General features: G+C 41.6%; 3 protein-coding genes across 3 annotated transcripts; 1 reads left to right on the plus strand and 2 right to left on the minus strand.

Moving 5' to 3' along the window:
* Positions 1 to 5208: 5208 nt before the first annotated feature.
* LOC110506742 (CKLF-like MARVEL transmembrane domain-containing protein 8) lies at positions 5209 to 10314 on the minus strand. Its single transcript, XM_036966137.1, has 4 exons — positions 9799 to 10314; positions 7130 to 7303; positions 6096 to 6215; positions 5209 to 5827 (listed from the first exon to the last, which is right to left on the minus strand). Exons 1-4 carry the CDS (start codon positions 9928 to 9930, stop codon positions 5741 to 5743), a joined length of 513 nt encoding a protein of 170 aa, XP_036822032.1. The 5' UTR covers positions 9931 to 10314; the 3' UTR covers positions 5209 to 5740.
* Positions 10315 to 35169: 24855 nt separating this feature from the next.
* LOC110506729 (zymogen granule membrane protein 16-like) lies at positions 35170 to 37256 on the plus strand. The gene is made up of 5 exons (XM_036964020.1): positions 35170 to 35271; positions 35589 to 35606; positions 35753 to 35805; positions 36082 to 36235; positions 36597 to 37256. Exons 3-5 carry the CDS (start codon positions 35754 to 35756, stop codon positions 36961 to 36963), a joined length of 573 nt encoding a protein of 190 aa, XP_036819915.1. The 5' UTR covers positions 35170 to 35271; positions 35589 to 35606; position 35753; the 3' UTR covers positions 36964 to 37256.
* Positions 37257 to 41286: 4030 nt separating this feature from the next.
* LOC110506736 (CKLF-like MARVEL transmembrane domain-containing protein 8) lies at positions 41287 to 51355 on the minus strand. The gene is made up of 4 exons (XM_036966141.1): positions 50135 to 51355; positions 43847 to 44020; positions 42217 to 42336; positions 41287 to 41955 (listed from the first exon to the last, which is right to left on the minus strand). Exons 1-4 carry the CDS (start codon positions 50264 to 50266, stop codon positions 41869 to 41871), a joined length of 513 nt encoding a protein of 170 aa, XP_036822036.1. The 5' UTR covers positions 50267 to 51355; the 3' UTR covers positions 41287 to 41868.
* Positions 51356 to 72089: the final 20734 nt, after the last annotated feature.

Raw genomic sequence — 72089 nt, forward strand, 5'->3', positions numbered from 1 at the left:
TTGCATGCCAAGCCTGTTCACAAACTGCGTGTCTGGTTCTGTGGATCTCAATGTACAACGTGCCTGTAATCTGCAGCGCAATAAGCAAGTTTTGGAAATTGTAGGGAAATGACAGGCATATCGTAATTCTGAGGTTCACGTGTGCGTATTGAACTGTAGGGGGCATTCCGAATGGTTCGACAACATACTGTGTACCGGTGCATCCCTAATCATTACACAGGTGCACCTTGCACTGGGGACAATAAAATGCCACTCTAAAATGTGCAGTTTTGTCACACAATACAATGCCACAGATGTCTCAAGTTTTGAGGGAGCATGCAATTGGCACGCTGACTGCAGGAATGTCCACCAGCGCTGTTGCCAGAGGTTGTTCATTTCTCTACCATAAGCCGCCTCCGAATTTGGCAGTACGTCCAACAACCCCATAAGCGCAGACCACATGTAACGATGCCAGCCCAGGACCTCCACCACCTGCGGGATTGTCTGAGCCTGGTAAGAGGGTCAGCTAATGTAACTGTGGGTTTGCACAACCAAAAACTTTCTGCACAAGCTGTCAGAAATCGTCTCAGTGAAGCTCATCTGTGTGCTCGTCGTTCTCACCCAGTGGTTGAAAAAGTACCCAATTGTCATACTTGAGTAATAATTAAAGTTAACTTAATAGAAAATGACTCAAGTAAAAGTGAAAGTCACCCAGTAAAATACTACTTGAGTAAAACTCTAAAATTATTTTTTATAACCTTTTTGATAGGGTATCAAAACGAAATGCTAATTGCTAAAATATACTATAAGTATATATAAGTATCAAAAGTACAGGAATGTAGTGAAGTAAAAGTTGTCAAAAATATAAATAGTAAAGTACAGATACTCAAAAAAATGACATAAGTAGTACTTTAAAGTATTTTTACTAAAGTACTTTACACCACTGTCTTGACCAGACTGCAGATTGACATTGTAACTGACTTCGGTGGGCAAATGCTGACCTTCAATGGCCACTGGCACACTGGAGAAACAGATGAATCCCAGTTTCAATTATACCGGGCAAATGCTGACCTTCAATGGCCACTGGCACACTGGAGAAACAGATGAATCCCGATTTCAACTATACCGGGCAGATGGAGACCACGTGTATGGAGTCATGTGGGTGAGCGGTTTGCTGATGTCAATGTTGTGAACATAGTGCCCCATGGTGGCGGTGGGGTTACGGTACGGGCAGGCATAAGCGGACAACGAATACAATTCAATTTTTATTGATGGCGATTTGAATGCACAGAGATACCGTGACGAGATCCTGAGGCCCATTGTCGTGCCCTTCATCCGCTGCCTTCACCTCATGTTACAGCATGATAATGCACTGCCACATGTGGAAAGGATCTATACACAATTCCAAGAAGCTGAGAATATCCCAGTTCTTCCATGGCCTGCATACTCACCAGACATGTCAGCCATTGAGCAGATTTGGAATGCTCTGCACCGACATGTACGACAGTGTGTTCCAGTTCCTGCCAATAACCAGCAACTCCACAAAGTCAATTTTATTATTAGATTTTATTTTTATTTCACCTTTATTTAACTAGGTAGGCCAGATGAGAACAAGTTCTCATTTACAACTGCGACCTGGCCAAGATAAAGCATAGCAATGCAACACAGAGTTACACATGGAATAAACAAACATACAGTCAATAACACAATAGAAAAGTCTACAGTGTGTGCAAACGAGGTAAGATTAGGGACGTAAGGCAATAAATAGGCCGTAGTGGTGAAGTAATTACAATTTAGCAATTAAACACTGGAGTGATAGATGTGCAGAAGATGAATGTGCAAGTAGAGATACTAGGGTGCAAAGGAGCACAAATAAATAAATAAAAATATGGGGGTGAGATAGTTGGATGGGCTTTTTACAGATGGGCTTTTTACAGATGGGCTTTTTACAGATGGGCTATGTACAGGTGCAATGATCGGCAAGCTGCTCTGACAGCTGATGGTTAAAGTTAGAGAGGGAGATATGAGTCTCCAGCTTCAGTGACTTTTGCAATTCGTTCCAGTCATTGGCAGCAGAGAACTGGAAGGAAAGGCAGCCAAAGGAGGAATTGGCTTAGGGGGTGACCAGTGAAATACACCTGCTGGAGTGTGTGCTATGGGTGAGTGCTGCTATGGTGACCAGTGAGCTGAGATAAGGGGGGGCTTTACTTAGCAAAGACTTATAGATGACCTGGAGCCAGTGGGTTTGGAGACGAATATGAAGCGAGGGCAAGCCAACGAGATCATACAGGTCGCAGTGGTGGGTAGTACATGGGCTTTGGTGACAAAACGGATGGCACTGTGATAGATTGCATCCAATTTGCTGAGTAGTGGGTTGGAAGCTATTTTGTAAATGACATCGCCAAAGTCAAGGATCGGTAGGATAGTCAGTTTTACGAGGGTATTTTTGCCAGAATGAGTGAAGGATGCTTTGTTTACGAAATAGGAAGCCGATTCTAGACTTAATTTTGGATTGGAGGTGCTTAATGTGTCTTAATGAGTCTGGAAGGAGAGTTTACAGTCTAACCAGACACCTAGGTATTTGTAGTTGTCCACATATTCTCAGTCAGAACCGTCCAGAGTAGTGATGCTAGACAGGCGGGCAGGTGCGGGCAGTGATCGGTTGAAGAGCATGCATTTAGTTTACTTGCATTTAAGAGTAATTGGAGAAAACGGAAGGAGAGTTGTATGACATTGAAGCTTGTCTGGAAGATAGTTAACACAGTGTCCAAAAAAGGGACAGACGTATACAGAATGGTGTCGTCTGCATAGAGATGGATCAGAGAGTCACCAGCAGCAAGAGTGACATCATTGATGTATAGAGACTGCCAGAGGTCCGGACAACAGGCCCTCCGATTTGACACACTGAACTCTGAGAAGTAGTTGGTGAACCACGCAAAGCAGTCATTTGAGAAACTAAGGCTTTTGAGTCTGCCGATAAGAATGTGGTGATTGACAGAGTCGAAAACCTTGGCCAGGTCAATGAATACGGCTGAACAGTATTGTCTTTTATCGATGGCAGTCATGATATTGTTTAGGACCTTGAGCGTGGCTGAGGTGTACCCATGACCAGCTCGGAAACCAGATTGCAAAGCGGAGAAGGTACGGTGGGATTCGAAATGGTCGGTGATCTGTTTGTTAACCTTAAAAGGCAGGGTAGGATAGATTTAAGTCTATAACAGTTTGGGTCAAGAGTGTCTCCCCGTTTTGAAGATGGGGATGACCGCGGCAGCTGTCCAATCTTTGGGGATCTCAGACGATATGAAATAGAGGTTGAACAGGCTAGTGATAGAGGTTGCAACAATTGCGGCATATCATTTTAGAAAGAGAGGGTACAGATTGTCTAGCCCAACTGATATGTATTGGTCCAGATTTTGCAGCACTTTCAGAACATCAGCTATCTGGATTTGGTTGATGGAGAAATGGGGAGGCTTAGGGAAGTTGCTGTGGGGGGTGCAGAACTGTTGACCGTGGTAGCCAGGTGGAAAGCATAGCCGTAGAAAAATGCTTATTTAAATTCTCAATTATCGTGGATTTATTGGTGGTGGCAGTGTTTCCTAGCCTAGGTGCAGTGGGCAGCTGGGAGGAGGTTCTCTTATTCTCCATGAACTTTACAGTGTCGCAGAACTTTTTGGAGTTTGCTACAGGATGCAAATTTCTGTTTGAAAAAGCTAGCCATAGCTTTCCTAACTGCCTGTGTATATTGGTTCCTAACTTCCCGAAAAGTTGCATATCCCGGGGGCTATTCGATGCTAATGCAGTACGTCACAGGATGTTTTTGTGCTGGTCAAGGGCAGTCAGGTCTGGAGTGAACCATGGGCTATATCTGTTCCTGGTTTAAATTTTTTTGAATGAGGCATGCTTATTTAAGATGGTGAGGAAAGCCCTTTTAAAGAATAACCAGGCATCCTCTACTGACGGAATGAAGTCAATATCCTTCCAGGATACCCGGGCCAGGTCGATTAGAAAGGCCTGCTTGCTGAAGTGTTTTAGGGAGCGTTTGACAGTGATGAGGGGTGGTTGTTTGACCGCAGACCTATTACGAACACAGGCAATGAGGCAGTGAAGAACGGCAACGGTTGAGGTGTATTTAGAGGGCAGGTTGGTCAGGATGACATCTGTGAGGGGGCCCGTGTTTATGGATTTGGGGTTGTACCTGATAAGTTCATTGATCATTTGTGTGAGATTGAGGGCATCTAGCTTAGATTGTAAAACGGCTGGGGTGTTAAGCATGTCCCAGTTTAGGTCACCTAACAGTACGAGTTCTGAAGATAGATGGGAGGCAATCAGTTCACATATGGTGTCCAGGGCACAGCTGGGGGCTGAAGGTGGTCTATAACAAGCGGCAACGGTGAGAGACTTGTTTCTGGAAAGGGGGATTTAAAGAAAATAGAAGCTCGAATTGTTTGGGCACAGACCTGGATAGTATGACAGAACTCTGTAGGCTATCTCTGCAGTAGATTGCAACTCCGCCCCCTTTGGTAGTTCTATCTTGTCGGAAAATGTTATAGTTTGAGATGGAAATTTCAGGATTTTTGGTGGCCTTCCTAAGCCAGGATTCAGACACGGCTAGGACATCCGGGTTGGCAGAGTGTGCTAAAACAGTGAATAAAACAAACTTAGGGAGGAGGCTTCGAATTGGGTGAGGCGGGTTGCAGGAGTATGCTGAAATTGAGGTTAAAAATATTACAAATATATACGAAATATATACAAAGAAAAACATATATATACACGGGACACGACAAGACAAAGACGGCTGACTGCTACGCCATCTTGGATTTTTGTCCCACTCCATTGAAGTTCCACAGGCCACAATCAACAGCCTGATCAACTTTATGCAAAGGAGATGTGATGCGCTGCATGAGGCAAATGGTGGTCACACCAGATACTGACTGGTTTTCTAAGCCACGTCCCTACTTTTTTTTAAGGTATCTGTGACCAACATATCTGTATTTCCAGTTATGTGAAATCCATAGATTAGGGCCTAATGAATTTATTTCAATTGACTGATTTCCTTATATGAACCATAACTCAGTAAAATCTTTTAAATAGTTGCATGTTGCGTTTATATTTTTGTTCAGTGTAGCTGACTCCTATTATTTTGTTCAGTGTAGCTGACTCCTATTATTTTGTTCAGTGTAGCTGACTCCTATTATTTTGTTCAGTGTAGCTGACTCCTATTATTTTGTTCAGTGTAGCTGACTCCTATTATTTTGTTCAGTGTAGCTGACTCCTATTATTTTGTTCAGTGTAGCTGACTCCTATTAGTGAAATGTATTATTCGTATATGATCATTTTTTTGAATGATCAAAAAGAGAATTGACTGTAATGTTCTTCATCAGCCCTGTTTCTTAGCCTTGTATTGTAGCACCATCTAGTGTGGGACAACATTACTGTCCAATCCATTTTAATACTGGAGTCAAAGCTTTGATCTCCAGCTTCAGAAAAATAGAATAGCCACTTTGTTAGCTTCAGTCATTTTCATCCAAATGTATTTTTTTTAAACTCATGAGTGCATAAGAAGTAAAAGCATCACTGAGGTTCAGGGTCTGTCATTCCAACAGATGAAACACATCATAACTCTAAAATAACAGAAAAATAACAGAGAAAAGAGAAATGTCTTCCAAAGGGAAGTAGTGGTTATTACACTTAACCATGGGTACTTTTCAAGGTCCTTCAAGCGTTCCATAACGGATATACTTTAGCTGTCCTTTGTGATTGGTTATTGTTCCTCATCCCTCGAGCGCCAGAATTTAAAACTTAAATATGTACTTCCTGCATAGCAGAGCGTGACCAGGAAGGCAAAGAACTGAAAAACAGACGGATGAAAACATTACAATTCAGTACAATACTGAGTATGAGTTGAGTAGGCTTAAATGGACCAAATAGATAGCATTCTGGATGGTACACAGTGGAATCATACCTCTCTTATCTGACTTGTAAGCATATATTTGGCATTTTAATATTGTATAATTTAATATCGCTGTAATCATAAATACTCAGTCATATTTGTGGTATATTTTCACAGTTGGCGTGATTTAAATGTCTGTCTGGGAGTTCTAAGGTGGTTTTCTTACTGTGGATGCTACCCAGCAGTTGTAGTTATGGCGTCCCTTAACAGCATGGCTGATTGAGGCTGCGTCCACTGCTGCTGCCACCACATACATCACTGTAGCACTACTGTTGAAGAACAGACCCTGTAGAACACCACATACATCACTGTAGCACTACTGTTGAAGAACAGACCCTGTAGAACACCACATACATCACTGTAGCACTACTGTTGAAGAACAGACCCTGTAGAACACCACATACATCACTGTAGAACTACTGTTGAAGAACAGACCCTGTAGAACACCACATACATCACTGTAGCACTACTGTTGAAGAACAGACCCTGTAGAACACCACATACATCACTGTAGAACTACTGTTGAAGAACAGACCCTGTAGAACACCACATACATCACTGTAGAACTACTGTTGAAGAACAGACCCTGTAGAACACCACATACATCACTGTAGCACTACTGTTGAAGAACAGACCCTGTAGAACACCACATACATCACTGTAGCACTACTGTTGAAGAACAGACCCTGTAGAACACCACATACATCACTGTAACACTACTGTTGAAGAACAGACCCTGTAGAACACCACATACATCACTGTAGCACTACTGTTGAAGAACAGACCCTGTAGAACACCACATACATCACTGTAACACTACTGTTGAAGAACAGACCCTGTAGAACACCACATACATCACTGTAGCACTACTGTTGAAGAACAGACCCTGTAGAACACCACATACATCACTGTAGCACTACTGTTGAAGAACAGACCCTGTAGAATGACAACAACAGGATTCCTGGCTGTCTCAGATACTGTAGGGTAGTACACATTATAGAATGGTTTCATTTGATCACATTCATAAAGACTTGGTTCATCTATTTCTCCCCCAAAACCATCAAGGCAGTTAACTCCATTGGTTTTCTGTTACATAAATAGTCCACAATTATTAAATTACTAGATTTATAATAAACAACCTCAATCACTCAAGTTTCAAATAATGTGCTGTTGTATTATGTGTCGTAGTATGTGTCGTACCACAGTTGTCCAGGGGACCTGAGGGATCCTGTTGTAAGCCATGGTCAGGTAGATGATGAGGAAGATGACCGTCAGGACCCAGTACAAGATGGCCACAAACATGACCCACCCAAAGGCAGGCACACGGAAGTACTCCGTCCCTGCTATCAGCATCCATACCAGCAGACCAAACACCTGAGGGGACAGGGAAGCATATAGCCAGCTTTCCAAATGGTATCCTATTCCATTTATAGTGCACTACTTTTTAACAGGGCCCATTGGGCTCCAGTAGAAAGTAATGCACTATACAGGGAATAGGGTGCCACTTGGGATGCACACATAGTCGGATATGGCTGTACTCTGGTGGTGTCTAATTTATTGTGTATTTAAATGCATTTGCTCAAATCAAATCAAATTTGTATTTGCCACATGCGCCGAATATAACAACCTTACACGGAAATGCTTACTTACAAGCCCTTAACCAACAATGCTTTAAGAAGTTAAGAAAAAAAGAAGTGTTAAGTAAAAATGAGAAAATAAAAGTTACAAATAATTAACCGGCACCAGTAAAATAACAAGCGAGGCTACACACAGGGGGTACCGGTACAGTCAATGTGTGGGGGCACCGGTTAGTCGAGGTATTTGAGGCAGTATGTACATGTAGGTAGAGTTAAAGTGACTATGCATATATTATAAACAGAGAGAAGCAGCAGTGTAAAAGAGGGGCCCGTGTAGCCCTTTGATTAGCTGTTCAGGAGTCTTATGGCTTGGGGGGTAGAAGCTGTTAAGAAGCATTTTGGACCTCGACTTGGCACCGCTTGCCGTGCAGTAACAGAGAGAACAGTCTATGACTAGGGTAGCTGGAGTCTGACAATTTTTAGGGCCTTCCTCTGTCACCGCCTGATATAGAGGTCTTGGGTGGCAGGAAGCTTGGCCCCAGTGATGTACTGGGCCATACGCACTAACTTCTGTAGTGCCTTGCGGTCGGAGGCCGAGCAGGTTCCATACCAGGCAGTGATGCAACCAGTAAGGATGCTCTCGATGGTGCAGCTATAGAACCTTTTGACAATCTCAGGACCCATGCCAAATATTTTTTGTTTCCTGAGGCTTTGTCGTGTCCTCTTCACGACTGTCTTGGTGTGCTTGGACCATGTTATTTTGTTGGTGATGTGGACACCAAGGAACTTGAAGCTCTCAACCTGTTCCACTACAGCCCCATCGATGAGAATGGGGACGTGCTCGGTCCTCCTTTTCCTGTAGTCCACAATCATCTGCTTTGTCTTTATCACGTTGAGGGAGAGGTTGTTGTCCTGGCACCACATGACCAGGTCTCTGATCTTCTCCCTATAGGCTGTCTCATCGATGTCGGTGATCAGGCCTACCACTGTTGTGTCATCAGCAAACTTAATGATGGTGTTGGAGTCATGCCTGGCCATGCAGGAAGTGGCCTATATTACAGGAAGAAGCATATATTACAGGAAGTAGCCTATATTACAGGAAGTAGGTTGACATTATGTTCATTTTCTCCAGTTACATTTCCTTGAACAATGTTAAATAATTAAACCTTCACTTCAGTGCAGTGTTCAGGACAGTGTCATGCCACCATCTGTGATAAACCATCATGCAGGTCATACAGTATTGATTCCCTCCATGAATTCTGATGGCAGTTATTGTGAGAAAGATGGTAAAAGCCATAGTGATTTCAATAAATTATTATATTGAACTTGGACACAAATATGTTTGTGTTGTAGTTAGGACATCACTCTCCGCAACTGGATCCTGAACTCCCTGAGGGGTAGACCACAGGCTGTGAGGATTGGCAACAACACCTCCTCTACACTGACTCTTAACTCAGGGGCCCCCCAGGGGTGACCTCAGTCCTCTGCTGTACTCCCTGTTCATCCACAACTGTGTGGCTTTGCACAACACCAACTCCCTCATGAACTTTGCTGACGACAGCACGGTTATAGGCCTGATAACCAACGACAACGAGTCAGCCTATAGGGAGGAGGTATGTGAACTGGCATTGTGGTGTCATGACAACAACCTCTCCCTCAAAGTCAGCAAAGCAAAGGAGTTGATTGTTAAGTTCAGGAAGCAGAGGTGGGAACATGCCCTGATCCACATCAACCGGACTGCAGTAGAGAAAGTTATTAGTTTTAAGTTCTTCAGCGTCCACATCACTGAGGACATGTCATGGACCAACACCACCACAACTCTTGTCAAGAAGCCACAACATCATGATGCCCCTGCACCATCAAGAATGTCCGGACAGGTTGCCTGCTTCTACGACCACAAGGCCCTCCAGCGGGTGGTGAAGACAGCCCAATACATCATGGGACCGTGCTCCCACCCAAACTGTGCCTGAGGAAGTCACGCAGCATCATCCAGGACCCCACACACCCCAGCCACAGTTTATACACTGCCCCCCCATTCCCACCTTCTCAAATACACGTGTAAATATTGGACTATACTGTAAATAGTGCTTTCTTGAATTATATTTATGCTACTATAAAATGTTTATTTTATTCTACTGAGCCATTTAATTTATGTTCGTATTCTTATATTTTATTATGTCATATTGTTGTTGCATCGTCGAGAAGGAACACGCAAATAAGCATTTATTTGGACGATGTATACTATGCGTATCCCGTAGCCTACATTTTGAACGTTGAAACTTGACTACTTACTATTTCTGCGAAAACGAGGAGCCCCGAAGCAGTGCGAAGAAACTGCCTGTCGTAAACCAGAGTGGAGGTGGAAAAGTTGTCGGTGCTGCTGCTTGTAGACGTTATCACAGTGTGCGTCGCTGCTCCTTCCATTTTCAATATCCATCTACCGCGTTTGGATCCTGACCACCTGAATTAAGAAAACAATCAAAGGAAGGTGGGAAAGATGGCAATGACGCGTCTTTCCTGAGTAGGCAACAAGACATCTGCGGAACTCTGTGAAACAACTCGTTTTTGTTTATTTGATAATAATATCTAGGACCTGTCTGAATGTTATTCATAACATCGTCATAACAAAGCCTACTGTATGAATTTTGTCAGTTAGACCTATACCATTCCCAAAATGTCACTGAGTTGCGAGTGGTTGCATAAAGAGGAACTTATTTTTGATGATAGGTAAATGGGCCTGCCAGAAAGTATTGCCTTTTCATGCTCGTATGGTTGGTAATGTTTTGCATAGGGTGCTTTTTTTCAGAGGACCCGAGCAGGAACAATCTACAGCCAAAGACTGAAGAGAGACCAAGCCAGTAGAATGCTGATTGTAGTTTTGAAACTGAGGTAAAAGTTCAGTAACTGCAGTCGGCTGTGTGATTTCGGATGCAATAATTGCTGCATACTGCTCTTATACTGCACTCTGACTGCAAACTTTTTTCGTAAGGGCAATGAGAGCTGGTGGAGTCTCACTTCTAAAGGAGTGCATAATGCAGGTTAGCTGTGGATTATTAATTTACTAAACTGTAGTCGCACCTTTGCTCAAACAGATACTGTACAGTGTGCCTTTTGGTCAAACAGAACAGTGGGTGTTCAGTTAAGGACTGTCTAGACCTGCTGGGGCATGTCCAATAAGGACCAGAGTCCTGGCCTAATGTACCTTCGCTAAATCAGACAGTTGTTGATGTAGTTTTCAATCATTGATTAGTTACTACTCTCTCCAGTTAGAAACTCGATATTCATCACCATGTCCTCAGTGTGACAGTAATAAATGTGTTCTATGGTAGTGTCTAATCTGAACCAGCAGATGGCAGCATATAGACAGACAAAGATCATGGGGAAAGGCAAAGGAAAATGTGAAAACAGCTCGAGGCTTAACTACAACTTGTGCATTAACAACCAACATAACAATACTCGAAATAGGCGATGTAATTACATCACAACAAAATATTATACACGTGTTAATACTGCTACAAATATTAGTATGGACACTTAAATTCAACCTGTAACAAACTGAAGGGGATTGCATGGCCAGGTTGAGAGAGGCATTGTGTGATAATATATATGATCATATTTAGGCAAGTCAGTTAAACACAGTTCTATTTACAATGACAGCCTAAACAGGACAAACCCATAAGACACTGGGCCAAGTGTGCACCATCCTTTGGGACTCCCAAACACAATTACTCTGATACAGCCCAGATTTGAACAAAGGTGTCTCTAGCGTCTTAGACCGCTGCGCCACTCGGGAACCCCAAATACTAGGGTCCTATCAAAAAACCTCATCACGAATAAATAAATGCAAAACAGGACTTAATCAATTAATTCACAAGTGACCTTTGGTTGACTGCGGTACATCTCGTGACATTGTCATTTAGAATATTCAAAATTATGTTTATTTTTTTTGTCCGCTGTACACCCGCAAGGTTACGGAAAAGGTCACTCGGACACTCCATAGTAACCTTCATCAAACTCACATCCACTTTGTTTGCATTCTTTATTTCTGATTTAATATGAAAATTCGAATAATGCATTTTATTGTTGGCAAGCATTCCATCTATCTCTCCTCAGACAACAGCAACATGAGATTCCCCGGTTCATTTGAGGAGTATACATTTCCCTTTTAACATTTTAATGGTGTTTTCTAGACAATATGCAGAGTTCATTGCAGATAGATGTGCTGGTGCCACTCAGGCAGTTTAAGTTATTGATTGAGGACCTCTATGTGATTGCTTTTATTAAATATGTTTATTTTTGTTTATTGTGTGATGAATTATATTGTTTTATACACATATATGTGTATGATGTTTTCATATCCTTTTTTTATTGTCTCTTGTAAAATAGATTTTTAATCTCAATGTGACTCCCTGTTTAAATAAATGTTAAATACAACTGAAAAATAATTAGCAGGATGTCACGTTCTGACCTTAGTTCCTTTGTTTTGTCTTTGTTTTAGTATGGTCAGGGCGTGAGTTGGGTGGGCAGTCTTTTTGTTTTTCTATGTTGGTTTTTGAGTTTGGCCTGGTATGGTTCTCAATCAGAGGCAGGTGTCGTTAGTTGTCTCTGATTGAGAATCATACTTAGGTAGCCTTTTTCCACCTGGGTTTCGTGGGTGTTTTGTTTTCAGTCTTTGTGTGTCTACACCAGACAGAACTGTTCCGGTTGTTTCTTTGTTGTTTTGTTATTCAGTGTTCAGTTTTCATTAAATAAGATGAACACTTACCACGCTCCACTTTGGTCCTCCGGTCCTTCTTACTACTCCTCTTCAGAAGAGGAGGACGAGATTCGTTACACAGGAAGAGTAAAGTTATCAGTCAGTGTTGTCGTGAATAAAAAATAATGGACCATCAATTATTTGTCTGCAATCCAATGCTTCATCAAGGCATTTTACCCCCTTTCCCTTAAATTACAGATATTACCCCATTCCCTTAAATTACTTATACGTAAGTTAAAACAAGGAGTTACAATATCGCAAGTAATTCACCTTTTAAGAGGTATTATGATTTATAGATGTAGAGTAAAGAGATGCTTCAGGAAAACAGCCTTATAAATAAACTCATAGTATGGAGATTCATTCTGTGAATTCAACAGAGACACATTGATCTCAATGAGATTATAATAGAATGATCATAGTAATTACCTGCAGTAAACAGGCTTTGTATTTGTCAATACTTAATCCTGCCTGAGAATACATTTTAGATTTAACACAAATAGGTATAAACGCCATTGTCTGGCTGTAGTTATAAGTCTCTATATTTCAGATTAATACCTTAAAGCCTTGTTAGAATCACACAGGTCCAGAGGACTTAAGCATTATCCTGATTTCCTATGTGTCCAGCAAGAGACATCTTGTTGATGCCTGGATTACGTGCTAAACGTGCATTATCATGGTGCATTGTAGAATAGGTTATAGTTAGAAGATGTAATGTACAAGGCCCAGGATAAATAACAGTGTTTTATGTAATCATACTAAAACTATAGCAATAGCAATGCTATACCGCAGACAATATCCCTGTTTCCCTAGATCTTCAGTTTTGATCATTATTGGTTATTAATTATTGACAATATATTTGTTTAGCTATTCAGTACATCCATCACTCACTATATAACTGTATATCAAATATGTTTTATCCTTCTCCACAATTAAACAATGATATGTTTCATGATGTGTGCATTGTTGACATTAGATCTTACTTTACATGTGTTGGTATAAGGCTATACTTGTATGTAAGGCAATGAACATGAATTTTAGTGACGTGTGATTTGCGTCAACGGAAGGGCGTCGTAGAGTACATGTACGTGCTCCTCTTGCACTATTCAACCATGGAAATTATAATGGTAGAATAAAAACGTCTTTTGAAGTGGTACAATAAAGTTTTTGGAGCCTAATTGAAAAAGAAAATGAAGAATTGTGTTTTTTATCACGAGCAGAAGGTATTTTATGGTCTCTGGAGCAGCTGATTTAGAAGAGAGGAGGATGGAGAGAAAGGATGGGTCTGGAATCACTTTCATTTCCTCTTCCTTCCTCCACGTCCGGTTCTCAAACAGAACAAGTAAGCCATCGGAAGAAGCATTGAAGGGCTGAAAAAGCAGCCAACACCAAGGGAAGTAATTAACTCAATGTCTTCAGACCAAACTGGATGTTCAAAACCGTTCTCAGAGACCTGGCAAATCCTCTCACCCCTGTATAAAACAAAACTATATGCACACATTTACAGTCAGTTCAGTCACTTGCAAGTGTATGGAACAGACGATTATAGGATGAAAGACTATAGAAGTCTATAGACGAATATAGCTTACCTTGACCTAAACAAATGGGAATTTTGAAATCATCTGGATTTTGGTATATTTATGTAACTGGTATTTTGTTTAGTGTATATATTTTTTACAATCCTATCAGTGGCGTTTATTCAGGGATGTCAGGCCAAGAAACTGACCAATAAAAAAATAAGGAAAGATACATTATTTTATCTTTTGTCTCTCTTTGTTTCATCATTTCGATAGTGTGTCACCATCAAGGCTAAAAACAATTTTCTTTGAAGGGAAGACGTGGTGCTTTTGCAATAGCTTAGCACTGCAGGAGTGACTAGGAAACAAGGGTAGGTTCAACTTTTTAAAGCTGTTTTACAACATTTCACGTCCAAGAATGGTTTGTAAAGTCACATTTCACAATTCAAACCTTTATTTTATTTTATTCCCCCTAGGAAACGTGTTTGACAGATAAAATGCCTTAAAATACCTGACAGATAAAATGCCTTAGTTGTTTTGGCGAAATACTATAAACACCAGGTTAAAATTATTTCAAGTTTAACCATTGGAAGTGAAATGGAGTGAGAGTTGAATTGAGTGACATGAAAGATCTTCGAGGTCTTAAGTATTGATGCCTCCCGCCAGCAGAATGTTCTGAATCCTGTTTATCACCGTGTTCTTGGCCAGCTGTTTGGCAATGAGTGAGTAATAAAAGTGCTATTCTGAATAATAATTAGGTCACCAAGTGCTTACAGTTATTATCTAAATACTATGTGTGAAATGCTTTATAGTGTATGTTATGTAAACAGAGAGGTCTACTTTCTTGGGGACCTGAATATTGACTGGTTTTCATCCACCTGTCCGCCCAAGAGGAAGCTTCTCACTGTAAACTTATAATTGGTTTCAGGTTATTAATCAACCTACCAGGGTGTTAACAAACACTACAGGAACAAGATCATCCACATGTATTGATCACATTTTTACTAAAACTGTAGAACTTTGTTCTAAAGATGTATCCATACCCATTGGATGCAGTGATCACAATATAGTGGATATATCCAGGAAAGCCAAAGTTCCAAAATAGTGTATAAGAGATCATCCAAAAGATTTTGCTGTGACTCTTATATGGATGATGTTAACCATATTTGTTGGTCTGATGTGATTAATAAAGAGCATCCAGATGCTGCACTTGGTAACTTTATGAAATTGCTTCTTCCAATAATTGATTTTCACACTTTCTTTTAACCATTTATGTTCTTTAACACAGGGCCGACAAACAAGTTCCTTACATTTTTCCCCTTCTACTTGCCTCTTCCATTTTTGTGGTAATGCTGTAATTAATTGGTTGTAATGTTGGGTAGAGCAGACATTTCCATATGTCTGTGTTAGCTGTATGTGTGACATAACTCCACCACTCCACCAGTCCTATTTATGATATCGCTAGTCTACCAGTCAAGTATTACAAGGAAAACCTAGTTAAGCTGCAACTGGTCCAGAACAGAGCTGCACATCTTGCTCTTCATTGTAATCAGAGGGCTAATACTAATAATGTGCATGCCAGTCCCTATTGGCGTCACTTCTTGTTTTTATAAGAAACACTAATGTGTTGGAATTTCCAAATTGTTTGCATAGTCAACTTACACACAGCACTGACACACACACTTACACCACCAGACAATCCACCAGGCGTCTTTTCACAGTCACAGGTCCAGAACAAATTCAAGGAAAGTATTATACAAAGCCATATGAGTGCATGGAAGTCCCTTCCATCTCATATAGCACAAGTGAACAGCAAACCTGGTTTAAAAAAACAAATATAGCAACGCCTCTCCCCAGTGACCTACTTGTTGTGTGTATGTACTGACATGTATGTGGAACTGACAGATGCACACACACTACATGTTCATGTTTTTAAATGTATGTTAAGTTTTTTTGTCTGTAATGTATTTTTTTATGTCACATATGTTATATATATATATATGTGTTAGCAGTTGATGTTATTCTTCAATAACACAGATCCCAAAGCAGATCAGGGGGAGGAAAATACGTTTATTCAAATAGGACAAATCATGGATGTTATGCTGAGAGGTAGATGTTCATTCTCCCCTGTCCTCAGTGATTCTCTCCACAGAACAAAGGGACAGGATGTAGTTTTATAACGCCCACCTGTGGTTGACCAATTAGAATTCCTTGCAATAAAACTGGGCCAATGGCCAAAAAACAAGTATCCTATTTCAGGCTCAATACATAGACAAATTCCTCCCATGTCTCTGACCCATTGTTCATTAATTCCCTATGACAGAATAAACACTATTTCCATTGATCGTTAGTACTCTCTTGACTTTTAGTCCTCTTGACCTTTAGTCCTCTGCGTTGTGTATTTATCTTAAAATATTCTAACACTCCCCTTAGAACATTTTAAAAATAAATATACTTCAAATGTCTTTTTTAGAAAACAATAGAAAACATGAAAAAAATAGACAGTATAAAAAACAAGCAGTAAGCATAACATAATTTACATTAAACACCTTGCATTTCTAGAAAGCACAAAGGGCATATTTTATTTGCTGTTACAATAAGACTGTCTGCAAGACAATAAAACTCAATCGTCCTATTGGCAAGGTAATCATTCGCCAAGTCCTTTAAAAGTGACCAGCTCTTCCACACTGATATCAGTCCCACATAGATAACTATTAGAAATGATATTCTGACAGTCTGCCCGTAGTGAGGAATTATTCTTCCGTTCCAGTGGTTGATAAGGACTTCTCTAATGAACACTTCAACGGTGATCTTGTATTGTTTCAGGTACAGGCCTTGGGTCAAGGAATATTGCTGCAGCCTCAGAAGATAGATTCTCATAACCTGTAACGAAGGAAGCAAAAAAGTGAAAGTAACAAGTTCTGGTTTCAAGAGAAATTGATATTTCACATAGATCTCCCTACGTAAGCATGCACAGATTTTCGGAAAAAGTTGGAAATTTCACCTAGATATCCCTAATATGATGACTGCGGTGTACAACATACAGTAGAAGCTTATCAGGTTCTGATCATCTTACTATGCTTCTTCACCTGAGATTGGCCCCTGATTGCTAATCAATCAGTTCTTCATTCTCCAGGCTCCGCTTTGTCATTAAAATGGACAACCTTGCAATGAATGACATGTATCCATCATGATATTCCCTGAACTTTTACTGCTGACCTCCTTATGAGCAAAACTTGATAAGGACGTTCCCATTTTGGCCCGCATGTCATGTCCCCCCTCGTGTTTTATTCCCCACGCCTCTCTTACTTGTCTGGCTGCTTCCCCTACTGCATTAGAGAGTTGTATGCAATAGTTAAGCACTGTGTCACTCATAAAGTGAACGTCTGCTTTTCTCAAATCTAACGTACCTGGTAGTGACATGGGTTAACCTGTGACGACCTCAAACGGACTCAACCATGTGGTTTTGTTATGTGTTGCCCATATACTACATAATACCGTAAACAATGCATACGTTTCCAAATCAGTTCAGGTGACAGAGGTCTTCTCTTGGCAGCCGCCTTGGCAGTTCTGTCAGCCAGACCATTACCTTTACTCTCGTCTGTAAAGATTTGTCCATGTGATTTCATTTTCAAAATTGCAATATGTCCAGGTAACTGGAGAGCATTCAGTAGAGCCATCACCTCTGGTCCATTCTTCACAGGAGCTCCCAGTGATGTCATGAATCCTCTGTTTTTCTAAGTTCCTTAGAAATCTAGAAATCATTGAATAGACAGTGACCTCAAAAAAAAAATCTGAATGCTCAGGGTTTTGCCTGCTACATAAGTTCGGTTATACTCACAGACATAATTCAAACAGTTTTAGAAACTTCAGAGTATTTTCTATCCAAATAATATTCAGGGGATGAGCAGCAGGAAATTGAATTTGGGCACGCTATTTATCCAAAAGTCAAAATGCTGCCCTCTATCCCAAAGAAGTTAAAAAGCTTGTTGAAGGCTTATACGGTTTAACATTACACACAGGTGTAAAAATTGCTACTCAACTAGCAACTGTCACCATAGGCGTCGGCTAATGGGGATCCAAATAAAATAAAATCTTTCAACTTTGATTGAGCTATAATGCAGAACGTCTGCTATACGGATTGAATCTAGCCCTTGGACAACTTCTGATGGATTAATGCATTGCAAAATGTACTTATAAATACAAATTATAAACTTGGGGGTTCGAGCCCTGAATGCTGATTGGCTGACAGTTGTGGTATATCAGACCATATCACGGGTATGACAAAACATGTATTTTTACTGCTCTAATTAGGTAGCCAGTTTATAATAGCAATAAGGCACCTCAGGGGTTTGTGATATATGGTCACTGTACCACGGCTAAGGGCTGTGTCCAGGGAATTCGTGTTCCATAAAAACCCCCCTCAGCCGTGGTATATTGGCCATATACCACACCCCCTCTGACCTTACTGCTTAATTACACTGTACATTATATATTTTTTTACATTTATTAGTTCAGCTGGAAAGTTGAAAACTTCCAGAGTTTTGAATAGACGGTCCAAAGCCTTTTCGGAATCAACAGCCTTCGTTGATAAATCTATATCTTGTTTTTTAGCATATTGTATTCAACTGAAACATGTACTTGTATTTGCTTGTAAGTGTCATAAACCCTGTTCGATTAATATGTTTCAAGTCTGGTAAGACTTTTGACATTCTGTTCCTTATGAGATTGGTTAATATCTTATTGTTACAATTGACTAAACTTACAGGTCTGTAATGATCAGGGAACTACACAGATTGTCCTGGTTTTAATATAACTAAAATAACGGTGTGATACATGGAACTAGGAAGCACTGAATTGAGTGGCATGTGTGTTGTCATTGTGTAAATAGGGGCACTACCTTTCTATAGGAAAGCCATCCATTCCTGGTGCTTTTCTCCACACTAATGTTTAGACAGTATCTAATATTTATTTTGGTGTAATCTCTGTTTTAATGATTATTTTTTGTCTGCTGATAATCGTTTCACAGTTGTTGAGTGTAAGAACGTTGTAGGATCAGTCCAACTGTTGTTTAATTCTGATTTATATAGAAACTTTTAAAATTGCCAATAATCACTTTGTTGTTTCTAATTAACACAGTTAAGTGTCTTTCTCAATTAAAATTGCAAGTGGGTTGGTGTATATTCATTTTGTGAGGGCTACAAGATGTTTACCGGTTTATTTGCCATTAAGTAGTATGCTTTATTTGAGTATAACCTGTAGTTGTTGGCTCTCTTCAAAAGTAAAAGATCATATTCCTGAAGTTCACACACTTTTTTTTCTTCTTTACCTTGTAAAGTTGTTAATGGGCTTTTTCTAAGATAGTTATTTGAAACATTTTTCTTTCATTTTCATTTCTAACTCTGATTGAACTTTTACAGAGTATTGAACTTTTACAGAGTATTTAACTTTTACAGAGTATTTAACTTTTGCAGAGTATTTAACTTTTACAGAGTATTTAACTTTTACAGAGTATTTAACTTTTACAGAGTATTGAACTTTTACAGAGTATTTAACTTTTACAGAGTATTTAACTTTTACAGAGTATTTAACTTTTGCAGAGTATTTAACTTTTGCAGAGTATTTAACTTTTGCAGAGTATTTAACTTTTACAGAGTATTTAACTTTTGCAGAGTATTTAACTTTTGCTGAGTATTTAACTTTTACAGAGTATTTAACTTTTGCAGAGTATTTAACTTTTGCAGAGTATTTAACTTTTGCAGAGTATTGAACTTTTACAGAGTATTTAACTTTTACAGAGTATTGAACTTTTACAGAGTATTTAACTTTTACAGAGTATTGAACTTTTACAGAGTATTGAACTTTTGCAGAGTATTGAACTTTTACAGAGTATTTAACTTTTGCAGAGTATTGAACTTTTACAGAGTATTTAACTTTTGCAGAGTATTGAACTTTTACAGAGTATTTAACTTTTGCAGAGTATTGAACTTTTACAGAGTATTTAACTTTTGCAGAGTATTTAACTTTTGCAGAGTATTTAACTTTTGCAGAGTATTTAACTTTTGCAGAGTATTTAACTTTTGCAGAGTATTTAACTTTTGCAGAGTATTTAACTTTTGCAGAGTATTTCTATTTTGCAGAGTATTTAACTTCTGTCCTCTATGTCTACATTTGTAATGCACTGAAAAAGATGGTGCTTTGAATTCAATGAATTAAAATATCTACATTGGTTCCAAATGAATGAATCATGTTAAACACAATTATTATTTTTCAGTTTACTTCTATTATTTTTGTCAAGCAAATATAATTTATTCAAGTAAATGCATTGTAATGGAATAGAATCAATTGAACATGATTTGTAAAGCTAATTTTATCTGAATTAAATGTGTAGCTTCAAATGTATTTGATCATGTTCCCTAAACCTGATCACTACTTAATTATTAACATTATTTTATTGATGATATTACTCATAATTATGTAGAACTTCATCCATAATTTATATTATAGACCAGGTTCTACATAATTATTCATGTAAGCACAAGATGAAATGCTGCCACTTTCTACCTTAGTGTCTGTCAGCGTAGTGTCCAGAGCATGGAGGAGCTACCAGGAGACAGGCCAGTACATCAGGAGACGTGGAGGAGGCCGTAGGAGGGCAACAACCCTGCAGCAGCACCGCTACCTCCGCCTTTGGGCAAGGAGGAGCAGGAGGAGCACTGCCAGAGCCCTGCAAAATGACCTCCAGCAGGCCACAAATGTGCATGTGTCTGCTCAAACGGTCAGAAACAGACTCCATGAGGGTGGTATGAGGGCCCGACGTCCACAGGTGGGGGTTGTGCTTACAGCCCAACACCGTGCAGGACGCTTGGCATTTGCCAGGGAACACCAAGATTGGCAAATTCGCCACTGGCGCCCTGTGCTCTTCACAGATGAAAGCAGGTTCACACTGAGCACATGTGACAGACGTGACAGTCTGGAGACGCCGTGGAGAACGTTCTGCTGCCTGCAACATCCTCCAGCATGACCGGTTTGGCGGTGGGTCAGTCATGGTGTGGGGGGCCACAAAGCCCTCCATGTGCTCGCCAGAGGTAGCCTGACTGTCATTAGGTACCGAGATGAGATCCTCAGACCCATTGTGAGACCATATGCTGGTGCGGTTGGCCCTGGGTTCCTCCTAATGCAAGACAATGCTAGACCTCATGTGGCTGGAGTGTGTCAGCAGTTCCTGCAAGAGGAAGGCATTGATGCTATGGACTGGCCCGCCCGTTCCCCAGACCTGAATCCAATTGAGCACATCTGGTACATCATGTCTCGCTCCATCCACCAACGCCACGTTGCACCACAGACTGTCCAGGAGTTGGCGGATGCTTTAGTCCAGGTCTGGGAGGAGATCCCTCAGGAGACCATCCGTCACCTCATCAGGAGCATGCCCAGGCGTTGTAGGGAGGTCATACAGGCACGTGGAGGCCACACACACTACTGAGCCTCATTTTGACTTGTTTTAAGGACATTACATCAAAGTTGGATCAGCCTGTAGTGTGGTTTTCCACTTTAATTTTGAGTGTGACTCCAAATCCAGACCTCCATGGGTTGATAAATTTGATTTCCATTGCTAATTTTTGTGTGGTTTTGTTGTCAGCACATTCAACTATGTAAAGAAAAAAGGTACAAATCTGTCCTTCTGCCCCTGAACAGGCAGTTAACCCACTGTTCCTAGGCCGTCATTGAAAATAAAAATGTGTTCTTAACTGACTTGCCTAGTTAAATAAAGGTAAAAATGTTGCCCAGATCCTGCAGCACCTTGACGCCTTCAAGGACAATCCCAGTGTCCTCTGGTTCCTCAGTGGTCTTTGAAAATGTAGATCCACAAAGTAGTGTCCTCAATGGCTGCCACAAAGACAAAACTCGTCAATCAGACAAAATGAATCATTCATCAATTAAGTGTTTACAGTTAGGGACTGTAGATTGCAAAAAGTATAGCTGATGAAGCACAAGAGCATGATACAGACAGAAATATATCAAGATTGGAGTCCTTTTAAGTGTCAACTAACTCAAGAACTGCTGGTAATATTTGAACACCGCCTATTTCCATTCTATTCAGATTGCATTTGAGACATTTGATCACAGCATTCAAACACACAAAAAAGACATGGAGTCTTTAATCTGAATAATACAATTCAGAAGAATTGCAGCTAATGAAATAAGATGGAAGACAGAGGAGATGACGCAGTAATAAAATAGCTAATGATAGAAGATGAAGGTGGCACAGAACAGGAGAGGAAGATAAAGACAAAGGAAGGAAGAAGGAAACACTTCAATCTATTAATATGCCATATATTCCTGAACAAGGTTTTCCACACAGTTACTTGACAACAAAAAAACACAATCGTGAAAAATGCAAATTTGAACAATTTCACCAAAATCTGCTAATCCACCTGCTAATTTATGGGCAACTATCATTCCCTTCCGGTATGTTATGCCCTTACTTGTCACACACTGGGAAAGATAACCCTCAGGTGTGTCAAGGTACTTCTGTCTAATGGATTCTGCCATTTCATTTGAGAGTAAATTCACTGGGTGAGTGGAGACAGTTGAGACCTCAAGTTCAGACTTGCTAATATATGGAGAGCTCAACTGGTAAGCAATCATCTGATGTGTGGAGGCTAATGAAAGAGGCACATTTTTGAAACACCTTGAAGCACTGCTTTTTTAAAGCAAGTTATGTTTGGCCTCAAACTGCATTGTCCAATCTGCCCTAACAAGCAAAAAGACAGTAACTGCTCATTTGGTCAAAAATGAGTTAATATCATTTTTGCTACATTAAATACATGCTTAATCATGTTTTTTTTATTTTTATTTATTTATTTTATTTCACCTTTATTTAACCAGGTAGGCTAGTTGAGAACAAGTTCTCATTTGCAACTGCGACCTGGCCAAGATAAAGCATAGCAGTATGAGCAGACAACACAGAGTTACACATGGAGTAAACAATTAACAAGTCAATAACACAGTAGAAAACAAAGGGGGAGTCTATATACAATGTGTGCAAAAGGCATGAGGAGGTAGGCGAATAATTACAATTTTGCAGATTAACACTGGAGTGATAAATGATCAGATGGTCATGTACAGGTAGAGATATTGGTGTGCAAAAGAGCAGAAAAGTAAATAAATAAAAACAGTATGGGGATGAGGTAGGTGAAAATGTGTGGGCTATTTACCAATAGACTATGTACAGCTGCAGCGATCGGTTAGCTGCTCAGATAGCTGATGTTTGAATGTGGACAAGTATCCTGCCTATATTGTATTGTGTTTTGGAGAAAATGGGGGGTCATGTTAGCAGTAACTGCATAAAGTTACTATTTAACCAAGGCAATTTTTTTTTTTTTTTAAACATTCTCAGTTCCACGCAATGAGCAGGTAGTAACTTTTTGCTTGGTAGGGCAGCATAGCCTTTACAAGCAGACCAAAACAACAAATCATCTGGGGCTAATGTTCCAGATAATGATCCTTCGGTAGAAAGAGGGAGACCTAGTCAGTTGTTCAACTGAATGTATTCAACTGAAACGTGTCTTCCGGATGCCTTAATTGACATCCACGTATTCAGCACCCCTGGAATCAAATCAAAATCCAATCAAATGTATTTATATAGCCCTTCGTACATCAGCTGATATCTCAAAGTGCTGTACAGAAACCCAGCCTAAAACCACAAACAGCAAGCAATGCAGGTGTAGAAGCACGGCGGCTAGGAAAAACTACCTAGAAAGGCCAAAACCTAGGAAGAAACCTAGAGAGGAACCAGGCTATGTGGGGTGGCCAGTCCTCTTCTGGCTGTGCCGGGTGGCGATTATAACAGAACATGGCCAAGATGTTCAAATGTTCATAAATGACCAGCATGGTCCAATAATAATAAGGCAGAACAGTTGAAACTGGAGCAGCAGCACGGCCAGGTGGACTGGGGACAGCAAGGAGTCATCATGTCAGGTAGTCCTGAGGCATGGTCCTAGGTTTCAGGTCCTCCGAGAGGGAGAAAGAAAGAGAGAAAGAGAGAATTAGAGAGAGCACACTTAAATTCACACAGGACACCGAATAGGACAGGAGAAGTACTCCAGATATAACAAACTGACCCTAACCCCCCTGACACATAAACTACTGCAGCATAAATACTGGAGGCTGAGACAGGAGGGGTCAGGAGACAGTGGGACAGTGGGTTAACTGCCTTTCTCAGGGAAAGAACGACAGATTTTTACCTTGTCAGCTCGTACCAGCAACCTCCGGTTACAGAAGCCTAATGCCAGGGAACAACTATTTGTATCTATGCCTGTGCTCAATTATTTTGCTTTCTAGATAAGAAATAGAGTCATCACTATGCACGGGGGAAAATCTGTGTGGTAACACATGAGGTCTGTTTGTCTTGTCTGACCACTTGTAGGGGAAATTCAGAATAACTGTATTCAGGTAATCCAATGTCAAAAGTTGTCTTGATGCAAGTAATGCTAAGCAGTGAGACAGCTCGTTTGGGACAATACCCCCCAAAATATTGTGAACAAGATCTGGAGTATAGCCAAAGATGCCGTGAAAATGAGTCAAGTTGCTTGTGAAAACACAATCTTTCTTCACCCCAAAATGTTTTGTTCAAGTGTCTTTTGTTTTTTTGTTCTCAAGCTGAAAGCACCAGATGCAACTTCACGTAACTGAATATCACAACTCTTTCCTGTGCAAAACATGCAATAGTACTCCCCTGAGAAACTCTCAATGAAAGCAGATATGCTGTGAGCTCCCAGATTGTCAACCACTACACTCTATACTGTACCTTTGACATATACACCTACTAAAGGGGCATAAACACCAAGTTCTTCCAGAGTTCGTGGATCTCTTAGAAGAGGTTTCAAAACCTTACCATAACCATAGGTTTTAACATCATTGCTCTTGCACAGAACTGCTAAATAAATGGATGATAAAGAGGAATGAGGCAAGTTAGCCAACACCCAATAAACAGCACATGGCTTGTGTTTCTTCTTTGTAGTGCCAAGGGGATTACACATTTCGAAGTCATCCATATAAAGACCTGAGAGTATCCTTAGCTCTTCTCCAGAGAGAAAACAGTTCTCCTTAAAATGTGAACCATCTTTGTAGGACTTGTTGTTTTATTGATATGATGGTCCAATGTTAATGTCCTGCTGTCCCCAATGACGCTCAACTACTTTATCAACAATGTCCCTTCTATTTAAAAGCTTCTGTAATTACTTCAGTAGTGGGACATACTGGAAAGTGTATCTCTTTTTAGCGTTTAGCATGTATTCAATTGGCTCCACAACACTGAAGTGCTCCTTGTAATACTGCTTACGCTGATAAGCAGTGCTAAGACGACCACCTTTTTCAATAGAGTTTTGCACAGGATTACCAGAACAAACTGCAACAGCAATTTATTGACTTCAATTTCTTTGTAAGCAGTAACGTAATTAGTGATTGCTCCATATAATCATTTTGTGCTCTTTTTTTATTTTTTATTTTCGGTATTTTTTTAATGATCCGCCCCTTTTTTCAATTTTCGTCTAAAATGACATACCCAAATCTAACTGCCTGCAGCTCAGGCCCTGAAGCAAGGATATGCGTATTCTTGGTACCATTTGAAAAGAAACACTGAAGTTTGTGGAAATGTGAAAGGAATGTAGGAAAATATAACACAATAGTAAAAGATAATACAAAGAAAAAACCAACCATTCTTTTGCATTTTTTTAACCATCATCTTTGAAATGCAAGAGAAAGGCCATAATTTATTTTTCCAACCCATGTTGGATTTTTCCAACCCATGTTTTGGCCACTAGAAGATAGCAGCGTATATGCAACGTTTTAGACTGGTCCAATGAACCATTGTATTTCTGTTCAAAATGTTTTATCAAGACTGCCCAAATGTGCCTTATTTGTTTATTAATAAGTTTTCATGTGCAAAAGGGTGCACTCTCCTCAAACAATAGCATGATATTCTTTCACTGTAATAGCTACTGTAAATTGGACAGTGAAGATAGATTAACAAGAATTTAAGCTTTCTGCCAATATCAGATATGTCTATGTCCTGGGAAATGTTCTTGTTACTTACAACCTCATGCTAATCACGTTAGCCTACGTTAGCTCAACCGTCCCGTGGAAGGGACACCGATCTCAAATAAGTTTTTTAATGGTCGATCATCCACTTGGAGGTTATGCTGATAAAAACTGCCAATAATATAGTCACCAGATAAAGGGACAGGTGCAGAAAAAATAAAATGATGGAGCTCCCTTAAAAACTCATCAATAGCTGAGCTTGGCACATGGACCAAATGCTCTAATTTCAGTGGAGAAGATGCACATCTTTCCTCAATAATAGTTGCTAAGCCTTTAGCTGTACAATACAAATCAGAAGAAGCATTGGCATCATCAACAAACTCTTCTTCCTGACTATTTGCTAGTGATTCATCCGCCGATGGTGAGGATACTCTAGTAGTTGTGAATACTCCAGGATTTAAATCCAACCATGTGTGAGAGCAATGTTTGTGAGATTTAAAAGGTACCATTAATTTTGCCTGAAAATTACAGCCTACTACCTACAAGGGATAGTTTCATTACTCTTGTGTTGGCTGTTGATGTGTACAAAATAATAATTTTCTGATGCTAAATTATTACAAGCTGTCACGCTGTATAATGACAGGAGACAAGCTCAGGAATATGTAAGAGTGGGATTTATTTTCTCCACCCAAACAAAAGAGCGAGGTGTGTACCTCTAAATATTACACGGGACGAGACCCGGAAAACAAGTATACAGTAACACGTAACATGGAAGCCGATACAATAGCACAGGTGCTCACAAGACCAATGGACATGGTAACAATAACCAACAAATACAATGGGGAATAGAGGGCACATCTTTACACATACTAATCAGGGGGAATGGGAACCAGGTGTGCTCAATGAGACAAGACAGTCCGGGGTTGGTGGTAATGAATCCAGTGTAGTGAAGCATAGAAGGCCGGTGACGTAGACCTCTGGAGCTGGTGAATGGAATGAACAGCAGCAGGATCCGTGACAGAACCCCCCCGACGCACTGCACCAGCAGTGGGACGACACTGGCCTCGAGGACAACCACAGGGATGTGGTGCCGACGTCAGGGTGACGACGGTGAAAATCCCTGGTCAGCAAAGGGTCCAGGATGTGAGACTGACCGTGACTCCCAGGCATTCCATGAACGCTTTCCATACGCGTGAGGTGAACTGACGGCCACAATCTGACACAATGTTCTCCGGGATCCCCTCGTGTCGGAAGATGTGAGCAAAAAGAGCCTCTGCGGTTTGCATGGCCAACGGGAGACGAGGCAGAGGAAGGAGGCGACAAGCTTTGGAAAACTGGTCCACAATGACGAGAATGATGGTGTTCCCCTGGGAGGGGGGAAGGTCAGTCACAAAGTCCACCAAGGGGTGAGACCAGGGTCAATGTGGGACTGGCAGTGGAAGAAGCTTTCCATAAGGGAGGTGCCTGGGTGTCTTTGACTGGGCACAGATGGAGCAGGAAGAGATGTAATCCCAGACGTCCCTAGCCAAGGTGGGCCACCAGTACTTCTCAGTCAGGCAGGAGATGGTACGGCTTATCCCAGAATGACCCGATACAGGCACCGTGTGCACCCAGGTAAGGAGGCGGTCCCACACACACGTGGGCACGTAGGTGCGGTTCTCCGGGCACTGTGCAGGTGAGGGTTCCGTACGCAGGGCCTGCCGTATGTCGGCGTCAATGTCCCACACCACTGGCATGATGATACGAGACGGAGGGATGATGGGGGTCTCCTCTCCATCTCTCTCCTCTGCATCATAGAGGTGAGACGGGGTGTCCACCTTCACGTTCTTTGAGCCTGTCTCGGGTTTAGCCTCTTCACTTCCCAGGTTGCGGTGGTTCGTCCACACCACACCACACCTCCACACCTTCAGAGCCTTCTTGACCGACCAAAAGTTCCTGGGTCCCCTATGTCGTAGTTCCTCCGGGTGGGGCTCAGCTGCTTGGAGTAAAAGACGCAGGGCTGCAGCTTTGGAGGGGTTCCGGTGTGCTGGGACAGCACAGCCCCGACTCGTACTTCGGAGGCATCCACCTCAACGATGAAGGGAAGTGAGTGATCGGGATGTGTCAGCACAGGAGCAGTGGTGAAGCGTGCCTTCAGTGTCTCAAACGCCCTCTCCACCTTTGCCGTCCATTGAAGCTGCTGGGGGCCTCCTCTCAGCAGGGAGGTGAGAGGTGCGACCACCGTGCAGCAGCCCCGGATGAACCTCCGGAAATAGTTGGCAAACCCCAGGAATCGCTGATCTGCTTTCACAGAGTTGGGGATGGGCCATGACCTGACTGCGCTGACGCGTTGCTCCTCCATCTCCGCTCCCTCCGTGGATATGAGGTATCCCAAAAAAGGGCCCGGATTGCTGGAAAAACAAACACTTCTCTTGTTTAACATATAGATCATGCTCCAACAGTCTACCCAGCACAGAGCTAACTAACAAGCCATGCAGGGCAAGGTCCAAAATGTTGTCTATATAAACCACTACGCCCGTCCCAGCCTGTCCCAAAACCTTTCGTTAATAAAGGCCTGGAAGACTGAAGGAGCTTTATACAGACCTAAAGGTATTATGAGAGCCTGTGGTCGTGGGAAAAGGGTGCTATTCCATTCGACGGCTGCCCGAATGCGCACCAGATTGTAGGCTCTCCTCAAGTCGAGTTTTATGAAGTACTGCAACCCGTGCATTTGTTTGATGATGGTTGGGATGAGGGGTTAAGGATAGCTGAACTTAACGGTGGCTTTTTTCAGAGTTCGATAATCAAAGCAGGGGCACAGTCCCCCATCTTTCTTTTCAACAAAAAAGAAGCTTGAGCAGGCTGGTGACTTAGAGGGGCGGATAAAACCCTGCTGGAGGCTCTCCTGTACGTGGGACTCCATGGCCTCGGTCTCCGCATAGGAGAGGGGATAGACGTGTCCTCTTGGGAGGGCAGCGTCAGATAGCAGATCAATGGCACAGTCCCCAGGGGTGATGAGGAGGCAGGCGTGTAGCCTGGGTCTTAGAGAAAACCCGATGCAGATCCTGGTATTCCTCCGGTAACTCCACATGAGGTGTGTGGTCCAGACTTTCCACCGTAGTGGTGTTAACAGACAACACGAGACACCTCCCCTGACACTCCTGCAACCAACCCAGCAGTCTCCCCTCGGACCAGGAAGTAACAGGGTTATGCCAGCTCAACCAGGGGAGACCTAACACAGCGGGGTGCGTGGGGGTGTCTATAATCAAAAAGGTGATCTGTTCTAAATAAGTGTCATGGGTCAGCAGAGAAACGGTAACAGTGATGTGATGTACAACCCTGTCCCTATTGGACGAATATCCAGGACTCAAACCAGAATGGGTGACTAATCTAAAAGATTCCCGGCAGCTCTGGAAATCAGAGCTAACAATCAGAGCTAATGGGAGTGTGGGGCTAGGGTATTCAGGGAATTTAATGGGAAAACACACTGGTTGAGCTGACAGAAAAGGAGGGGAGAACTTGCATCCTACCTGGGTTGGAGCAGGAGAATTCCCTAGCTTGTCACCTCCTCGCCTATTAGTGGATAGAGGGAAGGTTGGGGAGAAACTTACTCCACAATAGGAGCAGAGGCCAAGATTCCTCCTGCTCCTACGCTCTGCCTTAGGCAAACGTCCAGAGTCCACCTCCATCGGATCCAGCCACAGAGCAGGTGTAGCCATGGGCTCCGGATTCCGTGTACGTCTTTGTCGGGACCGCAGGAGGTTGTCCAAATGAATTGCCATGCTGATGAGCTGGTCGAGTGACAGGTTGTCATCACGGTAACTCCACCTGTACCTTCTCCGGCAGTCCGTTGCTGAACACCTGACCAGAGCCGACTTGTTCCATCAGGTGGAGGCTGCGATATTCCGGAACTCCAGAGCGAACTTCGAGGCTGTCCTAGATCCCTGGAGTAGTCAGAGTAGGCGCTCACCCACCTCTCGGCCCTGCACAGGATGACCAATCACGAGTGGAAGAGGAGGGTGAATCACTCATAGGACTCGACCTCAGGTCGTGCCCGTTTCACAGACCACGGCACCCCAGTCCAGGGCCCGTTCGGTCAGTGCCCAGATGACGGTGGCAACCCTGTCTCTCCCAGAGACAGCCTCGTCACATTGCAGAAGGAATCCCTTGCATCTTGCTGGAGCGCCGTCAAAGCACTCCAGAAGGGACAGGGTTATTTCGCGGACTGACTCAGATGGGACAGAGGCAGGTAGTGGTGTGGTGGCTGGTGCTGGAACCATTGCTGGAGACTGGAGGGACTGCACATTCCCCTCCAAACGCAGGATGGTTGCCAGCACCCTGTCCATGGCGCTGCTGAGTCTGGAGAGACAGTCCTTGATGCTGGACTGTCTCTATGATGGTTGACAGCTAGTCTCCATTTAGTAGGTTGGTTATTCTGTCACACTGTATAAGGATAGGAGACAAGCGCAGGAATACGTAATAGGGGGATTTATTTTATCCACCCAAAAGAGCGAGGTGTAAACCTCTAAATAATACATGGGATGAGACCCATAAAACAAGTGTACAGTAACACGTAGCATGGAAGCCGATACAACAGCACAGGTCCTCACAAGACCAACGGACATGGTAACAATAACCAACAAGGACAATGGGGAACAAAGGGCACACATACACTACCAGTCTAAAGTTTTAGAACACCAACTCATTTAAGGGTTTTTCTTTCTTTTTACTATTTTCTATAATAATGTGTTTCTATAATAATAGTGAAAACATCAAAACTATGAAATAACACATATGGAATCATGTAGTAACCAAAAAGGTGTTAAACAAATATATTTTCAAAATATATATTTTATATTTGAGATTCTTCAAATAGCCACCCTTTTCCTTGATGACAGCTTTGCACCCTCTTGGCATTCTCTCAACCAGCTTCGCCTGGAATCCTTTTCCAACAGTCTTGAAGGAGTTCCCATATATGCTGAGCACTTGTTGGCTGCTTTTCCTTCACTCTGCATTCTGACTCATCCCAAACCATCTCAATTTGTTTGTTTGTTTGTGCCAGGTCTTCTGATGCAGCAGTCCATCACTCTCCTTCTTGGTAAAATAGTCCTTATGAAGCTTGGAGGTGTGGTGGGTCATTGTCCTGTTGAAAAACAAATGTACAGGTTCATTGATTTATGTCGGCTATTTTTTTAACCATCTACCCATCTACCAATAGGTGCCCATCTTTGCGAGGCATTGGAAAACCTCCCTAGTCTTTGTGGTTGAATCTGTGCTTGCAATTCACTGCTTGACTCAGGGACATTACAGATAATTGTATGTGTGGGGTACAGCGATGAGGTTGTCATTCAGAAATCATGTTAAACACTATTATTGCACACAGAGTCGGTCCATGCAACTTACTATATGACTTGTTAAGCAAATCTTTACTTCTGAACTTATTTAGGCTTGCCATAACAACTTATTAACTCAATACATTTCCGATTTTCATATTTAATTCATTTGTAAACATTTCAAAAAACATAATTCCACTTTGACATTATGGGTAATTGTGTGTTGTCCAGTGACACAAATCTCAATGTAATCCATTTTAATTTCTGTCTGTAACACCAAAATGGGGGAAAAGTCCAGGGGTGTGACTACTTTCTGAAGGCATTGTGTTTGTATTTCCTTCCACTCCCTACTAAAGTAGCCTGACAAATTAGAAAACAACAGGGGTAGCCTGGGACAAGAATCTGGCATTGGCATTTTGTCTACACCAGCCCACATCACTATGAGCGCTGCCAACTCCATACACACACACACTATCCCCACACATACACCCTGACCCTACACATCATCCTTACACACAGGCACTGGTGCTGACACGTAACACTGGCAGGACAGTACAGTGTTTCTTAACCATTTCTGTACCACTGACTTACAAGACATGGTCCTCCTCCTCTTTCTTAACCATCTGATGTTTAAAACAAATACAATATGAAAAACACCACTGGAGATACAACTCACCACTAGAACAGGGCCTCCACTCTAGACATTTGGTTTGCCTCCCTGTTGTGCTGTCTATCTGTCTCAGCATCTTCTCTGCTGTCACGCTGAGCTTATTCTTGTTCTCTGTCTATCTGTCTGTCTGCTTCAGCCTTATACGTTATAAAAGCCAAGCTAATGACTTGGGCCATATTGTTCCCCTGAATGAACATCTACCCTCAGTGTTACTATTACAGTGATTTAAGCACCAGCTGTCTGAGTAGCTCACAGATCACAGCACCTGTACATAGCCCACCTGTTAATAGCCCATCCAACTACCTCATCCCCATACTGTATTTATTAATTTATCTTGCTCCTTTGCACCCCTGTATCTCTACTTGCACATTCATCTTCTGCACATCAATCACTCTAGTGTCTAATTGGTATATTGTAATTACTTCACCACCATGGACAATTTATTGCCTTACCTCATTTGCACACACTGTATATACATATATTTTAATCAACTGTATTATTGACTGTATGTTTTGTATGTTTTGTTTATTCCATGTGTAACTCTGTGTTGTTGTATGTGTCGAACTGCTTTGCTTTATTCTTGGCCAGGTCGCAGTTGTAAATGAGAACTTGTTCTCAACTGGCCTACCTGGTTAAATAAAGGTGAAATAAAAAAAATAAAAAAATAAACAGAGCTCCAGACTAACATTTCCCTCTGGTGTCACAACATTTTACAGTTGGGGACACCAGCCCTGAGTAATCATCTTATCAAGTAATTCTTATTGCTTTATTAAGAAGTATAAATAATAAACTACTAAGGTATTCAAGTTGTTTCATCTAACATGTTCAAGCAGGAATGCATGATGCAACATAATCCAGTGATTGTCATTAACTTTTAGTTGACAACAGATCATAGTTCTTATATTTTACTGTCATAGTAGGACTCCAGAATGTCTACATTTAGTTGACAACAGATTATAGTTCTTATATTTTACAGTCATAGTAGGACTCCAGAATGTCCAGATTTAGATGACAACAGACTATAGTTCTTATATTTTACTGTCATAGTAGGACTCCAGAATGTCTAGATTTAGATGACAACAGACTATAGTTCTTATGTTTTACTGTCATAGTAGGACTCCAGAATGTCCAGATTTAGTTGACAACAGATTATAGTTCTTATATTTTACTGTCATAGTAGGACTCCAGAATGTCTACATTTAGTGGACAACAGACTATAGTTCTTATATTTTACTGTCATAGTAGGACTCCAGAATGTCCAGATTTAGTTGACAACAGATTATAGTTCTTATATTTTACTGTCATAGTAGGACTCCAGAATGTCTACATTTAGTTGACAACAGATTACAGTTCTTATGTTTTACTGTCATAGTAGGACTCCAGAATGTCCAGATTTAGATGACAACAGACTATAGTTCTTATATTTTACTGTCATAGTAGGACTCCAGAATGTCCAGATTTAGATGACAACAGACTATAGTTCTTATATTTTACTGTCATAGTAGGACTCCAGAATGTCTACATTTAGTGGACAACAGACTATAGTTCTTATATTTTACTGTCATAGTAGGACTCCAGAATGTCCAGATTTAGTTGACAACAGATTATAGTTCTTATATTTTACTGTCATAGTAGGACTCCAGAATGTCTACATTTAGTTGACAACAGATTACAGTTCTTATGTTTTACTGTCATAGTAGGACTCCAGAATGTCCAGATTTAGATGACAACAGATTACAGTTCTTATGTTTTACTGTCATAGTAGGACTCCAGAATGTCCAGATTTAGTTGTTTTGGTCAATAGAGATGAATTACATACATCTTCATGTGAACTAACTACTGTACACTAAATAAAAAATATAAACGCAACATATAAAATGTTGGTCCCATGTTTTATGAGCTGAAATGAAAGATCCCAGAAATGTTCCATATGCACAAAAAGCGTATTTCTCTAAAATGTTGGGCACAGATGTGTTTACATCCCTGTTAGTGATCATTTCTCCTTTACCACGATAAGCCATCCATGTGACAGGTATCACATATCAAGAAGCTGATTAAACAGCATGATCATTATACAGATACACCTTGTGCTGGGGACAATAAAAGGCCCCTCTAAAATGTGCAGTTTTGTGACACGACACAATGTCACTGATGTCTCAGGTTTTGAGGGAGTGTGCCATTGGCATGCTAAATGCAGGAATGTCCACCAGAGCTGTTGTCAGATAATTTAATGTTAATTTCTCTAGTATAATCCGCCTCCAGCTTTGTTTTTAGATAGTTTGGCAGGATGTCCAACCGGCCCCACAACCACAGACCACGTGTGGGCGAGCGGTTTGCTGATGTAAAACATTGTGAACAGAGTGCCCCATGGTGGCGGTGAAGTTATGGTATGGCCAGGCATAAGCTATGGACAACGAACACAATTGCATTTTATCGATGGCAATTTGAATGCACAGAGATACCGTGACAAGATCTTGAGGCCCATTGTCGTGCCATTCATCCGCCGCCATCACATGTTCCAGCATGATAATGCACAGTCCCATGTCGTAAGAATCTGTACACAATTCCTGGAAGCAGAAAAGTCCCAGTTCTTCCATGGCCTACATACTCACCAGACATGTCACCCACTGAGCCTGTTTGGAATGCTCCGGATCAATGTGTACGACAGCGGTAGTAATAAGTGCTTCAGGGTATTTCATTTTGCCATCTGTATACAAACTTTAATTTTCTCACTTTGTAGCTTCTACTGATTTTTATCTGGTTAATCTGCAGAATATGAAATCAGATTGTTTTCCTGTAGTAACATGAACAGGTTGCCAGTGATTTAATGAAGATGTGAATATTGTAACAGACTAAAGAAAACATTGGACGATATTGGAGACAAAAAAAATGTCTCATCTGCCCCTCTAGAATTACATATAAATACATCTACTGAAACAAATATTCTACAATAAAATACTTTAGGTATTTGAGCAAACCAATGAACAAACCATCCTGTTAATGACCAGCTCCACTTGTCTTTTTCAGCGTGTTAATGTTTAAAGGGAAGGAGTTCCTCCTGGTGTAATAAAATAACTGAAGATTGGGAGACTGATTTTGAGCGATTTTCGTACACATTCATACGATGCTGGTATATTATTTTAATTGTTCGGTTGTTAGATTGTATCTTTTTTTTATCCCTATTTCAGATCATTAATTTGTTACAATTCAAAAGAACACAATTATTATTTCCCCATAGTACTTCCTTGATACTCCCTCCCAAAGTAGCCTCGACCAATTAGAAAACAATGTCTGACTTCTCAATAGTGACGGACTAAAGGTGTTCCTTGTCATGCTCCTTCCATCTAGAACTGATGGAATGTTCAGCAGGTATAAATGCAGTTCTTAGAGGAAGCAGTAGACTAGAAGGACCTGGCAGAGACAGAGAGACAATAAGCTTTCACAGGGTTTCACACATCTCAAGATAGCACTGTGGTAACTACACAACTAACTAAATAGAAAATGTGCACTTGTTTTTAATGCATAATACTGGTGTGGGAAATGTTATGAAGTTAATACTCATTATTTCTTGGTACTTGGGCACAAACATTTTGGCCCTTTTCCCAGTAAATTAAAATGTAATGATCTGACATTATTTTAATGTGACAGTAGCTTAGCACTGCAAGAGTGATTGTAGTAAACAAGAGGAGGTTCAACTTTTTAGAGCTGTTTTATAACATTTCACATTCAACAATGGTTTGTTGTTTGTTACATCACAATTCAAAAGGTTATTTTCTTTTCCCTCCTAGGAAACACTGACCTGACAGGTAAAATGACTTATTTGTTTTGACAAACTACTATGAAAAACATTATTAACTACATTATTTCAAGTTTTACCATTTAAAGTGAAACGGAATGAGAGTGAAATTGACTGAAATTAAAGGTCTTAAGTGTTGATGCCTCACTTTTGCAGAATGTTCTTAATCCTGGTTGTCACAATGTTCTTGGCTGGCTGCTTGGCTTTGCGTGAGTCATAAAAATACAATTCTGAATTATAATGATTAAATAATAGCTTTTGTGCTTTCACCAATTTGTCTTTTTCAGTTAGACTTAGGAGTTCTTCTTTGAGACATAAACGAATGTATTAAATCATTGCAGAATGTACTTTAGTTAATTCATCTGCACTTTATTCATAATGTCAAGATCTTTCAGAAATGTGTTGGTAAAAATAAAATGATGTATATATAAATATGTATTATTAATATAGTAAATATAGTAAACATATTGGCCATGTTATTTTAGCCATCAAAGATCCCTACTCGTATTCCTCTGCGGTGGGTCAGGGAGGTGGCACCCCATTTGCTTCCTACGGTGAGGGGCGCATTACGGGAGTCAGAGTGTGGGAGAACAACAACTACTACTACTACTACTACAACAACAACGCCTACATCAGTGGGTGAGTAGACCCTGACCCATGAACAGACACCACTGACTCAGTCCAACTACACTACCCAACAAACACCACTGACTCAGTCCAACTACACTACCCAACATTCACCACGACTTAGTCCAACTACACTATCCAACAAACACTTTCTTTCTTTCTTTCTTTCTTTCTTTCTTTCTTTCTATCTTTATTTATTTATTTGTTGTGTTTATTACATATTCAGTACATGACCAAACAATAGTGTTATCGTATCTAACCCAGAGTACAATGGAAAATGTAATTCCTTGATATTCTCTGATGCTACCTGCTGTCTCGGTCTGAATGTGCCTTATCAAAACACAACCGACGTGAAAATCTTCCTCTGTTTTAGGTTCCAGCTGAGATACGGCAACACCTGGTCTCCTGTGTTCGGTAACGAAGTGGGTGAAAAGCAGGAGATGGATCTGTTTAATGATGAGGCCATCGTTGAGGTGTCTGGGAAGTACAACCCAGCAGACTATATCTGCTACCTGGTGTTAACCACCAACATGGGGCGCACTCTGTCAGCCGGCATGCCCAACCAAGTCTCCTTCAACTTCTACCCATCCAACATGGGCAATGAGCTGAGGATCCTCAGCGGTCGCTTCAACGGTGCTGGAATCACCTCCATCGGAGCCCACTGGGGATTGGTGGACATGGAAGGGGCTGGAAACAGTACTCTGGAAACAGCACTGGAAACAGTAACTCCTATTTATTAGGGGAAAAAAGTATGTCTTGCTCTTTGGGATGGTATCCCAGATACAGATTAAGCCTAGTCCTGGACTAGTTACTTTCAATGGAGATTCTCCATTCAACATGCTTTTTAGTCCAGGAGTAAACTTAATCTGGGTCCAGGAAACTGGCCTTATATGGTGGACGGATGTTTGACATAGACGAAGACAGAACTGTTGTTTTATATCACTATCTGATGGGGGCTTCATGTGTCACGCCCTGACCTTAGATCAGGGTGTGATTTGGGTGGTCATTCTATGTTCTTTATTTCTATGTTTTGGGTTTCTATGTTTTGGTTCTCAATCAGGGACAGCTGTCTATCGTTGTCTCTGATTGGGAATCATACTTAGGCAGCCTGTTTTGCCACCTTAGGTTGTGGGATGCTGTTTTTTGTTAGCTCTGTGTAGCCTACTGAACGTGACGTTTTGTTGTTTTGTTTGGTGTTTGGATTTAATAAAGAATCATGAACACGTACGACGCTGCACCTTGGTCCACTTCTTCAGGACGAGCGTTAATTCATGATCATTTAAACTGAATTGAATGTTTAGAATGTTTAATTTTTGAGGTGATCCCTGACTTGAAGCAGTACAAAAATACATCTAAACATTCAAATTCATTCAGTTTATATTCTCATGATGTAACGCTCGTCGGAAGAAGTGGACCAAGGTGCAGCGTGGTACGTGTTCATGATTCTATATTAAGCGCCCATCAGATAGGGATATTAAACAGTCCTGTCAGAGTGAGTCACAGACCACATGCGCCACATGGGATTTAAAGGATTAGTTATATCTTTGATTAATTGAACAATCAAATATTATGGGGAGATAATAGTGTTTCAGGGTGTTTCACCTTCACTATTTTATACACGCTGCATTTGTTATTTGTTGATCCTTTTCTGCTACATCTGCTTCTGGACATTTTAATAAAAAGCAGATCTTTAATCATTATATTTCATTGTATTCCTTTTCATAAGACAATACATACAGTAGTGACCAGAAGCTACGATAAACTAATCTGTCATCTTAACAAACCCTACCTCAATGGTGTCAATAAGGAACTACATTTATAACAGCAAGACCGTTGAAACGCCTATTCAATAGTAATGAAGGGGAAAAAATGGATAGTTACATATCGGGATATTATTTTCCACAATATATCATGTCGTATCGCATCAACAATATCAAACTATTATTTTTGTGTTAGTTGGCTGTCTCTGCACCAAAACTCTTATTTTCATTCATAGACTGTTCTCCATTTTCATTTGAAATAGAAAGCATATTTTTGGGGGACAATTTCCATGACTTTCTCATGCTTTCTAGTCTCTCTGCCACAGACATATAGTGAGCAATATGTTTGGAACATCGCAACACAATAAAATCACAGTATAGAATCGTAATACATGTAGAATCGTGAGAATTGTATTACATATCATATCAGCACCTAAGTATTGTGATAATATCGTATCGTGAGGTCACTGGCTATTCCCAGCGCTACTATCCAACACACCCATAATGTATAATAATAGACATAATGTATAATACACCCATAATGTCTGGAACGTATATCTGCCATACCCATTCATAACATCAAACATTTTGTCTATGAAGTCTGCTCTCCTTCTAGTCTGGCATTGCATGACAAGCTGCATAGTGTTTAAGTTAAAGCTACAGTCTGAGATTTGGGAAGCTGTTCAATGTTCAGCTGTATACCAAAACTTTGTTACGAATCACAGACTGTAGCTTTAACTGTGTGGTTGGTCTAGATTAGACAGTTTGATAGATGGGGCTTATACAGTATATGCATGGTTCAACAGTCAAAGCTGCTTAACTAGTTTTGGTGAGATAAAAATACCTTTTCTAATTTCATTCTATTGTCTTTGTTATACAGAATAAGTCTGTGGTTCATTGAAACATTGTCTTAGTCCCAGTAAATTCGAGCTAATTTGAGGAACAGCCACCGATTTAAAATGGGGCAAGAATTATATGGATTTTTGCTATTTGTATTTAGTGTAATGTGGATGATACTGCAATGGGATGGTTGCAAATCTTAAAGACATGATGTGTGATTTTTTAAATTATAGTTGTTAAACCATGAACAATGCTACATTATAGCTTATTATAGAGCCTAAAATGTTAGCTTGACTACTGCTTCACTACTGTATATTCAGACCAGAATCACTAATCTGAGTAAATGTATCCCCCTGTATAGGACCCTCAAGGCATCACAAAGCACAACCTGCACAACATTTCAAATGATGTACAGTAGGTGTTTTTGACAAGTTTTCATTGTATATGTACTGAACAACAACAAAAAACTCAACATGTAAAGTGTTGGTCCCATGTTTCCCAGAACTTTTCCACACACACAAAAAGCTTTTTTCTCTCATTTGTTTTGTTTACATTGGTTAGTGAGCATTTCTCCTTTGCCAAGACAGGTGTGGCATATCAAGAAGCTGATTAAACAGCATGATCATTACACAGGTGCACCTTGCACTGGGGACAATAAAAGGCCACTCTAAAATGCAGTTTTGTCACACAACACAATGCAACAGATGTCTCAAGTTTTGAGGGAGAGTGCAATTGGCATGCTGACTGCATGAATGTCCATGAGCGATGTTGCCAGAGAAGTTCATTTCTCTACCATAACCGCCTCCAACATCGTTTTAAAGAATTTGGCAGTACTTCCATAAGCGCAGACCATATGTAACCACGCCAGCCCAGGACCTCCACATCTGGCTTCTTCACCTGCGGGATTGTCTTAGACCAGCCACCCAGACAGGAACTGTGGGTTTGCACAACCAAATAATTTCTGCACAAACTGTCAGAAACCGTCTCAGGGAAGCTCATCTGCGTGCTCGTTGTTCTCACCAGGGTCTTGACCTGACTGCAGTTTGGCGTCGTAACCGACTTCAGTGGGCAAATGCTCACCTACGATGGCCACAGGCACGCTGGAGAAGTGTGCTCTTCACGGATTAATCTGTTTCAACTATACCGGCCCGATGGAGACAGCGTGTATGATGTTGTGTGGGTGAGTGGTTTTCTGATGTCAACATTGTGAACAGAGTGCCGCATGGTGGCAGTGGGGTTATGGTATGGGCAGGCATAAGCGGACAATGAACACAATTCCATTTTTATCAATGGAAATTTGAATGCACAGATATACCGTGACGAGATCCTGAGGACCATTTTTGTGCCATTCATCCACCGCCTTCACCTCATGTTTCAGCATGATAATGCACAGCCCCATGTCGCAAGGGTCTGTACGCAATTCCTGGAAGCTGAAAATGTCCTAGTTCTTCCATGGTCTGCATACTCACCAGACATGTCACCCATTGAGCACGTTTGGAATGCTCTGGACCGGCGTGTACAACGGCGTGTTCCAGTTCCCGCCAATATCCAGCAACATCACACAGACATTGAAGAGGAGTGGGACAACATTCCACAGTCCACAATCAATGGCCTGATCAACTCTGTTGCATGAGGCAGATGGTGGTCACACCAGATACGGACTGGTTTTCTGATCTACACCCCTACTTTTTTTTTAGGTATTTGTGACCAACAGGTGTATATCTGTATTCTCAGTCATGTTAAATCCATAGATTAGGGTCTAATTTATTTATTTAAATTGACTGAATTCCTTATATGAACTGTAACTCTGTAAAATATTCTCAATTGTTGCATGCTGCATTTATATTTTTGTTCAGTGTAGCTGACTCATAGCTAGTTAAACAATGAACCATAATCCCAACTCATGACGTTACTACCCTGCATGAATCTACAGGTAGCTAACCAACCAGGTTCAATGTTAGCTAGCCAAGCAAATGGCTCTGCGATACGAATAGTAAGATGATACATGTAACATAAGCTAGCTAGCCAGCCAGCTAACATTAGCTAGCTAGCAGTACACTTTAACTTGAAATTATAACACTTTCTTACCCATATACATGGACGCGTCTCCTGCATTGGACGCGTCTCCTGTCATGGATGCCATGGTTGCCCTAAATTTGAAGATGTAATCCGGAGACAGGTGTTTTCTCCATCTCCTTAGCTATCATACTGGAATTCCACTTACCTCAGTCCTCCAGAAAGTGGAGAGCAACACATATGCAGTTTTACTACGCAATACTTAAAAAGAAAAAGCTGCGTTAGACACGATTACCAACACATACTGACCAGCTCAAATAGACAGACGCGTGCTAAATGGCAGACCAATCCAAACTCATCTCTTGGTATGTCACTTCCACTCATTATCTCAGCCAATCATGGCTGGCAAGAAGGTTGCTGTCTTTTCTGTGGCTAAACCAACTAGGCTTGCAATTTAAATGTTTTATTTGTATTTACAGATGGCATACAAGTTTGTTATTAAGGCACATGAAAGTTCACAAGTTCGAGTAGGCATTTCCACCAAAAAAAGCCTTTTGAAAAAAAAAATGTCTAATTGAAAAGGTACTCCTGTGAAGTACGCCAAGTTTCCTGAACCTGGACACATAATAATTATCAAAAAGAGAATTGACTGTAATGTTCTTCATCAGCCCTGTTTCTTAGCCTTGTATTGTGGCACCATCTAGTGTGGGACAACATTACTGTCCAATCCATTTTAATATTGGAGTTAAAGCTTTGATCTCCAGCTTCAGAAAAACAGAATAGCCACTTTGTTAGCTTCAGTCATTTTCATCCAAATGTAATTTTTTTTAAACTCATGAGTGAATAAGAAGTAAAAACACCACTGAGGTTCAGGGTCTGTCACTCCAACAGATGAAACACACCATAACTCTAAAATAACAGAAATATAACAGAAATTAAATAGAGAAATGCATTCCAAAGGGAAGGAGTGGTTGTTGCATTCTTCTTGTGTTCCATAACGGATATACTTTAGCTGTCCTTTGTGATTGGTTATTGTTCCTCATCCCTTGATCTCCACGATTTAAAACTTAAATATGTACTTCCTGCATAGCAGAGTGACACCAGGAAGGCAAAGAACTGAAAAACAGACATATGAAAACATGAAAATTCAGTACAATACTGGGTATGAGTTGAGTAGGCTTAAATGGACCAAATAGACATCATTCTGGATGGTACACAGTGGCATCATACATCTCTTATCTGACTTGTAGGCATATATTTAGCATTTTAATATTGTATATTTTAATATCGCTGTAATCATAAATCATATTTGTGGTATATTTTCACAGTTGGCGTGATTTAAATGTCTGTCTGGGAGTTCTAAGGTGGTTTTCTTACTGTGGATGCTACCCAGCAGTTGTAGTTATGGCGTCCCTTAACAGCATGGCTGATTGAGGCTGCGTCCACTGCTGCTGCCACCACATACATCACTGTAGCACTACTGTTGAAGAACAGACCCTGTAGAACACCACATACATCACTGTAGCACTACTGTTGAAGAACAGACCCTGTAGAACACCACATACATCACTGTAGCACTACTGTTGAAGAACAGACCCTGTAGAACACCACATACATCACTGTAGCACTACTGTTGAAGAACAGACCCTGTAGAACACCACATACATCACTGTAGCACTACTGTTGAAGAACAGACCCTGTAGAACACCACATACATCACTGTAGCACTACTGTTGAAGAACAGACCCTGTAGAACACCACATACATCACTGTAGCACTACTGTTGAAGAACAGACCCTGTAGAACACCACATACATCACTGTAGCACTACTGTTAAAGAACAGACCCTGTAGAACACCACATACATCACTGTAGCACTACTGTTGAAGAACAGACCCTGTAGAACACCACATACATCACTGTAGCACTACTGTTGAAGAACAGACCCTGTAGAACACCACATACATCACTGTAACACTACTGTTGAAGAACAGGCCCTGTAGAACACCACATACATCACTGTAGCACTACTGTTGAAGAACAGACCCTGTAGAACACCACATACATCACTGTAGCACTACTGTTGAAGAACAGGCCCTGTAGAACACCACATACATCACTGTAGCACTACTGTTGAAGAACAGACCCTGTAGAACACCACATACATCACTGTAGCACTACTGTTGAAGAACAGACCCTGTAGAACACCACATACATCACTGTAGCACTACTGTTGAAGAACAGGCCCTGTAGAACACCACATACATCACTGTAGCACTACTGTTGAAGAACAGACCCTGTAGAACACCACATACATCACTGTAGCACTACTGTTGAAGAACAGACCCTGTAGAACACCACATACATCACTGGAGCACTACTGTTGAAGAACAGACCCTGTAGAACACCACATACATCACTGTAGCACTACTGTTGAAGAACAGACCCTGTAGAACACCACATACATCACTGTAGCACTACTGTTGAAGAACAGGCCCTGTAGAACACCACATACATCACTGTAGCACTACTGTTGAAGAACAGACCCTGTAGAACACCACATACATCACTGTAGCATTACTGTTGAAGAACAGACCCTGTAGAACACCACATACATCACTGTAGCACTACTGTTGAAGAACAGGCCCTGTAGAACACCACATACATCACTGTAGCACTACTGTTGAAGAACAGACCCTGTAGAACACCACATACATCACTGTAGCACTACTGTTGAAGAACAGACCCTGTAGAATGACAACAACAGGATTCCTGGCTGGCTCAGATACTGTAGGGTAGTACACATTATAGAATGGTTTCATTTGATCACATTCACATTTATCTATTTGCTCTCTCCCCCAAAACCATCAAGGCAGTTACCTCCATTGGTTTTCTGTTACATAAATAGTCCACAATTATTCAATTACTAGATTTATAATAAACAACCTCAATCACTCAAGTTTCAAATAATGTGCTGTTGTATTATGTGTCGTAGTATGTGTCATACCACAGTTGTCCAGGGGACCTGAGGGATCCTGTTGTAAGCCATGGTCAGGTAGATGATGAGGAAGATGACCGTCAGGACCCAGTACAAGATGGCCACAAACATGACCCACCCAAAGGCAGACACACGGAAGTACTCCGTCCCTGCTATCAGCATCCATACCAGCAGACCAAACACCTGAGGGGACAGGGAAGCATATAGCCAGCTTTCCAAATGGTATCCTATTCCATTTATAGTGCACTACTTTTTAACAGGGCCCAAAGGGCTCCAGTAGAAAGTAGTGCACTATACAGGGAATAGCACACATAGTCAGTGATGGCTGTGGTCTGGTAGTGTCTACCGTATCATGTATTTAAATGCATTTGCTGTGCCTATCTTGAAGGCATACTGTAGAAAGACATTATAATGAAAGGAAATAATATAGCCTAAATCAAATCAAATCATATGCACAGGATCCAGTGCAGTGTAGAGGGATATGTTTACCTGCAAACTCTCATCTTAAACAGTACAACAGCTATACAAAGTATAACATAATTGCCAAGTGATTTTTCATAGTTTGTATTTCTGGAACCGAAATTAAACCCGCAGCTAACTGACCTGATCTGATCTGATCATTCTTTCAGAATGCCGTCACACATTGATCATGATAAATCTATAGATGCAGATTGTTATACTGCGTGCTACTGTAAATAATGGGAAGTTTTGTCCTCTGTTGCACTGCAAACCTCCCTTCCTGTTATTAAAAGAAAATAATGTTTCATTGGTTGCTTCATGTCACAGGAAAAAATAATCTCTGGCCTAAGTGGAAGAGGAGGCTCTTTTGGTCACATTCTCCTCTGATGCTGGAAGGAAAATGGACAATGAAACTGACCTTGTTTTTTAAGCAACTTCCCTTTCCAGAGCAAAATAAAACACTGTACTGAGAACCAATGTCTGTCTACACAGAAAGTATTCTATATTACAGAAAGTATTCCATATTACAGAAAGTATTCTATATTACAGAAAGTTATCTATATTACAGAAAGTAGTCTATATTACAGAAAGTAGTCTATATTACAGAAAGTAGTCTATATTACAGAAAGTAGTCTATATTACAGAAAGTAGTCTATATTACAGGAAGTAGTCTATATTACAGGAAGTAGGTTGACATTATGGTCATTTTCTCCAGTTATATTTCCTTGAAAAATGTGAAATAATTGAATCTTCAGTTCAGTGCAGTGTTCAATACAATGTCATGTCACCATCTGTGAAAAAACGTCATACAGGTCATTAGCCTATGCAAAATGTGTATAAAATGCACATAAAATATACAGGTCAAACAGAATGCAAATCTGTATAAAAGTAATGGGATTCAGGAAATGACAAACTCTTCCATTTTTCAGAACTAATTGTGACCCTATGATAAGGGTACAATTAGACATGTGATACAAGGTATGAACAATATAAAATGTCTGATCTTCATAATGTGTTTAATTTGTTTAATCAACAAAGCGGTATTGATTCCCTCCATGAATTCTGATGGCAGTTATTGTGAGAAAGATGGTAAAAGCCAAAGTGATTTCAATAAATTATTACATCAAACTTGGACACAAATATGTTTGTGTTGTAGTTAGGACATCACCCTCTGCAACTGGATCCTGAACTGAGGGGTAGAGCACAGACTGTGAGGATTGGCAACAACACCTCCTCTACACTGACTCTTAACTCAGGGGCCCCCCAGGGGTGTCCTCAGTCCTCTGCTGTACCCCCCCCCCTGTTCATCCACAACTGCGTGGCTTTGCGCGACACCAACTCCCTCATGAACTTTGCTGACGACAACATGGTTGTGTGCCTGATAACCAACAACAATGAGTCAGCCTATGAGGAGGATGTAAGTGAACTGGCATTGACAACAACCTCTCCCTCAAAGTCAGCAAAACAAAGGAGTTAATTGTTAACTTCAGGAAGCAGGGATGTGAACATGTCCCGATCCACATCAACCGGACTGCAGTAGAGAGAGTCACTAGTTTTAAGTTCCTCAGTTTCCACATCACCTAGGACGTGTCATGGACCAACACCACCACCCCTGTTGTCAAGAGGGCACAACAGAATGCCGCCCCGGGTCCTCTCCAAATACTAGCCCTGCACCATCAAGAATGTCCTGACCGGTTGCATCACGGCTTGCTGTTTGGGGTTTTAGGCTGGGTTTCTGTACAGCACTTTGAGATATCAGCTGATGTACGAAGGGCTATATAAATACATTTGATTTGATTTGATTTGGTACGGGAATTGTTCCCTATACGACCGCAAGGCCCTCCAGCGGGTGGTGAAGACGGCCCAGTACATCATGGGACCGTGGTCTCACCCATCCAGTACATCTACTTGAAACAGTGCCTGAGGAAGTCATGCAGCATCATCCAGGACCCCACACACCCCAGCCACAAGCTGTTCTCTCCCTCCCTTAACATCTGGCAGACGGTCAGAGCATGAGGTCTGATACCAACAGGCTCAGAGACAGTTTCTATATACAAGCCATCAGACTGTTGAACAATTGAACTGGACTGACCACCTGCTCTGATTCTCCTCACCTTAGCACACATGCACTCACTCATGCACACGCCCATATAGACGTACACACATTTACATTCATGCTAAACACTGACATCACAACTCAGAGCATGCGCAGACCAGCTGGCTGGTGTGTTTACGGACATATTCAATCGCTCCCTATCCCAGTGTGCTGTCCCCATATGTTTCAAGATGGCCACCATTGTTCCTGTACCCAATAATGGAAAGGTAACTGAACTAAATGACTATCGCCTCGTAGCACTCACCTCTGTCATCATGAAGTGCCTTGAGAGACTAGTCAAGGATCATATCACCTCCATCTTACCTGTGACCCTAGACCCACTTCAATTTGCTTACCGCCCCAATAGGTCCAAAGACGATGTAATCGCCATCACACTGCACACTCCCATCTGGACAAGAGGAATACATATGTAAGAATGCTGTTCATTGACTAAAGCTCAGCATTCAACACCATAGTACCCTTCCAGCTCATCATTGAGCTCGAGGCTCTGGGTCTGAACCCCGCCCTGTGCAACTGGGTCCTGGACTTCCTGATGGGCCACCCCCAGGTGGTGAACGTAGGAAACAACACTTCCACTTCGCTGATCCTCAACACTGGGGCCCCTCAAGGTTGCGTACTCAGCCCCTTCCTGTACTCCCTGTTCACCCATGACTGCGTGGCCAAGCACGCCTCCAACTCAATCATCAAGTTTGCAGACGACACTACAGTGGTAGGCTTGATTACCAACAACAACGAGACAGCCTACAGGGAGGGGGTGAGGGCTCTGGGAGTGTGGTGTCAGGAAAACAACCTCTCACTCAATGTCAACAAAACAAAGGAGATGATCGTGGACTTCAGGAAACAGCAGAGGGAGCACCTCCCTATCCACATCGACGGGACAGTAGTGGAGAAGGTGGAAAGTTTTACGTTTCTCTGTGTACACATCACTGACAATTTGAAATGGTCCACCCACACAAACAGTGTGGTGAAGAAGGCGCAATAGCTTGTCACCTAAAACCCTTACAAACTTTTACAGATGCAGAATTGAGAGAATCCTGTCAGGATGTATCACCGCCTGGTATGGCAACTGTACCGCCCACAACCGCAGGGCTCGCCTTCAGGACACCTACAGTACCCAATGTCACAGGAAGTCCAAAAAGACCATCAAGGACAACAACCACCCGAGCCACTGCCTGTTCACCTCTCTATTATCCAGAATGCAAGGTCAGTACAGGTGCATCAAAAGTGGGACCGAAAGACTGAAAAACAGCTTCTATCTCAAGGCCATCAGACTGATAAATAGCCATCACTAACACAGAGAGGCTGCTGCCTACATACAGACTTGAAATCATTGGCAACTTTAATAAATGGAACACTAGCCACTTTAATAATGTCACATTAATAATGTTTACATATCTTGCATTACTCATCTCATATGTACAGTGCCTTGCAAAACTATTCATCCCCTGGCGTTTTTCCTATTTTGTTGCATTACAACCTGTAATTTAAATAGATTTTTATTTGGATTTCATGTAATGGACATACAAAAAATGGTCCAAATTGGTGAAGTTAATAATTAAAAATGGAAAAGTGGTGCATGCATATGTATTCACTCCCTTTACTACGAAGCCCCTAAATTAGATCTGGTGCAACCAATTACAGTTGAAGTCGGAAGTTTACATACACTTAGGTTGGAGTCATTAAAACTCGTTTTTCATCCACTCCACAAATGTCTTGTTAAGAAACTATAGTTTGGGCAAGTTGGTTAGGACATCTACTTTGGGCATGACACAAATAAATTTCCCCCAAAAATTTACAGACAGATTATTTCACTTATAATTCACTGTATCACAATTCCAGTGGGTCAGAAGTTTACATACACTTAATTGACTGTGCCTTTAAACAGCTTGGAAAATTCTAGAAAATTATGTCATGGCTTTAGAAGCTTCTGATAGGCTAATTGACATGATTTGAGTCAATTGGAGGTGTACCTGTGGATGTATTTCAAGACCTACCTCCAAACTCAGTGCCTCTTTGCTTGACATCATCGGAAAATGAAAAGAAATCAGCCAAGACCTCAGAAACAAAATTGGAGACCTCCACAAGTCTGGTTCATCATTGGGAGCAATTTCCAAATGCCTGAAGGTACCACATTCATCTGTACAAACAATAGTACGCAAGTATAAACCCCATGGGACCACGCAGCCGTCATACCGGTCAGGAAGGAGACGCGTTCTGTCTCCTAGAGATGAACATACTTTGGTGCAAAAAGTGCAAATCAATCCCAGAACAACAGCAAAGGACCTTGTGAAGATGCTGGAGGAAACAGGTACAAAAGTATCTATATCCACAGTAAAACGAGTCCTATATCGACATAACCTGAAAGGCCGCTCAGCAAGGAAGAAGCCACTGCTCCAAAACCGACATAAAAAGACAGACTACGGTTTGCAACTGCACATGGGGACTTTTTGGAGAAAAGTCCTCTGGTATGATGAAACAAAAATAGAACTGTTTGGCCATAATCACCATCTTTATGTTTGGAGAAAGAATATGGCACCACAACAAACCTGCCAAGAGAGGGCCGCCCACCAAAACTCACGGACCAAGCAAGGAGGGCATTAATCAGAGGCAACAAAGAGACCAAAGATAACCCTGTAAGAGCTGCAAACCTCCACAGAGATTGGAGTCTCTGTCCATAGGACCACTTTAAGTATACAGAAGAGTGGCCAGAAAAAAAGCCATTGCTTAAAGAAAAAAATAAGCAAACACATTTGGTGTTCACCAAAAGGCATGTGGGCGACTCTCCAAACATATGGAAGAAGGTACTCTGGTCAGATGAGACTAAAATTAAGCTTTTTGGCCATCAAGGTAAATGCTATGACGTAAACCCAACACCTCTCATAACCCCCGAGAACCTCATCCCCACTGTGAAGCATTGGATGTTTTCGTCGGCAAGGACTGGGAAACTGGTCAGAATTGATGGATGGTGCTAAATACAGGATAATTCTTGAGGGGAAGCTGTTTCCGTCTTCCTGAGATTTGAGACTGGGACAGAGGTTCACCTTCCAGCAGGACAATGACCCTAAGCATACTGCTAAAACAACACTTGAGTGGTTTATTTAGGGAAACATTTAAATGTCTTGGAATGGCCTAGTCAAAGCCCAGACCTCAATCCAATTGAGAATCTGTGGTATGACTTAAAGATTGCTGTACACCAGCAGAACCCATCCAACTTAATGGAGCTGGAGCAGTTTTGCCTTGAAGAATGAGCAAAAATCAGCCGGATGTGATACAGCCTGGATTTGAATCAGGGACTGTAATAATGCCTCTTGCACTGAGATGCAGTGCCTTAGATCGCATCGCCACTCGGGAGCCCAATTTGCTACACCCGCAATAACATCAACTAAACACATGTATGTGACCAAACAATTTGATTTGATTTTGATTTGCTACCAGACTCTTGTCATACTGCCCAGTTTAAACACTGCCCCCATCCCAACCTTCTCCAGTACAAGTGTAAATATTGGACTATAAAATGTGCTTTCTTGAATTATACTTATGCTACTATAAAATGTTTATTCTGTTCTATTGAGCCATGTAATTTATGTTCGTATTCTTAACCTTTATTATGTCTTATTGTTGTTGCATGGTCTATAAGGAACCTGCAAATAAGCATGTCTTTGGATGATGTACCATGCGTTACCCGTAGCCTACAGCTTGAACCTTGAAACTTGACTACTTACTATTTCTGCGAAAACGAGGAGCCCCGAAGCAGTGCGAAAAAAGTGCCTATCATATGCCAGAGTGGAGGTGGAAAAGTTGTCCGTGCTGCTGCTGGTAGACGTTATCACAGTGCGCGTTGCTGCTCCTTCCATCTTCAATATTAATCTACCGCGTTTGGATCCTGCCCCCCCTGAATTATGAAAAAAAATCGTGCTACTCTAATAAAAGGAAGGTGGGAAAGATGGCCATGACGAGTCTTTCCTGAGTAGACGACAATACTTCCACGGAACTCGTTTTTGTTTTATTTTAGATAATAAGATCTATGACCTGTCTGAATGTCATTCTGTCGTCGTATAACAAATCCTACATACAAAGTATGTTCAACATAATTTGGTCAGTTAGGCATACACCATTCCCTAAATGTCACTGAGTTGAGAGTGGTTGCATAAAGAGGAACTTTTTTTGATGATAGGTAAATCAGGCTGCCAGAAAATATTGCCTTTGGTTGGTAATGTTTTGCATAGGGTGCTGTATTTCAGAGGACCTGAGCAGGAACAATCTACAGCCAAAGACTGATGAGAGACCAAGCCAGTAGAATGCTGATTGTAGTTTTGAAACGGAGGTAAAAGTGGAGTAACTGCAGTCGGCTGTCTTATTTTGGATGCAATAATTGCTCCATACTGCAGATATACTGGATTCTAACCAGTTATACTGCACTCTGACTGGAATCTTTTTTCGTAAATGCTATGACAGCAGGCAGAGACTCACTTCTAAAGGAGTGCATAATGCAGGTTAGCTGTGGATTATTAATTTACTAAACTGTAGTCGCACTTTTGCTCAAACAGATACTGTACAGTGTGCCTTCTGGTCAAACAGAACAGTGTGTGTTCAGTTAACGACTGTCTAGACCTGCTGGGGCATGTCCAATAAGGACCAGAGTCCTGACCTAATGCATCTTTGCTAAATCAGACAGTTGTTGATGTAGTTTTCAATCATTGATTAGTTACTACTCTCTCCAGTTAGAAACTCGATATTCATCACCATGTCCTCAGTGTGACAGTAATAAATGTGTTCTGTGGTAGTGTCTAATCTGAACCAGCAGATGGCAGCATATAGACAGACAAAGATCATTGGGAAAGGCAAAGGAAAATGTGAAAACAGCTCGAGGCTTAACTACAACTTGTGTATTGTCTTAACAACCAACATAACAATACTCGAAATAGGCGATGTAATGTCCAGGCACCCCGCGATGCGTTGTGCATAATTTCATATATATATTTTGTTGTACCTTTATTTAACTAGGCAAGTCAGTTAAGAACAAAATCTTATTTACAATGATGGCCTACCGGGGAACAGACCTTAGCCGTGGTATATTGGCTATAAACCAAACCCCCTAGTGCCTTATTACTTAATTATACAACAGGTGGGTCTAATCCTGAATGCTGATTGGTTAAAAACGCATTCCAGCCGGTGTCTATTCCACAAGTTACCACCGGCTAAATCTATGACGCTAAAATGTAGGCAATCAATGTAAATAAGTTTTTTTTTTTTACTGACTTGCCTAGTTAAATAAAGGTTAAATAAAAAATGCTTGTGTGTCTAGTTCTGACAGTGCAGCAATATCTAACCATTTCACATATATCCAACACACACAAATCTAAGTAAGGAATGGAATTAAGAATAGATAAATATATGGACGAGCAATGTCAGAGCGGCATAGACGAAGATACAGTAGAATAGTATAGAAAGGTTTAATAAAAAATAAAAACATTTTCAATCTGACTGTCTCAAGCTCAGCCAGACAATTTATAAACTTGATCTCCACTATAGAAAGCATCTAGACATTATCACACATTTCTTTTAGACTAACATTTCGTTTTCAACAGCGTAGATTTGTATAAACCTTGTGGTCTGTCTCTCCAACATTTGCAACATTGTTTCAATATTCAAATTCGATCTGCAACTGTCCCATAGTAACGCATTTGTCGGTAGGAGACAGACAGGCAGGCAGCGTTTGTCATCCAGTCAAAATCATGAATCAGTTGGCATCATTTTATGGATATAAAACAAAGAAATGTCAATAGAAAGCAGGTCAAACGAAACGAAGTGCAGCTAGTTTGCAGTCTTTTCAGCTTCAGTTTGAAGTGATTGTGTTAGCTGTGTTGTTGGCTAGCTCCTCTGAAAAACGGTCCTGACATTTCCTATGGCAGGTGAAATCGAGGCTTATTAACTCATTGTTATGGATGTATCCAAATAAATGTCATGAGAAAAACAGCTTCAACTGTTTGACGTGACTGTAAATTAGCCCTAGTTGGCTAGCTAGAAAGCAAGGCATAAGAATGGGACTATATCTATATCTTGTGGAAGGATAAAATAGTATTATTTCATCAAAATAAAATGAAAATATGTCAATCATATTTTGAATATGTTGGTAACCTGTTGTATAAAAGTGATAATGCCAGAGAAGCTGGTGTTTGGAGGATATATTGGCATGGTTTGCCAACAACACCCATGCCAATATATCCTCCAAACACCAGCTTCTCTGGCATTATCACTTAACTAAATAAAGGTGACAACGTTAATAATGCATTTTATTGTTGTACACAATTCCGTTGCCATTATCAGGCCTATCTTTTCATAGAGGTGGGATAGGAACATACAGTCCATCTATCTGGCCTCAGACAAACAGCAACATGAGATTCCCTGATTCATTTGAGGAGCAAACATTTTCTCTTTTAAGATTTGTAATGGTGGTTTCTAGACAATTAGCAGGAAGAGTATTGTTATCAGTCAGTGTGGTAGTGAATAAAAATAATGGACCATCAATTATTTATTTGTCTGCAATCCAATGCTTCATCAAAGCATATTACCCTCTTTCCCTTAAATTACTGATATTACCCCATTCCCTTAAATTACTGATATTACCCCATTCCCTTAAATTACTGATATTACCCCATTCCCTTAAATTACTGATATTACCCCATTCCCTTAAATTACTGATATTACCCCATTCCCTTAAATTACTGATATTACCCCATTCCCTTAAATTACTGATATTACCCCATTCCCTTAAATTACTGATATTACTCCATGCCCTTAAATTACTGATATTCCTCCCTTTCCCTTAAATTACTTACACATTTGAGGTATATATTTAAGTTAAAACAAGCAGTTACAATATCGCAAGTAATTCACCTTTTAAGAGGTATTATGATTTATAGATGTAGAGTAAAGAGATGCTTCAGGAAAACAGCCTGATAAATAAACTCATAGTATGGAGATTCATTCTGTGAATTCAACAGAGACACATTGATCTCAATGAGATTATAATAGAATTAGTAGAATTAGAATTAGTAATTAGAACATAGTAATTACCTGCAGTAAACAGGCTTTGTATTAGTCAATACTTAATCCTGCCTGAGAATACATTTTAGATTTAACACAATAATTAATAGGTATAACCTCCATTGGCTGTAGTTATGAGTCTCTATATTTCAGGTGATTACTATAAAGCCTTGTTAGAATCACATAGGTCCAGAGGAACGTGAAGGTTTAAAAACGTTTTTTTTTTAAGCATTATCCTGATTTCCTATGTGTCCAGCAAGAGACATCTTGATGATGCCTGGATTACGTGCTAAACCTGTATTATAATGGTGCATTGTAGAATAGGTTATAGTTAGAAGATGTAATGTACAAGGCCCAGGATAAATAACAGTGTTTTATGTAATCCTACTAAAACAATAGCAACACTATAGTACAGACAATACCCCTGTTTCCCTAGATCTTCAGTTTTGATCATTATTGGCTATTAATTATTAACAGTATAATTGTTTAGCTATTCAGTACATCCATCACTCACTATATAACTATATATCAAATATGTATTATCCTTCTCCACAATTAAACAATGATATGTTTCATGATGTGTGCATTGTTTACATTAGATCTTACTTTACATGTGTTGGTATAAGGCTATACTTGTATGTAAGGCAATGAACTTGCATTTTAATGATGTGTGATTTGCGACAACAGAGGGAAGGGGTGTCACAGAGTACATGTACGTGCACATCTTGCACTTCTCAACCATGTAAATTATAATCATGGAACAGTAATAACTTTGGAGTGGAACAATTATGTTTTTGGAGCATGATTGGAAAAGAAAATGAAACTAGCAGAATTATATTTTATATCACGAGCAGAAGGTCTTTTATGGTCTCTGGAGCAGCTGATTTAGAAGAGAGGAGGATGGAGAGAAAGGATGGGTCTGGAATCACTTTCATTTCCTCTTCCTTCCTCCACGTCCAGTTCTCAAACAGAACAAGTAAGCCATTAGGAAGAAGCATTGAAGGACTGAAAAAGCAGCCAACACCAAGGGAAGTAATTAACTCAATGTCTTCAGACCAAACTGGATGTTCAAAACCATTCTCAGAGACCTGGCAAATCCTCTCACCCCTGTATAAAATAAAAAATATATGAACACATTTTACAGTAATTTCAGTAAATTTCAAGTGTATGGAACAGATGAATATAGGATGAAAGACTATAGAAGAATATACAGTTGAAGTCGGAAGTTTACATACACTTAGATTGGAATCATTAAAACTCGTTTTTCAACCACTCCACAAATTTCTTGATAACAAACTATCGTTTTGGCAAATCGGTTAGGACATCTACTAAGTGCATGAAACAAGTCATTTTTCCATCAATTGTTTACAGACAGATTATTTCACTTATAATTCACTGTATCACAATTCCAGTGGGTCAGAAGTTTACATACACTAAGTTGACTGTGCCTGTAAACAGCTTGGAAAAATCCAGAAAATGACGTCATGGCTTTAGAAGCTTCTGATAGGCTATTTGACCTCATTTGAGTCAACTCGCTTGACATTATGGGAAAATCAAAAGAAATCAGCCAAACAATTATAAACCTCCACAAGTCTGGTTCATCATTGGGAGCAATTTCCAAACGCTTGAAGGTACCCCATTCATCAGTACGAAAAATAGTACACAAGTATAAACACCATGGGACCACGCAGCACGTCATACCACTCAGGAAGTAGACGCGTTCTGTCTCCTAGATATGAGCGCACTTTGGTGCGAATAGTGCAAATCAATCCCAGAACAACAGTGAAGGATCTTGTGACGATCCTGGAGGAAACAGGTACAAAAGTATCTATACCCACAGTAAAACAAGTCCTATATCGACATAACCTGAAAGGCCGCTCAGCAAGGGAGAAGTCACTGCTCCAAAACCGACATAAAAAGACAGACTACGGTTTGCAACTGCACATGGGGACAAAGATCATACTTTTTGGAGAAATGTCCTCTGGTCTGATGAAACAAAAATATAACTGTTTGGCCATAATGACCATCGTTATGTTTGGAGAAAAAAGGGTGAGGCTTGCAAGCCGAAGAACACCATCCCAGCCATGAAGCATGGGTGTGGCAGCATCATGTTGTGGGGGTGCTTTGCTGCAGGAGGGACTGGTGCACTTAACAAAGTAGATTGCATCATGAGGAAGGAAAATTGTGTGGATATATTGAAGCAACATCTCAAGACTTCAGTCAGGAAGCTAAAGCCTGGTCGCAAATGGGTCTTCCAAATGGACAATGACCCCAAGCATACATCCAAAGTTGTGGCAAAATGGCTTAAGGACAACAAAGTCAAGGTATTGGAGTGGCTATCACAAAGCCCTGACCACAATCCTTTAGAATATTTGTGGGCATAACTGAAAAAGCATGTGTGAGCAAGGAGGCCTACAAACCTGACTCAGTTACACCAGGTCTGTCAGGAGGAATGGGCCAAAATTCACCCAACTTATTGTGGGAAGCTTGTGGAAGGCTACCCGAAACGTTTGACCCAAGTTAAACCATTTAAAGGCAATGCTACCATATACTAATTGAGTGTATGTAAACTTTTGACCCACTGGGAATGTGATGAAAGAAATAAAAGCTGAAATAAATCATTCTCTCTACTATTATTCTGACATTTCACATTCTTAAAATGAATTGGTGACAGGGAATTTCAGGGAATTTCTAGGATTAAACTGAGTTTAAATGTATTTGGCTAAGGTGTATGTAAACTTCGACTTCAACTGTAGCTACCTTGACCTGATCTCAAGAAACTCTAAAATGCTGCGTCGGAAACAATATAACATGAATATCTTATACGTGGGTTTCTACTTTTAACTTAATGTGATATTTTTGTAAAAAAATGTTTTACCTTTATTTAACCAGGCAAGTCAGTTAAGAACAAATTCTTATTTTCAATGACCGCCTAAGAACAGGGGCTTGGGGGTTTGAACTTGCAACCTTCCGGTTACTAGTCCAACGCTCTAACCACTAGGCTACCCTGCCACCCCGATAATTCAACTTACCGGAATTAGTCAGCTGGCAGGCATATAGCCACATACACAACCTTGTACCTCAGTGTTATCATTCACTACTCCAAGAGTAAACAAGTCTATGAAGAGCTTGCAGGCAAATTGTGGGGCTGCAGCAAATTATTATTTGGCCCCAAATACGGGGGGGCGGAAGTGTGTGTGTCTGTGTGTGTGTACGTGCGTGTGCGTGCGTGCGTGCGTGCGTGTGTGTGTGTGTGTACGTGCGTGCATGCGTGTGTGTGTGTGTGTGTGTGTACCCAAATAACAGTCTTCCAATTAACGTCAAACAGCTTTTTAACAGCAGTCATAAATCATTAGCTTTTATAAACAGATTGCAGTGTTTAATGTAGAGTTTGGTTTACTGGCCCCTAAGATTAGATACATAGCATCAATCAAATATATTTATAAATCCCTTTTTACATCAGCAAATGTCACAAGTGCTTATACAGAAACCCAGCCTAAAACCCCAAACAGCAAGCAATGAAGATATAGAAGGCATCGAAGATACATGTCCTCAAGCTTCTCCATACCTTGGTGTGAGAGAAAGATAGAGAAGATGGAGAAGATACATGTCCTTAAGCTTCTCCATACCTTGGTGTGAGAGAAAGATAGAGAAGATGGAGAAGATACATGTCCTTAAGCTTCTCCATACCTTGGTGTGAGAGAAATATATAGAAGATGGAGAAGATACATGTCCTTAAGCTTCTCCATACCTTGGTGTGAGAGAAATATATAGAAGATGGAGAAGATACATGTCCTTAAGCTTCTCCATACCTTGGTGTGAGAGAAATATATAGAAGATGGAGAAGATACATGTCCTTAAGCTTCTCCATACCTTGGTGTGAGAGAAAGATAGAGAAGATGGAGAAGATACATGTCCTTAAGCTTCTCCATACCTTGGTGTGAGAGAAAGATAGAGAAGATGGAGAAGATACATGTCCTTAAGATTCTCCATACCTTGGTGTGAGAGAAAGATAGAGAAGATGGAGAAGATACATGTCCTTAAGCTTCTCCATACCTTGGTGTGAGAGAAAGATAGAGAAGATGGAGAAGATACATGTTCTTAAGCTTCTCCATACCTTGGTGTGAGAGAAAGATAGAGAAGATGGAGAAGATACATGTCCTTAAGCTTCTCCATACCTTGGTGTGAGAGAAAGATAGAGAAGATGGAGAAGATACATGTTCTTAAGCTTCTCCATACCTTGGTGTGAGAGAAAGATAGAGAAGATGGAGAAGATACATGTCCTCAAGCTACTCCGTGCATTGGTGTGAGAGAAAGAGAGGAGTCCCGTTGAAGCTCTGCTTTATGGACTCCTTGTACTCTAGCCTGATGGATTGTTTGTGGAGACTTTTACTGAGCAGTATGATTGTGTTAGACCCAGTTATAAACTGGGTGGTTCGAGCCCTGAATGCCGATTGGCTGACAGCCGTGGTATATCAGAAAAAACATGTATTTTGTCACTGCCGTCGAAAGAACTGGACCAAGGTGCAGCGTGGTGAGCGTACATTTCTTTTTATTCAAGATAAATGTCGCCAACAAAACAAGAAAACAAGAAAATGAGCGTGAAGCTCAACAGGACTAAGTGCCACAAACAAAGTTAACTACCCGCAATCACAGGTGGGAAAGGGCTGCCTAAGTGTGATAGACAGCTGTCCCTGATTGAGAACCAAACCCGGCCAAAACAAAGAAATACAAAACATAGAACATAGAATGCCCACCCCACATCACACCCTGACCTAACCAAATAGAGAAATAAAACGTCTCTCTAAAGTCAGGGCATGACAGTAACCCCCCCCCCCCCCCCCCCCCCCCAAAGGTGCGGACTCCGGCCGCAAAACCTGAACCTATAGGGGAGGGTCCGGGTGGGCATCTATCCGCGATGGCGGCTCTGGTGCGGGACGTAGACCCCTCTCCACCTCTGGCTCACCCCGCTTTGGTGGCGTCTCTGGTGTGGGGACCCTCTCTGCGGGCCCCGGACTGGGCACCCTCATTGCGGGCCCCGGACTGGAAACCGTCGCTGGAGACTCCGGACTGGAGACAGTCGCTGGAGGCTTCGTGCCATGACTCCTCACTGGAGGTTTCGTGCCATGGATCATCACTGGAGGCTTCTTGCCATGGATCATCACTGGAGGCTTCCTGCCATGGATCATCACTGGAGGCTTCCTGCCATGGATCATCACTGGAGGCTTCGTGCCATGGATCATCACTGGAGGCTTTGTGCTATGGATCATCACTGGAGGCTTCTTGCCATGGATCATCACCGGAAGCTTCATGCCATGGATCATCACTGGAGGCTTCTTGTCATGGATCATCACTGGAGTGGAGAGCCACACAGGAGGCCTGGCTCTGGGAGCAGGCACAGGACTCACCAGGCTGGGGAGACATACAGGAGGCTTTGTCCTTGACGCTCGCCACGGTAAGCACGGGGAGTTGGCTCAGGTCTGAATCCTGACTCTGCCACACTCCCAGTGTGCCTCCCCCCAAAAAAACTTTGGAGTGGCCTCCCGGTCCTTAGTGCCAGCCGTGACCCTGTGTAATTCTGGGCCCTCTTTCTCGCTGCCTCCGCCTTCCTCGCTGCTTCCAGCGTCATACAGCTACACTAACCACACCCCTCACTGGACTGTTTTAGCCTTACAACTATGGGTGTTTGTGTTGAGTAACATATTAGAATGTGTCTGTTGTGTATGGATGTGTACAGTACCATATTAGAATGTGTCTGTTGTGTATGGATGTGTACAGTACTATATTATAATGTGTCTGTTGTGTATGGATGTGTACAGTACTATATTATAATGTGTCTGTTGTGTATGGATGTGTACAGTACTATATTATAATGTGTCTGTTGTGTATGGATGTGTACAGTATCATATTATAATGTGTCTGTTGTGTATGGATGTGTACAGTACTATATTATAATGTGTCTGTTGTGTATGAGTGTGTAGTGACACCGCCTGCATCACCTCTCGTCCCCTTCACTTCTCCGTTGCCCAATCCTGCTGTGCATTCAGAATCCATATCTGTTCCCCTAAATGCCGCCCCGCTGCCACGGAACAAAGCACAGATCCTCTCCGCCTGCGACGACGGTCACTTGTCGGCCAGCCCAGATGCTGTGCTGTAATTGGTTGTTGGGGCATCCTGCTGTGGAGAAGACATTATTATGAGCAGAGCTCCCCTAACTCACCCCAACCCAGCCTCCACAACCCCCCTATACAGACACACACACACATGCGCACACACACTCCAGTGCATGCATGTACACACGTACACAGGCACATACGCCCATGCACACATACACATACAAACACACATATGCCATACTCCACCCCTACCAGCCACAAACCACGAACCCTCCACAACCTCCACCAACCATTCTACACACACACACACACACACACACACACACACACACACACACACACACACACACACACACACACACACACACACACACACACAAACACACACACACACACACACACACACACACACACACAAACACACACACAAACACACACACACACACACACACACACACACACACACACACACACACCCCAGCCAAACTCCACCCCTCCCACCACTAACCTAATCCACTGACATCACATCTAGAAGAACAGATCTGACTTCTCCATGGAATGGACCCAGTTTTATATCACAACACTATAATAATAACAATTCAGAAACCCGTGTTTATACGTCGCTGCTCATTTTGTCCGTTGGAGTTGAAGAGTTGAATCAACCTTTTCCTTTGGTGAGGGACTGAGCTCTAAACATAGGAGAATATCTCATCAGCATTCTTGAAATAGCGTCTGAGTGAAAAAATAGATCTGTAGTCTTACTGCAGCGCAGGGCCCCCTACTGTGCTACCTGTCAAAGCCAATATTTCCTCAAGCCACCTTTCCTCTCCTTACTTGTAATTCATGAATGATTGGCGTATTGGACTCAGACTCTGCCTCTGGTCTCACAGTGGTAGATGATCGTTTTGATTTGGATCCATTTTTTACCAAAATAATTACTACAGTTATTAAGATATGTATTGTTTTAGTTTTTAGATTGGGAATTCATTTAGTTTCTGTTACAATGTTGGAATCATCTATTTTTACAGATTTTGTTGAACAATTTATTGAAACATAAATCTAGCACCTTTATCTTAAAAATAGACTGTGGGAACAACGTTGTCCAAACCTTAAATAAAACACATTGTTCTAGAATCTGAACCACCTCAGATTGGAATCTATTCTAGCTATATTATTAATTGTTTGGCCAGAGATTTGATCATTTTCACGGGATATATTCTCTCCATGTTATGTAGGAAAAATCATTTGCATTTTTTCTCTGAGTGTGAAGTATCAAAGCCAGGCCCCTGCTGAGCTGAGAATGGAGTGAGCTGGCATAGGCATGAATTTTTCAGCAGCCCGCTCCCTCTCTCTCTCTATTTCCTTTCTCTTCCCCTCTCTCTCTCTCTTTTCCTGTCGGTTCAGTCGATACGCTGCTCAGACGAGGAGCTCAGGCTGAATAAGAACTAGACCGAGTGCATCCCATGAATTGGAGGAGCTGCCGGAGAAATGGCCCCTGAATTTAAATTATAAAAACAACAACAAATATATTTCAGTATATAGCCTTTTTATTCACACCTCCTTCTGTTTGATGGTACAGTCCATGTTCCGTGTTAGACAATGAATATAGGCAGACTGGATCCAAATATAGCCAATGTGGGCTGTCCATAAAGAGTTCATTATAAAGCCCAGGGTTGAACCATCGTTGTTTTCTAATAATTGCAAGACATAAAATTAAAATAAAATTGAACACCAAAAAAAAAAAGATTTTAATAAATAAAACTGAAATTGCAACAATTCCCTTTTTGACTCTTTTAACACCTAACACAGGCCATGTATTACTAAGAATAAGTGATCAATTAAAAAAGGTTGTGAATGTGTGGTTTTACGATACATTTCCTCACTGGATAATGGTAACGTACCTGCTAGTTCTGCTTGCTTGGTATACAGACAGCAATTAAAGTGAGAAGAATAAGAAAACAGTTTGTATGTGTCAGCAGCAGGCCACAGTAAAGATGTGGTCAAATGTGTTTGGCAGGGCGAGGTCATCTCTACCTCATACTGTAGGCCAGCGATCATCAACTCCATTCATTTGTAGACTGCAAATTGACCGCAAGAAGCCCAAACACATGTAATATTTCTATAGAAACATAATCATTTAAAACCTTGCTTACATTTGTATACGATCACGTATCTATTATGCGTGGGAGTACTTGGGAACAGATTTACAAAATTAAAATTGTTTGGAGCTGATTTCCTGGTGTTTTAGTCTTTTATGTCCAATAATGAAAATTACAATATTTATATATAAAACCAAATGTGTCCCTTGGGCTGACAGTTGGGGAACCCTGCTGTAGGTCTTCTGTCAGCAGGACTGATGGCTACAAATCACCACCTGAGACTGACAGACTCACAGAAAACTCACTGTCTCTTGCTAGCCAGGCGTCCATTTTATGGAAAGGCGTCAGAAGGAGAGAATAGAATATACCACTGTAGCTTACACAGCAAATACATTTACCTTGTAGGTCCATTGGAATTGTATTTTGTATTGATTGTTGTTTCACTAGAAGCGAACGTGTGGGGTGTGATTCCATCCCATTTCATTTACAATAACTGTAACTGTTATTGAGGATAAACAATCATCCCTATCTGGAAATCAAGTGTTTAGTGCAGAATGTCAGCGTATGCTATTTAATATCTTCTTGTCCTTTTCAGCACAACCCAATCACATAAACCCTTATGGTGGTTCTATTTAGTGGGATATATTGCATACATCTGTAGTGGACCAAAATTCACAAGGAGAAGCTGGGTTGTTAATGTGTTTGTTTGTTTGTTTCAGAGAGAGGCAGGCAGGGACTCCCCTGGGCATCGGGGAGTAGACATCCATTTAGGTGAGAGACAGTTTTATGATTATTATAATGAAGTTGACCCATAAAGCATTTTTATTGCTGTTTGTTTGGAGGAAAAACATTGAACAACTCTTGTGTTATTGCAAGGTTAGATTGTAGAGGCATCTCTTGTGTTATTACAAGGTTAGATTGTAGAGGCATCTCTTGTGTTATTACAAGGTTAGATTGTAGAGGCATCTCTTGTGTTATTACAAGGTTAGATTGTAGAGACATCTCTTGTGTTATTACAAGGTTAGATTGTAGAGACATCTCTTGTGTTATTACAAGGTTAGATTGTAGAGACATCTCTTGTGTTATTACGAAGGTTAGATTGTAGAGACATCTCTTGTGTTATTGCAAGGTTAGATTGTAGAGACATCTCTTGTGTTATTACAAGGTTAGATTGTAGAGACATCTCTTGTGTTATTACAAGGTTAGATTGTAGAGACATCTCTTGTGTTATTACGAAGGTTAGATTGTAGAGACATCTCTTGTGTTATTACGAAGGTTAGATTGTAAAGGCATCTCTTGTGTTATTACGAAGGTTAGATTGAAGAGGCATCTCTTGTGTTATTACAAGGTTAGATTGTAGAGGCATCTCTTGTGTTATTACAAGGTTAGATTGTAGAGACATCTCTTGTGTTATTACAAGGTTAGATTGTAGAGACATCTCTTGTGTTATTACGAAGGTTAGATTGTAGAGACATCTCTTGTGTTATTATAAGGTTAGATTGTAGAAACGTCTCTTGTGTTATTACGAAGGTTAGATTGTAGAGACATCTCTTGTGTTATTACGAAGGTTAGATTGTAGAGACATCTCTTGTGTTATTACGAAGGTTAGATTGTAAAGGCATCTCTTGTGTTATTACAAGGTTAGATTGTAGAGGCATCTCTTGTGTTATTACAAGGTTAGATTGTAGAGACATCTCTTGTGTTATTACGAAGGTTAGATTGTAGAGACATCTCTTGTGTTATTATAAGGTTAGATTGTAGAAACGTCTCTTGTGTTATTACGAAGGTTAGATTGTAGAGACATCTCTTGTGTTATTATAAGGTTAGATTGTAGAGACATCTCTTGTGTTATTACGAAGGTTAGATTGTAGAGACATCTCTTGTGTTATTGCAAGGTTAGATTGTAGAGACATCTCTTGTGTTATTACAAGGTTAAATTGTAGAAACGTCTCTTGTGTTATTACGAAGGTTAGATTGTAGAGACATCTCTTGTGTTATTACAAGGTTAGATTGTAGAAACATCTCTTGTGTTATTGCCAGGTGGGATTGTAGAGACATCAAGATTCTGGGTCTCTGTGCACAGTGCAATGGTTAAATTTAGAACATTGTGTATAATATCAGATAATAAAAATAATTACCTTTATTTAACTAGGCAAGTCAGTTAAGAACAAATTCTTATTTCAATGACGGCCTAGGAACAGTGGGTTAACTGCCTCAGGATGGTAAATTGGTGGTTGAAGATATCCCTCTAGTGGTGTGGAGGCTGTGCTTTGGCAAAGTGGGTGGGGTTATATCCTGCCTGTTTGGCTCTGTCCGGGGGTATCATCAGATGGAGCCACAGTGTATCCTAACACCCCCTGTCTCAGCCTCCAGTATTTATGCTGCAGTAGTTTATGTGTCGGGGGGCTAGGGTCAGTCTGTTATCTGGTGTCCTGTGTGAATTTAAGAATGCTCTCTCTAATTCTCTCTTTCTTTCTTGTGTGTGTGTGTGTGTGTGCACATGTGCGTGTGTGTAACATGAGAGTATAGGATAAAGATGAGTCCTCTAGATGCAGTAACCAACTGGATCTCTCATTATCAACGTCTAATGGGCCAATACATACAATCTCCTCCCTGTCCCCCGAGACAAATTCATGCCCAAATCTGCCTCCATCAATGCAGTCAGTTATAGTGGCGTGAAGGGGGAACCGCGGAAGTGGTTAACGTACCAGAGCATGGTAGAGTCCATCCAGAAACCTAGGCTGTGTCCCAAATGCACCCTATTCCCAAATAGCCCACTACCATTGTGCATTATGTAGGGAATGGGGTGTCATTTGGGACATAACCTTGCTCTGTGCTCTGGCTGTCGTCTCTCCTCCTTTCCTCTGGCCAGGTGTCAGTCTGACAGGCCAGTGTGTATTTACAGGCAGTGTGCTGTGGATCAAAGTGTGGATAATGGGCTGCCTCAGTGTTTTATGACTAATGGCTTGTCCTGCTCCATCACACAGCCTGATGGAGCTGCAGGATCTGCCCAGGACAGATAACACACATCAGATACACAGGACTGAGGCGGAGCAGAGCGGGTCGAATGATGGATCTCCACAGACGAACACACACGAACACACACAAACACACGGTTGTGCATGCACACACACACACACACACGTTGAGGCCGGAGGGCACTCTTCTCTTCCTGACCCAGCCATGAGTCTGAAAGAGAGACTCATTTAATGGACAGGCTCTTCTTTTTTGACCCTTTTGAAAAGGTCAGTGCTTCTCATTTGTTATCTATGCGCAGTAAATGTTGTTCTGAAAAGTACCCACTTGAAAAGGTTGAAAAGGTTGAATAGCTTTAATTTCAGAGCAGATGTGTATAGTGTACACGTGTTGATGATGTGACTTGTTCTCTTACATAGGACTTTTCATATCTATTCAGGGTGGGACCCAAACTGGCTGTAAACTAGCCTGTTTGGAGTGGTTCCTGATGATAATAGACATAATTGTGACCTTTATGGTAGAATAAAGGTCATGTAGTTATGAAATAGTGTAACAGTTGGCAGAGCATGGTGGGTTTTCTTAGCCTGGTGTTTTTGATGTGGATGATGTGTTTGCCTGGGACACAGGAATCATATAATCTGGTAAGGAATTGGCCATCATTATGTGAATAAAATATGAGTGTCATTTGAGAACTAATTCTTGCTGCACATTGTAATTCAACCTATCGGTCCAAATCATTACCATAGATTGAGTGAATCTGCCAGGAGCCTGACTGCAATTTCCAGTTTCTAACAGACATAAATGTCAAGTGAAAAGGTTGGTAAGGATTGCCTCTCTCTCTCTCTCTCTCTCTCTCTCTCTCTCTCTCTCTCTCTCTCTCTCTCTCTCTCTCTCTCTCTCTCTCTCTCTCTCTCTCTCTCTCTCTCTCTCTCTCTCTCTCTCTCTCTCTCTCTCTCTCTCTCTGAGATCTCATAACGATGTTATTGACCGGTTGGCCTACAAAATATTTACATAGCATATTTGAGATGAAACTCTTTATTGACCTCTCGCCCTCGCTTTGTAAAGTGAACGCTGATTAGAATCAATCGAGTTCCCAGACTAGTTTTTGATGGGCTCAATTTCTATATTTGACTTCTTTGAAGAAACATATAGATTTTTTTCCCTCCAAATGATTCTGAATAAAAAAAAGGCTACAGGCTGGAGCTTTGACATTGCATTTCATCCCAATTTTGGCTGGAACAAATACAGTGTGTCATTTGTTGTTTTGATTTGCCCATTTTCCCATTCTTATTTTCCCTTTAAATGTTCGAGGAAAGCACTGGACGCCACAATAAAGAGGCTAAATCCAATCCTTTGTTTCTAAAAGTTTTCATCTGGCATTATACTATGCTGGTTATTTGATACTGACCGTAACACCACATAGAAAACCTGTTTGCAGTTCTGTGTAATGGTTTTTGACAAAGGCCACAATAGCAGGAGCCAGCTCAGCTGCCCCTCAATAGGATTTATCATCCATTCAGAACCTGAGCCATGAAGAGCGAACCTCTACCACGGGGGAAGGACTTCTGGTGTTAACATAAATCTGGGCCTGGTGATGTCATTGTGCCCGCAGGCGTCAATGACATTCCTCTATTGATTTCACTGACAATGTTTCTGTCGCTTTATTTTACGTGAGAAATGTTTGCTTTTTAGGCTAGTCCTTTGTGATCTGTTTTTGGTAAGAATGAAAATACTTAAGTTGGAGAAAGATTTTGGATTTAACATTTCGCTGCAAAGTCCATGGTGATCACAATTGTTAAAGGGCCAATGCAGCCATTTATATACCAATATCAAATTCATTCTGGGTAACAATTAAGTACCTTATTGTAATAGATTTCCATTAAAATGGGCAAAAATGTCTTTGTAGCAAAAAACTATTTCTCAAGCTAGAATTTTGCTAGAACTGTTGTGAGTGATCTGAGTGAAAACTAGTTTAAAACTTCCTTTGTTATTGGTCTATTAACCAATTTACTGCATTGTGATGTCACCATGGATAGCCAAAACTCCCGCCCATGCAAGCCTGCTGATTAGAAGGTCCTGTGTAGATTGTATTTTCAACCAGCAACTATCAGGAAATAACACTGATCACATTTTATCACTCTTTTACGGTGTTAGTATCATCTGTTGTACACAATGATATAAAACACAGGAAAAACTGACTGCACTTGGCCTTTAAGAGAGGTATTTGTCTTGTTATTTTCCCTCAGACGGTCCACTAGTAGACTATGGCACCGGGAACTGGGGAAAAACAACTATTTAAGTCGACTGCATGCCTCCCCATTCCTTCACCACTGATGTGAAGCTTTTGTCAAATGAAATGAATTTGCCATGGCCAGAGTTCAGTAAGGTAAAGCAATAATGCTTTCTCCTTTCAACGAGCTGCCGGCACTAAAATCAAACACATTCAAAAATGCATCAACCTCAATTGTTTAAAAGAAAAATAAGTCTGTAGTCCAGGCTACTTTATTTTCAGACTAGTTCTTCCCTTCACCTTGACGAGAACACGTAAACACATCAGCCACATTCATGAGGCAGTTGATTACTGCTCCTCTGCCACTGCTGCATTTTAATTGCATCCAGACAGGCTCCATAATAACATGTAGTATTTAAGAAAGAAAAGCGGGCACATTAACCTGTCCTGATAAACACAGCCACTTTTTAAATGCCAAGTATTCCCAGAGGTCTGTGTGAAGACGGATGGCATTGTGTTTACAGGCGAGACCCTCACGCTTGACTTCAGGTGTGGTGCATGCGCGCTTCTTTGTGTGAACTGTCACCACCAATGACTGCTACGGCACAGAGAGTTGTCATCAGTGCCAGAATTCACTTTTGAAAGGCTGTTAGTAATTGCTTGTTGTTGTGATGCTGACAGCTTAATCCCCTTCCCTCGCGGTGAGAAAGAAACCCAATCTGATCCTGAAACTACAAAGCTGTGGAGAGGCATTAGAATATCCTCTGTGAACATTTACCTGGAAGGCCACCTTGGGTTAGATACCTAAGTTGCTGCTCTCCTCCTTTTCCTTCTCCCTCTCCTTTTCCTTCTCCGTCTCCCTCTCCTTCTCCCTCTCTCCCTCTCCCTCTCCTTCTCCCTCTCTCCCTCTCCCTCTCCTTCTCCCTCTCTCCCTCTCCCTCTCCTTCTCCCTCTCTCCCTCTCCCTCTCCTTCTCCCTCTCTCCCTCTCTCCCTCTCTCCCTCTCTCCCTCTCTCTCTCCCTCTCTCCCTCTCCCTCTCCCTCTCCTTCTCCCTCTCTCCCTCTCTCCCTCTCTCCCTCTCCCTCTCCTTCTCTCCTTCTCTCCCTCTCTCCCTCTTCTTCTCCCTCTCTTTCTCTCCCTCTCCTTCTCTCCCTCTCCCTCTCTCCTTCTCTCCCTCTCCCTCTCTCCCTCTCCCTCTCCCTCTCCTTCTCCCTCTCCCTCTCTCCCTCTCCCTCTCCTTCTCCCTCTCCCTCTCCTCTCCTCTCATGCTGAGTGCTGTCTTGTTAGCTGTTCTACTTCACTGTGATGTTGAGTTGGATTGATTTACCAGTCTATAAATATATCTGTTTTTAATTCAGGGGACTATACTCCTGTCCAGTTTGTTTAGGATCTGGAGTCCAGCTGCACGTTGCCTTACAATGACTTTTTCTCAAGTACAACTTGTGTCAATCAAGGAACTTCAATTGTTGCGTCCCAAATGGCAACCTATTCCCTATGTTTTGCATTCAGGGCTCTGGTCAAAAGCCTACAGGGCTCTGGTCAAAAGCCTACAGGGCTCTGGTCAAAAGCCTACAGGGCTCTGGTCAAAAGCCTACAGGGCTCTGGTCAAAAGCCTACAGGGCTCTGGTCAAAAGCCTACAGGGCTCTGGTCAAAAGCCTACAGGGCTCTGGTCAAAAGTAGTGAACTATAGTGAACTACACAGGGGACAGGATACCATTTGGGACGTAGGACTTTATTATGTGCCATCCCAGAGGAGTAGATTACAACACAAAATATACCAAGTTCATCGTTTACTGTATGGATAACTAGTCTTGCCTTGTCTTACCTTACAATATCATGCACTTCTCAGTCATGATGAGCTAACATGAGTTATTGTGTGTTCAAACGCCATGGTAATGGAGTAGCCACAGCAGGGATGTTGATGTCTTAACACACCAGGCAGACATGCAGAATCAATGTCTCCCTCATTCACCTGCTGTAGCAATTAGGGAGGAGTCGGGAGAATCACAACACGATTCCCATCGATCTGAGGAGCGACTCAAGTGGAGGAATCATTTCTGCCGGGCGGATCGCTCCCTCTCCGTCTCACGACAGGGGGCTGGATTGAGTCCGAGGGACAATTGGCGTCACCTTCAATAGAAATCTCCTTTGGCGTCTCTGGGTTAAAGAGGACTATCACCTGGGCTTGATTGAACCCAGGTAGCTATCGATTTCCAATACAGACTGCAGAGCAAAGTAATTGTTCTGACTGAGCTGAGAGGCAGGTAATTCTTAATAGATTGCAATCAAAAGGAGAGACTGGTAAATAAGTTGAGCTCAGAAGAGCTCCATGGAGGAGTGGGTGGAATGTCACTGTCTAGATATCTATCTATGTCTATCTGTCTAGATAGATTCTCTGTAATGAACTGGAGCCAGCTGATTATAGGGTACGAGCTTACTGAACTTCAATGATATGTTTGCAGTTCTTTTATGAAGGGGTACCTTTTTCAAAACTGAGAGGTCCACTCACAGCAAATCAAATAACCACTGGGTAATAACTTCTCTGTCCCTACACTGGTGTTAAATATCATTTCTCCTTCCCTATTACTCTGAAGTAAACCGTTCACCTTCCATTGTGAATCCTTCTCTCTCCCATTGTAATTTACTTCCTGACTGCGACAGACAAAATGAAAAGTTCAAAGCTGAGTGTATTTCAAATAGAACACTGTGGCAACAACAGAATCCGCAACGTCAATCCTCTTCTTCACCAAAATAAGTGTACATAACAACTAACCTGAGGAGTTAGAATATTGTCTTGTTTTGATCTATTAAAATCCCAATGTGAGACTCGAAATTAAGGCTGTAATAGTCTATTGGAGCAGGGAAGTTTTACTGCTAACCTACAAAGCATTACATGGGCTTGCTCCTACCTATCTCTCTGATTTGGTCCTGCCGTACATACCTACACGTACGCTACGGTCACAAGACGCAGGCCTCCTAATTGTCCCTAGAATTTCTAAGCAAACAGCTGGAGGCAGGGCTTTCTCCTATAGAGCTCCATTTTTATGGAACGGTCTGCCTACCCATGTGAGAGACGCAGACTCGGTCTCAACCTTTAAGTCTTTACTGAAGACTCATCTCTTCAGTAGGTCCTATGATTGAGTGTAGTCTGGCCCAGGAGTGGGAAGGTGAACGGAAAGGCTCTGGAGCAACGAACCGCCCTTGCTGTCTCTGCCTGGCCGGTTCCCCTCTTTCCACTGGGATTCTCTGCCTCTAACCCTATTACAGGGGCTGAGTCACTGGCTTACTGGGGCTCTCTCATGCCGTCCCTGGAAGGGGTGCGTCACCTGAGTGGGTTGATTCACTGATGTGGTCATCCTGTCTGGGTTGGCGCCCCCCCCCCCCCCCCTTGGGTTGTGCCATGGCGGAGATCTTTGTGGGCTATACTCAGCCTTGTCTCAGGATGGTAAGTTGGTGGTTGAAGATATCCCTCTAGTGGTGTGGGGGCTGTGCTTTGGCAAAGTGGGTGGGGTTATATCCTTCCTGTTTGGCCCTGTCCGGGGATGTCCTCGGATGGGGCCACAGTGTCTCCTGACCCCTCCTGTCTCAGCCTCCAGTATTTATGCTGCAGTAGTTTATGTGGCGGGGGGCTAGGGTCAGTTTGTTATATCTGGAGTACTTCTCCTGTCCTATTCGGTGTCCTGTGTGAATTTAAGTGTGCTTTCTCTAATTCTCTCTTTCTCTCTTTCTCTCTCTCGGAGGACCTGAGCCCTAGGACCATGCCCCAGGACTACCTGACATGATGACTCCTGTCTGTCCCCAGTCCACCTGGCCGTGCTGCTGCTCCAGTTTCAACTGTTCTGCCTTAATAAATAATAATAATAATTATTATTATTCGACCATGCTGGTCATTTATGAACATTTGAACATCTTGGCAATGTTCTGTTATAATCTCCTCCAGGGTTAGAGGAGGAGAAAGAGAGGGTTAGAGGAGGAGAAAGAGAGAGGGTTAGAGGAGGAGAAAAAGAGAGGGTTAGAGGAGGAGAAAGAGAGAGGGTTAGAGGAGGAGAAAGAGAGAGGGTTAGAGGAGGAGAAAGAGAGAGGGCTAGAGGAGGAGAAAGAGAGGGTTAGAGGAGGAGAAAGAGAGAGGGTTAGAGGAGGAGAAAGAGAGGGTTAGAGTAGGAGAGAGAGAGAGGGTTAGAGGAGGAGAAAGAGAGAGGGTTAGTGGAGGAGAAAGAGAGAGGGTTAGAGTAGGAGAAAGAGAGAGGGTTAAAGGAGGAGAAAGAGAGGGTTAGAGTAGGAGAAGAGAGAGGGTTAGAGGAGGAGAAAGAGAGAGGGTTAGAAGAGGAGAAAGAGAGAGGGTTAGAGTAGGAGAAGAGAGAGGGTTAGAGGAGGAGAAAGAGAGAGGGTTAGAGGAGGAGAAAGAGAGGGTTAGAGTAGGAGAGAGCGAGAGGGTTAGAGGAGGATAAAGAGAGAGGATTAGGGAGAGAGAGAGGACTAGAGAGAGCAAGAGAGAGGGTTAGAGGCAGAGATCGCCCTGCACAGCTGATCCTCCTCTTGTCTCCTCTCTCTCTCCACAGCTGCTCCTCCTCTTGTCTCCTCTCTCTCTCCACAGCTGATCCTCCTCTTGTCTCCTCTCTCTCTCCACAGCTGATCCTCCTCTTGTCTCCTCTCTCTCCACAGCGGATCCTACTCTTGTCTCCTCTCTCTCTCCACAGCTGATCCTCCTCTTGTCTCCTCTCTCTCTCCACAGCTGATCCTCCTCTTGTCTCCTCTCTCTCTCCACAGCTGATCCTCCTCTTGTCTCCTCTCTCTCTCCACAGCTGATCCTCCTCTTGTCTCTTCTCTCTCCACAGCTGATCCTCCTCTTGTCTCCTCTCTCTCTCCACAGCTGATCCTCCTCTTGTCTTCTCTCTCTCTCCACAGCTGATCCTCCTCTTGTCTCCTCTCTCTCTCCTCTTGTCTCCTCTCTCTCTCCACAGCTGATCATCCTATTGTCTCCTCTCTCTCTCCACAGCTGATCCTCCTCTTGTCTCCTCTCTCTCTCCTCTTGTCTCCTCTCTCTCTCCACAGCTGAGCCTCCTCTTGTCTCCTCTCTCTCTCCTCTTGTCTCCTCTCTCTCTCCACAGCTGATCCTCCTCTTGTCTCCTCTCTCTCTTCTCTTGTCTCCTCTCTCTCTCCACAGCTGATCCTCCTCTTTTCTCCTTTCTCTCCACAGCTGATCCTCCT

This window comes from Oncorhynchus mykiss, chromosome 3, assembly GCF_013265735.2.
Source record: "Oncorhynchus mykiss isolate Arlee chromosome 3, USDA_OmykA_1.1, whole genome shotgun sequence".
Taxonomy (NCBI): Eukaryota; Metazoa; Chordata; class Actinopteri; order Salmoniformes; family Salmonidae; genus Oncorhynchus; species Oncorhynchus mykiss.

What these genes read in the sequence shown, in the direction of transcription:
- LOC110506742 (XM_036966137.1), bottom strand. Translation starts at nt 9,930, where the DNA reads ATGGAAGGAGCAGCGACGCACACTGTGATAACGTCTACAAGCAGCAGC. An exon ending in TCCTCGTTTTCGCAGAAATA is followed by an intron (nt 7,304 to 9,798) that starts GTAAGTAGTCAA and finishes CTGTCCCCTCAG; the next exon opens with GTGTTTGGTCTGCTGGTATG. An exon ending in ACTGCTGGGTAGCATCCACA is followed by an intron (nt 5,828 to 6,095) that starts GTAAGAAAACCA and finishes TCTGTTTTTCAG; the next exon opens with TTCTTTGCCTTCCTGGTCAC.
- LOC110506729 (XM_036964020.1), top strand. Translation starts at nt 35,754, where the DNA reads ATGTTCTTAATCCTGGTTGTCACAATGTTCTTGGCTGGCTGCTTGGCT. An exon ending in GGCTGGCTGCTTGGCTTTGC is followed by an intron (nt 35,806 to 36,081) that starts GTGAGTCATAAA and finishes ATGTTATTTTAG; the next exon opens with CCATCAAAGATCCCTACTCG. An exon ending in AACAACGCCTACATCAGTGG is followed by an intron (nt 36,236 to 36,596) that starts GTGAGTAGACCC and finishes CCTCTGTTTTAG; the next exon opens with GTTCCAGCTGAGATACGGCA.
- LOC110506736 (XM_036966141.1), bottom strand. Translation starts at nt 50,266, where the DNA reads ATGGAAGGAGCAGCAACGCGCACTGTGATAACGTCTACCAGCAGCAGC. An exon ending in TCCTCGTTTTCGCAGAAATA is followed by an intron (nt 44,021 to 50,134) that starts GTAAGTAGTCAA and finishes CTGTCCCCTCAG; the next exon opens with GTGTTTGGTCTGCTGGTATG. An exon ending in AGGTCCCCTGGACAACTGTG is followed by an intron (nt 42,337 to 43,846) that starts GTATGACACATA and finishes GGTGTTCTACAG; the next exon opens with GGTCTGTTCTTCAACAGTAG.